This window comes from Molothrus ater, chromosome 6 (assembly GCF_012460135.2).
Source record: "Molothrus ater isolate BHLD 08-10-18 breed brown headed cowbird chromosome 6, BPBGC_Mater_1.1, whole genome shotgun sequence".
NCBI lineage: Eukaryota > Metazoa > Chordata > Aves > Passeriformes > Icteridae > Molothrus > Molothrus ater.
Genome location: NC_050483.2, coordinates 18,800,568 through 18,872,656, shown reverse-complemented (window position 1 = coordinate 18,872,656; position 72,089 = coordinate 18,800,568). Strand labels below are relative to the sequence as shown.

General features: G+C 40.1%; 1 protein-coding gene across 2 annotated transcripts; it reads left to right on the top strand.

Moving 5' to 3' along the window:
• The first annotated feature begins 24,240 nt into the window (after positions 1-24,240).
• CPT1A (carnitine palmitoyltransferase 1A) lies at positions 24,241-64,772 on the top strand. Of its 2 annotated transcripts, none has more exons than XM_036384104.1 (20): positions 24,241-24,326; positions 37,780-37,862; positions 38,009-38,163; positions 39,174-39,313; positions 39,713-39,884; positions 42,932-43,033; positions 43,711-43,848; positions 44,717-44,794; positions 45,452-45,559; positions 46,382-46,469; positions 49,371-49,566; positions 50,111-50,299; positions 51,310-51,415; positions 53,217-53,333; positions 54,237-54,401; positions 55,132-55,266; positions 56,341-56,493; positions 57,563-57,667; positions 60,088-60,180; positions 61,674-64,772. In XM_036384104.1, the coding sequence occupies exons 3-20, from the start codon at positions 38,023-38,025 to the stop codon at positions 61,758-61,760; spliced, it is 2,313 nt and encodes a 770-aa protein (XP_036239997.1). In that variant the 5' UTR covers positions 24,241-24,326; positions 37,780-37,862; positions 38,009-38,022; the 3' UTR covers positions 61,761-64,772. The 2 variants fall into 2 exon arrangements, with proteins under 2 accessions (XP_036239997.1, XP_036239996.1); XM_036384103.2 differs by lacking the exon at positions 24,241-24,326 and adding an exon at positions 37,480-37,558.
• The last annotated feature ends 7,317 nt before the right edge of the window (positions 64,773-72,089 follow it).

Genomic DNA, 72,089 nt, shown 5'->3' with positions numbered 1-72,089 from the left:
CCCAACCCCACAGGGATGCTCATCTCCTCTAAATCTGTCTAGTTGAGGATGTTATGATGTTCTAGTTTTCCTAAGGGAGGCTGGAGGCTGTTGGCAGAGGATTGGAAAAAAAAGAAAAAAGTATGCCTGATGCAGAAAGAGATTGATTCAGCCTTCTGCTTTTCTTGAGCAGCCTCTAAAGTTCCTCTAGATCTAAAGCTTAATTTTAAAGCTTTTTATTTTTTTTTTTTTCCCCTGGAGGAAGACTGCTGAGCCTGCATTTGCAGCAGTCCCATTCTCCCCCACAGAAGCCTTCAGACCCTGACCTAGCCAGGTGTGTTCAGTCTGCAGGGCTTATAAAGCTGATCCAATGTCAAGCTCATCTGATTTTCCTTTTAAATAATGAGGTGAATGAAAACTGAGATTCAAATATCCTCAAGGTATGGGTCTCAAAAGTCAGACCCAGACCTTCTGCCCACCTCTTGGCTTTGCTACAATGTCACAGTAGCATCTCAGGGTTTAAAACACAGCATGCAGTATATTACATTAATTCTGCATGTGCATACATATGAAGATATTTATAGCATGGGAATGATTCATGAAAGCAACCACAAATTCCTCTGTAAACACTTAGGAGTTGTAATTAAAGTAATTAGAAGTATTAATTACTTTACAGAAGGCATGTAGGATGCAAGATCCATATTACAGTTATTCTGTCACAATTTCAAGCCCTTTGAATTAATTTTACCCTGGAAACTCCTCCAGCCTATTTGCATCATTTTGCACTCTGAACTTGCTGTCTAGACAGACACTCTTCACTTGTAGTGCTATCATAAGCCATTTTAAATTACAATTTCATATAAGCAATGCCTAAAATAAAATTTTCTGGATTCAATTGAAACTTATGTAGTGAATAATGGATGACTGCACTAAGAAACTGTGAAATACAGGTCAAGTGTAGGATGCTGTGTGATATGAAAATAACTACATTTTCAGATTTCTTTAAATTACTTTCATTCACATCCTTGATGTGATCCTTCACAGGCCTTTCTTTTGCTATTTACTGTTCTGCATCTGCCCCACTCAAGTGATAGAATAAATATTACAGATAATGTATTCAAAATTAATTTAGAGTCCTTAAAGATCCTAAGGCAATAATTCCTCAGGTCTTTGATTCCTGTAACTGCTTAAGAATCAAAACTGAGAGAAATCACGAGTCATCCTTAAAAAGTTAAAAATCCAATAACAAAGCCTGTGTTTTAAGTCTAGGAAGAAAAAAAAATAGAGCTTTGTGTCACAAATTATGTTTGTTAGCTGCAGTATTTATATATGTCACCAGGTCTAGATTTTATACCAGTAATAGTTAAAAATGTTTTTCTGGGGAGGAGAAAACATTTATTGCAAAGATATACATATTCCTACCCAATTTCCTGCAGCTGCATTGCTGAGGAGAGAAGCTGTTAAAAAAATTTGGAATTTGATTTGCTATAATTGTCTGGCAGGGTTACTTGGAAGCTCTTTGTCCAGTGATGTGTGTTGAGAGTAATATATTTTTCATTTTTTAATCTAACCAAAAAAATTCCCTATAATGACATTAACAGTATTTTAGATGAAAGAATGAAAGAACTTGCTGGAATTGTTTGAAAAAATGTATAAATTAATGTAAATTATCTATCTGCCGTAAAGTGTAGCTAGGTGGCTTTAACTGAGTACTTTCCCATCTAAGAATCAAGTTATTTAAGTCTAAGAAGACATTACTACTTTTATTATTATATATTGCAGAGTTCTAAATTCTCACAAATTCTCTTCTTTGACCTTTTAAAAAAATTTTATTGCAGTTTTAAGAAAAAGTTTTTATTTCCAGGTGAAACACTTTCTCTTGAAATATCTCACACAAGATGAAATACAAAAGGCTGTACAATAGAAAGCAGAAAAAGGCCAAACCCAGGGCTTGATGTGCTCTGCAGGAATAAAGAAGGAAGATTGCAGTCAGGAGAAAGCAAAGGGATGAGTTTTGCTTGAAATAAGCAGTTTTTTGCTTGAAAAAAATCAATGTTTTTGTGAATTTTCCATTGCAGTTTTTCTTTCTTGTCAAATACATTACAGATTCTAATTCTTTCTGGACATCCACCCTCTCCGAATAGTGGAGTGAGCACAATGTCTGTGAGTGGTTGCAATTTTGCTATGACCAGTACAAACTAGATTTCAAATGGATTTCCTTTTCCCACTTTATTATCAATGGCTTGCAATAATGCAACATGGCCCAGGAACAGCTTGTGGATGCTGCAGGCCTTTGTGGAGAACACTTGTATTTCATCTTACAGAATAGCAGGATGCATGGTTAGTGTTCCAGAAATCAAAGTCAAAAAGCATTGCATTTTTGTGTGAGTTTAACAAAAAATGTGGAATCCACATTCCTGAGCATTGAGAAAAGGCAAAATACAGAGGCCACTTAGATAGTACATGAGGAGTATGCAGAAAAGGGGCAGGCAGACAGCAATCTCTGCAAGCTTTGGCCTCAGTCACACACAGTCCAGGCTCATCTTTGCAAACCAGTCAGATTTCCAAAGGGACACAAGCTCTGCTCTCTCCTTTGGTTTTCTACTCAAAGTGGTCCATCTGAATGCTCCAAGGGAGGTTTGAATTCTGACAGGATATAGAAAGAAACAATACATTTTTATTCCTGTAACTCAAAGTAGTGCTTCTTAAAGAGTAAAGGAGAAGTTTTGTTTGATGGTGTTATTGGGGATACTGCTCTGATAATCCCCCTCATTAGAAGTGTGCTTAGTGATGCACTTGAATGAAAACACTTATAATTTACTATTTTCAACCTTGTCTCAGAAGATTTATTTTTGCTTAAATGAGCTGAGATTCAAAAACTAAGCAATTGCTAGTGAAATAGAAGTGCAGTTGCTGCTGTAGATGCCCTTTCTTGCTCTTCGCTCCTGCCAGAGATCAATTAGTGTGCATGCCAGGCTTTGGCAATTCTACCCAGCTCCATTGTGGTGTTATGAACAAAGAGTTTCCACTAAGCAGGGAATTTCAGAAGGTCATTTCCCTATGCCCTAGCAATGAGACTCTGAGGAGCCTTTTAGCTGCTCAAATCCTTCAGCAGCTCAAGCCTTCTCTGGCTTACAGGAGTATTTGACCAAACTGGAGTTTTATGACTGCTGGAAAAGGATTAAAGGCTTAGGCATGCAAGTCCTGGAGGATCTCGTGGGAGCTGACACTGCCAGTGGCTCCCAGTGGTGAGCACCTGCTTAGTCACAATGTGCTGGAATTCCTCCATCCCTCGCTGGTCCACTACCCACCTTTGAACTGCCCAGTGGGGAGTGGAGGCTGGCAAGGCAGAAAGAGCAGTAGAGGGTGACCTGGGTACACGGTGAACAGGGAGGGGCAGGCTGAACCTGAAACAGGATCACTGACAGGCTGGGAAGACCAGAGGCAAAGCAGTAGGAAAATACATGGATAAGCTTTATCAAAGTGCAGCAGGGCTGTGCAGTGACTGAGACTGCTGTCAATAGGCTGGGAAAGGTGAGCAAGACTAGAGACTGTCACAAGAGCAAAACAACCCTGTGTTTAGGTTGGCACTGCTCTGCTGTGGGACTGACCGTCATCACTTTCTTCCACACAATGTTCATATATCATGTCAGAGAGGCCATTCTGAAAGCAATTATTAAATGTAGGAGATAAGGAAGTTATTAAGGGAATTAAAGAATACAGAGCTGTGAAGAAAATCTCATTAAGAAAATTAACTTTTTATAGTCTGTAGAAAGATTGGACGCTTGTCAGGAAACAAACTACAACAGCTCATGAATATCCCCCTCATGAATAACACAAGGCCTGTGAGAAAAGACAGTGGTCCAGCAATGCCAAACCTTCCTGCAGCATAATCAGTGGACCAAAACATGGCTGCACAAGCAGGCTTAATTCTAGTTTTTCCCAGTTTTGAATGCCACACTCACAACATTAGTTAAGTTCCTCGAAAGCACATTTGTATATGCAGGCATTTACTTATGTTTTGTGAATTTAATTACTCCTTTAAAAGGTGATACTGGCCTGATAATGTAGGCATGTTCCAGCCCTGTGAAGATCTGATTTCCAGCATTAGAGATGATTTTTACTTAGGAAAAAAAAGGGAGGGAAGACTGCAGGAGCAGTTTTCAAGGCACAAGGAGCCGAATGAGAAAGAACTAATCTAACTGTAAAGGAAGGGAGAGAAACTGGTATAGAGGACTGCAAAAATGAAGTGCAAAGGGACCATAGGGCAAAGAAACAAAATACATGAATCATAAGAACAGAAACATACAGACACAATGCAAAGATAAGAAAAATACCCCAGAAGTTAAAAAAAAACCCTAAAACACTGACATAATCCTCCCCAACTCCCAGGTTTTCAGGATAGTTATGAAAGTTATGTCAGGAAAATTATGAAAGAGTGGAAGTCCTGATATAGCTTTCATAACTATCCCGAAAACTTGGGATTTGGGGGAAATGATTGAGTGAATGGTTATTTTCTTCATGTTTTTTTCTATAGGTCATGAGGTACTACACTGGGAAGCATTAAATTCTGCACCATTTCACTGCTTTTTAAAAGAAATTCTTTAGGTACATTTCCCAGTTAGGTTCCTATACTTTGGAGTAACACAGAAAATTTTCTTTAATTTCATAAGAAAAAGCTTTTTTGATTTCTCAGACATGCTAGGATTCAACATGTCATCTAAAATGAACAATTCAATCCTCTCTATTTGTCTGGATTGAATCTGTCCAGTTAAGCAAGCAAACAAATAAAAAAGACCCTATTCTGAATTATTTATAAAGGAGCTACCTTCTTTGCCTCTTAATCTCATCTATGCAAATGTATCAATCCATATATATTTGGTATATTTAGTTTTTTGAGCCAAAAACGAGTTTGCTGTAGTTATTTATCACTCTTCTTTGTGCTGTATTGGGAAGTTGTAATTGCTCACATGATAGTTTTTTAACATGGCAGAATGAGTATGATTTTTATTACAAAGAATTTTCAGGGAAAATATTCACTTCACTGAAATCCAAGCTCACTTTCTACAACTTCTCATGCACGTAAGTTTGAATTTTCTTCTGCTAACCCTTTTGAAGGTGCATTCAAGTAACCGTTTGCATTTGGAAGAAGCAGTTCTGGAAAGGGTAAAAGAATTTGCTGAAGTAGAAATTTTGAATATAATTTTGAAATGCAAATTATTATTTGTGGCAAAGTTTCTCTAGAACTTTTGCTCACATCTATGCAACCATAGTTTTAATTCTTCAAAGCAGTCTATGACATACAGTTTTACATACAGCAGTAACAATTAATGTGCAGTAAGTGCTCTCAGCTGCTCCCTACCTAAACTTCACAATAAGTAAATTGGTTAAAATGAAACATGATGTATGAAAATTCACTTGTGTTTTTTGAAAGCATCAGAGCTGTTTGGTAGTTTTTATGGACACTTGTTTTTATACACTACAAATTAAAGCAAAAGCTGTAAATTCATCAACCATTTTAGGCTAACCACAGGTGTTTTTCAGCGCTCTGATCTTGCTTTCCAGTGGACTTGTTTGCAGCATGTTATTCCCCATAACCTCAGTTCACTGCTGAGTTCCTTTGTTGTTTAGCCCTAAAAGTCTCATTCTTGAAAATCAGAAGACTTATTGCCATGCCTGCAATAGCCGTTGTGTTTTACAGGAAGCATTTGGTTTAAGAACTGGAATTATCAAATCAGGTGCTGCTGCAATAGCAGTTTAAGTTGGTACAGGGTCAGTGGGCAATGGCCAGCGTGGCTCTCACTGCCTGCACACCTGCATCACGCCCTGGCTTCATCTCTACCAAACAAATGGTACAAAACTCAGAGAAGTAAGGGGAATTGGGGGCAAGGGGGGCAGGAGGGAATGACACTATCATGTGTTCATCTCTTACCTTTCGTGTCCCTTTCTGTGTGGATTTGAGAACCAAATGCCATCCTGTGTTCTCCATGGTCCTCTGAGTGCCCTTCCTCATAACCCAAGGACCCCATGTACACTTTTGTTTACTTTTCATCCTTCACATCTCTTTTTGTGCAGATCTAGAGCCATCAAAGGCTCTCTGAACCTTTTTTTTTGTGGGGAGCAGTGGCTGGACGTTTTCCATTTTGGAGCTATGTTCGGTTTGACTTGGTGCCAGGGCACATTTAGTTTTCTAGGCAGGTGCATTGCCCCATCTAGTGGTGCTGTGGAACAGGGACAGCAGGAATGCAAAAGACCAGCAAAAATCTGTCACTCCTGACAAATTTTGTGTGGTAGCAGTGCCTGGGAGCTATCAGTTTTGGAACTGGGCTCTGACAAGAGTAAATACTGTGACAGTTCATTTAGGGGGGAAGGAAATTAAAGAGTCCCAGGGCTGGTCATGCAGTTAATAAGCTGCAAGGGAGCTGAAGGCAAAGTAACAGCTTTCTGTCCAGGCAAATTTTGTGTAGGAGCAGTCACTGGAAGTTTTCGAGTTTGGAGCTATGCTTATGGTGTTTTAGAGAGTGTCATTGTACATTTAGTTGGCTGGGCAGCTAAATTTCCACTATTTCTGGAGTTATTTTCTGAAGTGCCCCACCAACACTGTGACTATATGCCCCCCTTCCCACCCTCACACTCTCATTCTGTAGCTGAGCTCTAAAACTGTAAATGTTCGGTGGCTGCTCCCACAGTAAAGGTGATAGGACAGAGCTGATCTGACCTTCCACTTCCACCTGTAATACCCCCACAGCCCTTCCCCCCCACACCAGGCCATGCTCTGTGTGCCCCACCCTGCCCAGAGTGAATGCTTGACCCAGATATTTGGAGCTCTGCTCTGGGAAACTGGGAGTTGATCCAGTAAGGAAACCTGGTCAGACTGTGTGAGTGTGGGGAGTCAGGAGGGGCATCCAGGGGTCACTGGAGCCACTCTATGTGAAGGGACCTCAGTCCCAGCAATTAAAGCATCTGGAGCTGGGAGTGTGACTGCCAGAGTGGCTGCTGGGTGGTCAGGCAGGGAAGTTTCCTAACAGTGTATTTAGGTGGGAAGGAGAGCACATAACCACAGTGTTTGTCATGCAATTTATGGGCTGCAGGGCAGAGTGAAGTCCAGCAACAGCCTTCTGTCCTTTTATGTGGGAGTCTTTGCTGAACACTTTCTGGTATGGAGATGGTGTCTCTCCAGAGGGGTCATGTGTGATGATTTAGTTGGCAAGGAAAGTGCATGGCCCCAGTATTGGTGGCACAGTTGACAGTCTACAAGGAAAAGGTGCCAGCAACATCTTTCTGTCCTGGAAACTTCTGTATGTGAGCAGTCTCTGGATGTTTTCAATTTTTGAGCTGGAGTGTGCTGAGAGTAAATAATGTGGTGGTATATTTAGGTGGGAAGGAAAGCACATATCCCCAGAGCTGCTAGTGCAGCTTATGGACTCCATGCAGAAAGAAGGCAAGCATCAGCTTTCTGTCCTGGCACTTTTTGTGTGGGAGCTGTTGCTGGACTTCTTCAGCTGTGAGCTGGGATTTTCCTGGAGTGGAAGTATGAGATGGCACGTTTTTTGGGAAGGAGAATGCATAGCCTCAGATTTGGTGGCACAGTTTAGAGGGTGAAATGGAAAAGTGCAGATGAGCAAGAGCTGGCTCTTTACCTTCCCCTGATGCCATCCCAAAGCACCACTAGATGGTGGTATGCACCTGCCTAACAATCTAAGTGTACCCTGATCTCCACCGAACACAAGAGCAGCTCCAAAAATGAAAAAGTCGGACAAATGTTCCCACACAGGAGCCAGGCTAGAAAGATGTTGGTGGTCTTCAGTTTCCCATTGCAGTTCATAAGCTGCAGCACCAACATTGGAGAGAAACATTTTCTTTCCCACCAGCAGTTCATCCTTCCAAGTGTGGATATAACAGCCTCTCCCTGATTGAAAGCTGTGGACAGCCACATCCAAAGGAAGGGAGAGTCTGCCGGTTGGGGAACCATGCAAAGAGAACAAAACCCATGAGAGAGAGAGATATAATAAATAATTTCTCAACGTACCATGGTCTTTCACATGCATTTGATCACCTTTTTTCACCACAGTATTAATTAGATGCAATCTGCCATAAAGAATTTCAAAGGGCTTTACTCCCTCTCTAGCACATGGAGTAATCTAAATTCTCAGTAAAGCAACAGATAATACATCTACTTAAAATTTGACAATTTTTCTTGATAGTCTGATTCAACCTTTCTACTTTTTCATTAGATTTTCTCCAAAAGGTGTGCAAATGCCCCTTAAACCGAAGGAAATTAGACAATCCCTGAACCACCTCTTTGAAGAAATGTGCTCCACTGTCTGAAGATAAACCCTCTGGAATTCAAAATCTAAGAATTATTTCTTTTATTAAAATTTTAACAACCTCCCGGGCTCAGCTGGTGCAGCAATAGAAAGCTTCTGCACATCTTGAGAAAGTATCAACCAGAACTAGCAAATCCTTATAACATCTACATTTAGATAACTCAGAGAAATCTATTTTTCAGAATTCCCCTGGAGCTATTCCCCCTTTTACCACTCCTACAGGGGTTTTAGGATTATTTGCATGGCAGATTGATTTTCTACTGGTCGTGAGAATTTGTCAATTCATAGTTCATGATTCGAAGTTCACAGGCAGGCAACCATAATCCCACAAACCACAGTTAAAACACTTAAAAAGAGTAAATGTGTTTCCATTGTCCTGCTAACTGGGGTATCCCCAAAGCCACACCCAGGCAGAGACACGAACAGGCTCTGCTGAACTTGTCCATGCTACAGCCTCCCTGGCCTGCTGTTCACTCTGCTTTATCAAGGATTATTCCCAGCTGCACAGTCACTCGAGCTACTGACAATACTCCTCACCTTTAACCCATTCCTCCCAACACAGAGTTATCCACCAAACTGCAGGAATTGTTTTCCTTTTTTGAATGTCTCAGTATTTCTGCCAATTGAACTTCTTTCATTCACATATTGGCATGGAGTTATTTGTCATTGTTACCTGACCACTGTTCCAGTTCTTTTGGAAATACATTCCAAACAGAGTAGAGCTGTTTCTTGATCTCTGTGGTAGTACTGTCCAGCATAGCTGCATCTTTCTTCCCATTGCTGGATTTCTGCTCATCCACCAGAATGCAAAAGAAAGCATCTTCTAAATCCAAAACAGTCAAATAAGTACTTGCCCATTATTTATTTGGATTATTGCTCTGAAATTCTGCACCAGCCTATGCTCTTCAGAACGAGCCTTCTTTACTGGGAATATATTATATTCAGATTGACACTCTAAGCAGCATTCAGGATTACATCCAGGATGTCATTCTTGGGTTCCTCCAAGGTCTGGTTCATTCATTAACAGGATCAAGCCTTCCATGCCTTTTCCTGTGGATCTGCAACTATGTGGAATTTCCCAGCTATGTGAGTATTTAACTTGCATAATAAATCACATCCTCTTTATCTATCCCTGCCCCAATGTTATATAGGGTGAAAAGGGGGGAACTGACATTTTCCCATCTTCTGGCTCATCCCCTCTGCAACACACCTCAACACACCTTGCTGGTTTTACTCCTCCTCCTCAATATATGGCATCAGCATAACTCCTCCAGCTCACACCAGTGCCCTGCTTCTCCCTTGCCATCTACTCAGCCACCAACACCATCACCAAAAGCTGCAGAACCCTGCTTCCTGCTCCCACACCATCACAACAGAGCCACCAGTAACCCTGCAAACACCTGCCAAACCCAGGATTTCCATTCATACACATGCAGCTATTACGTTCAGCAAGGACATCACAGGCAGTTGTACAAGGCATGGAAAGCACATACAGCCCCAGATTCTGAAGTGCAGTTTATAAACTCTACAGAGAGAGGAAGGCTAGCAACAACTTTTTCTCCTGGCACTTGTTGGGGGGATTTTTGGTAGAAAAAAACCCTGGATGATTTCAGGTTTTGTGCTGTAACCTGCTGAAAGTAAATAATAGCATAGTATATTGAGGTGGAAAGAAAGCACAGGCTGTGTAGTTTGTGGGCTGCAATGCAAAATTGAAGGCCTGCAGCTGCTTTCTCTCCAGATACCTTTTGTGTGTGAACAGTCACCAGACATACTCAGTTTTGGAGCTGCAATTGTGGTTATATTGTGCCATGGTGCACTTAGTTTTCTAGGCAGCTGCTTATCTCCATCTAGTGGGTTTGTAGATGAGCAACAGCGGCAAGGTAGAAGCCAACAGCAACTTTCTGTCCTGGCACTTTTTGTATGGAAGCTATGCTTGGAAGTTTTTAATTTTGGAGATGGGTTCTGTGGGGTGTATGGGTTACTTCCTTTGGAAGGAGAGTGCCTAGCCACAGTGGCAGTGGTGTAGTTAATAGGCTGCAAGGCTAAAGAGAAGGCGAGCAACACTCAGCATTTCCTAGGACAAGGTTGTTGAATAGAAAGCACCAGGAGATAGGGCTGCTTGGGAAGAAATAACAGACATGCAGCAAGTAAATTACAACAGCTTGAGACTGGCTCTAGTGGTTTGTGGCGCATGCCATTCTTGCTTTTCCCTCTTTTAAAGCTTGCCAGGCTTTGTTTGTAACCTGTGGGATTTTTCTGTGTTATAGTTGACTTTGTTCAGTTAAAGTGAATTAAATGTTCCAGGCAACACTTAAAGTACTTCTAGGAAGTAGATAACTACCTGGTTCCTGTAGTTCATAAACACACCTTAGTTTAATAAGTCATCAGTTACAGGGAATTCTTGCACAATTTTTTGCCTTTGGAGCTGAGTCTGCATGTCTCTCAGCAACTTTTTCTGTACTTCACACTGTTTTGCTTCTTATCCCTGTATATTGGTGAAAATTACTTCTGAAAATTAACTGGTGGTGGCATCTAGCAGAGAAAGGTATTTCAAATACCAGACATGCACCAAAAATGCACATTCTTTGGATTCTGTCTTATTTGTCACTCCTGTTAGTGGGACCGGTGGTCTTGTAAGTTGAAGGCCAGGTTCCACACTCTAATGTTGCAGAGCCCAAAGGGAGGCTTCAGTATAAAAAATAGTTGTTTGAGCATGGATGTCACTCAGATGGAAATCCTGAAAATCTTAAAAGTGAGAAGTTCAAATACCATGTTTTGGTTTAATGCTGCTCTTGTTGTTACACATCACCAGTATGTTAAGGACTTGTTCTCCTCTGCAGCAGCCATCAAAATGCAGGTTCATCTCCAAGCACAGCAACACTCACACAAAATGCACAGGTCAATGATTTGAATGCTTTGCTACATTGGAGCCAGGGACTCAGCACCTCATAGTATGGACTTCTCTTGGGAAGATGGAGGATCTGTAACTGATTTTGGTTTTGTCCTTGACAAGAGCCCATCACTAGGAGTGGAAAGGGCTTGCCTCAAGAGTCAGAAAGGACTATGGACAGGACTATAATTACTTAAAACTCCCCAGGATTCGGGTGCAGTAAGCACAATTAACAATTTTGATGAAGTGCTGTGATTCTTAGGGCTGTGTGTGCACTATGACCTGCAGCCTAGAGGAGCATGGATGTGCTTGAATGTGCTACTTGGCATTGTCAACACAATCAGCTGTCAGAGACAGGATCTGGCTGGCTGAATTAGCAGTCTTGCAGTGTGGGTGTAAATCTTTCTACACAGTACAGTTTCTTCACCCAGCAAGGCAGTGTCTTTCATGGAGTGTCATGTGGAAAGTTCACCCTAGGCTCCCAAGCATTCCCACACTGTCTCTAGCTAAGAGAATTAAGTATACTGGGCTGGATTTCAAAGGAGACTCCCTCAAATTGCAGGTATTTCTTGGGATGCCCTGTCATTTAAATGAAGATAAAATGAGTCACTGCAGCTTTCTTGCTTCATTATGGTAAAATATTTTGCTTTAAAGCTGATGTTATGAATCACTTCCTTTTCTAATTAAATGTTTCATTACTTCAGTTGCTATATAGACACAATGTCAGAAGACACAAAAGACACCAAGTCAGAATACCAAATCTGTAAATCAAACCCCCACAGCAAAACACTTCACTCACATTGGAAGAAATGGAGTTAACTCCACTGCAGTCATCAGCGGGAGCAGGCAGGCAGTATCTGGCCATAAATAAACATTGCTGGACCAACTTATTTGAGAAGAAATCTATCTCACTTCATTTTAGGTGTCTAAGAATTAATTTTAAGGGTAAGGTAAGTGGTGAGGGCTCCTCTCCTAGCCCCGGAGAGTCATTGCAATGCCTGTGGGGCATGTTCCAGCTGCCTGGAAAAGGATGTGTTGCCACTGCTCACAGAAGGATCTGGGATCAAATTTAGTAGATTAAGTATCAGAGAGGCACCATGAGGTAAGAAAACCTCTGCCATGATGGCAGACTGGGGCAAGTGCCTGGATGTTGGCAAATTTTCATTAAACTCATTACCTTGGCCTTATGGTACTCTCCCTTTCTAAAGTGGGAGGTTTCCCCCTTTAGCCCCCTGAATAAACTGTGCTTTCTCCTTCTGAGGCATAAATCATAAACTCCCCATGTACATGAAAACACCAGTGGCCTCATTAACCACTGCAGCCCAGAGTCTGGGGCCATGAGGAAAACCTGTGCCACCCTGGGACTGCCCCTGAGAGCTGTGGCACTAGCAGGGATGCTTTCTCTAGTGATTTTCCCAGCCAAGCATGCAGCTTCATTGTCTTCTTCTTTTAATTTGTGTGAACAACTTGATCTGTTGTTAAGCCACTTCCACCATGACTGATTGGTATTTGGTGAGATTTTGCTGAACAAGATGTGATTGAGCCACACTTGTCCACCTTTTCTGTCAGCAGGCTGAAATGTCAACACCAGCATAGGTGATAGTGTCCTAGCACCAGTATTTACAGAGAGAGAAATTGCTAAACCTCAAAGCATGTATCTTGTCCAGTTCAAGAGTCCATTTTGGGCAAGGATGCCAAGTGTTTTTGTGCCTGTGGCCTTCTTTTGAAATGACAAGCTGTTTGAGAAAGACTCCCTCTATTTGTCCTCACCAGTTGTTTTTAAGGGATGATTCAAAGGTCTCTACTGTCTCTTGACTGCTGCAAGAATCTGTGTGAGGGAGGGGCAGGAATGGAGAACATGTCTAAATTTTCCCAGTAAAGTCAGGTCTTACATCTGATATTTACCCTACAGGCACAGTGAATGTGCATAGCCCATGTGCAGCTGCACATGCTGTAATATCCATTACTTAACGTGCCTGGTAAGGAGTAAAGCCAATGACAGCATCCTACACATGAGACTCCAGGCAAGCAAGGGCATCTTCGGTGGGTAATGGCCCTCCATGCTATGCTGGAATCCCATGATTCCATGTCATGACACCCATGACACGGGTGACATCTTCACTGGAGCACTGCAGGCACAATGTGAAAGGTTAATCATGGGCTCACAGGGCTAACACTGTTATCACTGTCATCACCAGGTATCAGAGGAAGATTATGCAGGTGTGCACCCTGTGAAAAAAATGGAGATTTTGCAACCTTATCTCTGTTGCAGCATTGCTACTCTTACTGTCATTGTTATTATTATTATTGCTTCTGAAAAGTAGTGATGCATAGAGCCAGAATCCCCTCCACAGAAGGCCAGTGATGAAAGGGGGTGAGGGAAGTCAGCTGATACCTCCAAAAGCCCAATCATATTTGCATCAATATTCATGCTGTTTGTACACTATCTCAAGACATCCAGCAAAACTTCACACTTCTATCTCTGGAAGTCATATCCAACTCAAATCCCAGGAGAGGGCTGAGAATTGCAGATATCTGTGAGAAGCCACCATTGTGCAGGACTTTTTACCAAGATAAAAATGAACAAACAAGCAAACACTTTTCGCTTTCAAGGGGCTTTGTAAGTACACTCTGAAAAAGTATGAAAGCAGCGTAACTCTAAGTTTAGCTAATTTCTTAAGTGCAGTAATCCAAAACTATTTAAACACATCTCATGCTGGGATTTAAGAAGAATATTGACCTCCATACAGGTAGTCCTATGCTACTGAGAAAATGATGAAATAACAAAAGATCAGTCATAAAATGATAGGATGAGATTTCTTCTCTCCAAACAGATGAGCTGAAATATCTCCTCAAATACAGAAGAGTCCAGGAAAAGGTAAAGGTCAGACAATGGAAGGTCAATGGGTCATCTAGTTGAGTCCTGCTTGAAAGCAGCTGCTGGAAAGGCAAGAAGAAAAGTTTCACAATGAGAAAAATACGCAATCTATGTTTTGGTAGTTATGTTGCATTAAACCTGAAGCATATATTTTCCAAGGCCTTTGTTTATCATTTTTTTTAGCAACAGCCACATGGCAGCACTATGACCTATTTTCTACTGCACATGTTGCACAAAATGCTTGTTCAATAACGTATGCATAATACTTGCACTCTAAAGACCCAATGTGACACAGTGCAGTACGTCACCAAGTTTTCAAAGTGAGGATCACTTTGAAATCCTGAATGAAATTCAGGATTCATGAAGATGAGTACATTTAGGGACATGGTATTATGGCCTTTTTAAAATGCCTTTATTTTAGAGCGTGTATCTTTCCCCCATGCATCCTTTCCAAAGTAATTTTCATGCAATTATTTCTAAAAGAAAAATCTTCCTGCATGAAATTCGTGATTCAAATCATATTTTCTTCCTAGAAACCACATAAAATCAGTCACTGGCAGAGTCATTCTCAGCTTTGTTACAAATACTAGGCCTGCATAAGATATCCTAAGGAATAGCACTCCACTATTTTCCTGAGCTTTGGTAGAAAGTGCTCTTTCCTTGCATCCAGTGATGTTTCATAATATTGATTTTCTCCACTATTCTTCATTTTTAATCATTAAAAAAGTACAGTCTTTGAAGGAGAGATGCAACTGCTGTCCCTCCTCTGACCAGTTGATTTTCTTTTATATTGTCTTCTATACAGAAGACAACAAACTTCTCAGCCTTTGTTTTTAATAATTCCACATACCCATGCCTTTTTTTTTATCTTAGCCATTCTCTCTTGACCCTAAACTGCAGGTGTTATTCTAGTCATCCAGCAGTTCATCTGTGTGACTGCTAAATTCATTAGCTTTCCAGGCACAAATGCAAACTAGGCTTGTTCTCACACACAAGATAGTGTGAAGCTCCAGCAGGGAGAACAGGGGGACTTGCAGTTGTCACTCATGGCTGACAGTATTTTGACCAGTAGCCTGGCAGACATGGATTACCTGGGAAGCTGATCTGCCCTCAGATTTGTAAATAGCCCACAGAGCATATTGAAACTGTTTAAGTCCTGAAAATCTTGTTTGTGAAACATGTTGATGGTCTGTGCTTCCAGTCACTTTTACTTATCTGTTCTCAGCTCTTTATGTGGTTACAATACATGTTTTGGATGCCTGTAGGAAGAATTTGTGCTTTGTGTACGACCAGGAAACTGAGCAGAGTTACACAGACTAGAACTGTTCAGTCACAAACAGGAACAAAGTCCACTGGATGCTTCAGGTCACTCCACAGACCACTCAAAGAGCAGGAAAGGACTTGTGCACTTGGTTTGCTTTCTGCTGCCCAGCTTACTACGACCTGAACTTAATTTTGGTAAATAGGTTAGTCAAACATTTTGCTTTCTATAACAATTTTTATTACTCCTTGGGATGGTTTGATAAACACAGGGTCATTAAATGTGACTGAATAATTCAATTTCTCCAGAAACTGAAAAATGTTATGGTGCACTTCTTAGCTGTTTACTCACAGAGCCAATCTTTCACCTGCACATGTTTAGGTGAAGTGTACCACAAAGTTCACTACTTATGCACCCAGCACAAAACACCTTTTTCCAGACTTGCTTTGCTTTTCATATATGTAATACATCAAGGTTCTCCAGAAATATCAAATTACAAAAATATAAAGGCAATACATTTTGCCTATTAAGTGAGGAAGGAAGACCAATATGACAAATTGTTTGCTCTGGGAATTGCTCAAGCAGGGCTAATAAATAAAAACAGCAAAACAGACAACTGTAGGGCAAAAAAACCCAACAACCAAAGTAACTCTTGAATCAATTCTCTGCCTTTAAACAATTTTGCTCTCTAATGAGGCCTTGGTGGTAAAACTAGCCATTGGCATTGCTGGTTAGGTGTCAGTTTCTGATGAGAGGAAAAAATGAAAAAAAAACCCCGTCTTGCTTGATGTCAGATATTTCATGGCAGATATAAGGAAGATTTGGGCTTTTATGTTAAACATTCACGAGCAGTAACCAAGATCCTGGTTTGGAAACCACACATTTCTTCCTGGTAAGGATGTAGAGGTTTCAACATGTTATCAGGGACATCAAAGGCAAGAGAACACAATAGAAGGGGAGGAATGCTTTCTAATGTCCTGTCCCAATTTCTGAAGGATTTCTCCCTCTTCTTACCCATTCAGCACTCTGTTTTGCTTGAGTTGAAAGTACTATAGAAGCTAAAGGAAACACATCACAAATAAATTATGCTTTATTATGGCTGCAAATATAAAAAGATAAGGAAATTCAACAGAAAAGGTACAAAGGTGGATTTTAATCATATGTGTACACTCAGCTTTGACTGAAGATGAGTCTTGCATACACTGCAAATCTACAGGGCCTTAAGATCTGTTGGTTATGCATTATTCATCTGAAACAAAGTCTAAGGAATTGAGTTCATATTGCAGCTTATTTATAGAAATTACTGGTGTGATCTGAGAGAAACCACAGCACTGAGATTTTTTACTTTAGGATGAGCATTATAATGAAAATGAGCCCTCTTTCAGGACTAAAGTTAGAATACTTTTACCTTTCCTGAAAGAGTGCTTGAGGAACAGTCAAAACATTCAGTTCATAAACAGTAGCACTGTGGATCTTAGTTTGATTGCTGTGACCATGGTTTTCAATACCAGATATTTTATCTGGCTTAGTTTGGAAATAGCTTGGAAATAGTTTGGAAATGGCACAGAGGCTAGATGCCAAGAGAAACTGGATAGGGACAGAGTTGGGGTGATTCAAATTTCTTGTACTTTCTGGGAAGTATTCTGAAATGTAGAGCAAAAAAACCAGAAAGCTCTAGGTAGGATGGAAGAGTATGTCCTCACACTGCTGTACTCCACACTAAAGAAGGCATACCTGAGTGAGAAGGAAATTTAGTAAGGAAGATGAGTGGATGTGCTTCAATCAGGCAGGCAGAGATGAATGTTGAGGTTTGAAGGGAAACATTGGGCTGCAGTGACACAGCAGCAATACTATGTACTCAACAGCAGTCCTAGTGAGTGTTGCGAGGCTTGGAGGCTTCACTTCAGTAAAAACTATGAGGAAAGAGGAATAATCTTTTAGTTAACTTCAAATCTTTTAATCTATTCAGCATGCAGTATTATCCTGTACTTTTCTCATTGTCTGAGAGACAATGGCAAAACCAGGTGAAACAAAAGGACTTTTCTTCTCTTTACTCCCCACCTGCATAGATGAGGTTTTGTGCAGCCTTCCTATGTCCTCTGCTTAGCTTGAACTACAGGAGGAAGTCAGCTGATACTCCTTAACTGTAAATTAGAGTAGCAAGGAATGAACTCACTTCCTTCATTTAAAGTTTTCTCTCTAAAGAACAGTTCAATCTATTTCTGAAACCAGTCTGAGAACTACTATAAGGCATGTAATTGGTATACCAGAAATCAAGCAAATAGTCAGAAATAATTCATATTATTGTCCTTGCAGACCTAGGTGAGTAACAAACAGTTCTGCTTCCATCCAGGAGACTGCAGCAGAAAATAGCACATACAATATCTGTGGCCCAATGAGTAAAAAAATTCTGCAATGAAAACCCCTTCAGTTTGGCTGGCATTTGAAACTGTTAAGGAAAACTGTGCTATCAGTTTCAGAGTGACCATTAGTCTGCATTACAGATTTTCCACTGACAGTAGATTATTCTAAATATTTTAGGAATGGACATAACAGTCTCTTTCCAAAAGTATCTGCCAGATCCACCAATCTGAAAACCCAATCTCTAAATATGCCTCTAGTCTTTGCTAGAAATGATTATGTGTATTTTCAGGCCACAGAGTTTTCTTTCTCAAAGTTTTGCAGAGTTCAGGGAATGTCACAAACACAACCACCATTAGGTTGCAACATTCACTGTGGCTTTTTCTAATATGGTAACCTTTAATACAGTAACCTTTCTAAAACAGTAACCTTTAGTATTGCATTTTTGACTTGTTTCCTTACCTTAGAAAACTTCCAACTACTTACTTTCTTTTCAAAGCTTGGCCAGGCTCCATTTTGCTACTGTTAACATAACCTTAGGCACATGCTGTGAGGCTTGCATGTAATACCCTTTGGACCTGGGATGTCATCCATCTTCTCACATCCAGGATGGCGTCAGATCATCTGTATTCTTCCCCTAATGTGACTGTGAAGGACAAAGTCAGGAGCCAAAAATACGCAAAGCAACAGATAAGAAGTGAAACATCAGAAGGAGAGAAATGAAAACCATGAGATCTAAAAATCTGCATGTGATGCAGTTCTGTCACTTGCTGCAGGTGTTCCCACCAAACAGCCTCTTGGCCCATTTTTCTGAGTGGAGGATCCCCTATGAACTTGCCCAGCAAGGCTCTCTCTTCTGTGTGCTAAGCAGTGCTTTCATTCTGGTCTTACTGGTCAATATGTATTAAAAATAACATGGAGAGACAGTGAATTGCTTGGAACATTGAGTATGCAGATGTCACTTAATTTCTTTTGCACTCTTCTGCCAAAGATGCTCAGGCACTTTTAGGAAATCCCAATGGGGTCTACTCATTGTCAGCTAATGAAAAATTTTAACTTTCCTTAAAACACTTAGATACCTGCTCAGTTTATGGACATTTTGGTCAATAGTGTATTAGACCTATACTTGCCCACTTCCCAGTGGATATTGATTAGTGCTTGGGTTCACTTGGTTCCCAGGTCATCTCTTTGGAGGTACTGTTAAAAAAGGTGAGACTATCTCAGCTGTTCCACACAGTAATACCAGAGACTGGGGACATAACTGTGGCTATGGAGAGTTACTAGAGAGGATTTAATTTCTAAAGCAATAATGTGTTGCTTAGTGGTTACATGGCGCCTGTACTTTGCAGACAAACTGTAAAGCCTGTTTAGTTTGACTGTACTCTTATTTTATTTGGATTTAAACTACCATCAAAAGTTGTGAAATGTTTTGAGTGATTGTTTTGCCATTCCTTAAAAACAAAACACCTATCTCACTCAAGAAAATGAATAAACCAAAAGTGTTCTAAAAGGGATCTTGGTTAGGAGAAGAGGGGCATATTTATTTTCCCAAAACATCTTTCTGTTGCTGCAATCACAGATGTACACCACATGTTCTGTGCCAGATCTATCTCAGTGTAGTCTGATAACCCTGTTGACAACTCAGTCAAGTGAGGTTAGTTCTGGTTAAAAAAAGCAGTGCAAGACATGGCAAGACACTCTGATCTGCTTAAATATCTCTTGAATTGTTACTGCATCTTCATGAGAAAGTATTTTAGAATGGAAAAAGACTAAGCCAGCTCAAAGTCTGAGACATTAGTGTGCTGGCAGAGCTTGGTGTTACTCAGTATAACAACAGTGAATGAGATGGTTGATTCATACCAGTGAGGGCTTGGGACACATGATTGGTCTGGAACATGTAAGAGAAGGAGGACGTGGCAAGGCATGGGCAGTATTTGTGGTATATGAAGTCACTAAATGATTTTTGCTGGCCAGTAATGTGCACTACACAGTTTTGCAATATTTTGATCGTGACAAAACATCTTATTCCTTCTGGATACTGGATTTTGTAAAGATTTACATAGAAGCCTTTTTCATAGAAGCACAGAGTCGGAAGAGACTTGTCAGGATCACTGAGTCCAGCTCCTGGCCCTTTGCAGGCCACCCCAAGGATCCCACCAGGTACCTGAAGGCATTGTCCAAACACATCTTGAATTCTGTCAGGTTTGGTGCTGTTCCAGTGCCCAGCCACCCTCTGGGTGAAAAATCTTTTCCAAATATCTAACCTGAACTTCCCCCAACTCAGCTTCCTGCTGTTTCCTCAAGTCCTGTCACTGGTCATGAGAGTGAAGACATCAGTGTCTGCCCCTCCTCTTCCCTTCAGGAGGAAGTTGTAACTGGAATGAGGTCTCCCCTCAGTCTCCTCCATGCTGGACAGACCAAATGACCTCAGCTGCTCCTCACACAGCTTCCCCTCAAGGCCCTTCACCATCCTCAAGGCCCTCCTTTGGACCCTCTCTAACAGCTTCATGTCATTTTTATATTATGGCACCCAAGACTGCCCCCAGCACTCGAGGTGAGGCTGCCCCAGTGCAGAGCAGAGGGGACAATCCCCTCCCTTTCTGGCTGGGGATGCTGTGCCTGATGCCCCCAGGACAGGCCTGGCCCTCCTGGCTGCCAGGGCCCTGCTGGCTCAGATCCAACTTCCCATAAACAGAGCCCCTATGTCCCTTTCCTGTGGCACTGCTCTACAGCCTCTCATTTCCTAATCTATACACACAACCAGGGTTGCCCTGTCCCAGGTGCAGAATCTGGCACTTGTCCTTGTTAGACTTCATGCAGCTGGAGATTGATTGACCTCTAATTTGTCAAGGTCTCAGCAGGGCCTGTCCCCTCCAGGGAGCTGACAGTTCTTCCAATTTGCACAATTATTTAGAGAACAAATAAATTAATACTTTTCCTGCATCATCTCATGAAAGGTAAATGTGGCCATTTAGTGAGACCACACTCATGCATATGTGTCAAGGCACTGTCAGGGCCCTGAGGATATTCTCCCTTCCCCTCTCCCAGGCTTTTGGCTGCCAGACCTCTGGGCAGCCTTAGAAAAGGATGCAGGTGTCTGGTTTTTAAAGGAGCTGTTGGGAGAATCTGCTCTGCAGGGTCCCAGTGGGGCTCCCTGCTTAGCTTGGGAGTGGCTTTAAGCACCCAGTCTCATTCTCAGTGCCCTTCTGCAGCTGACTCTGCTGTTTTCCACCTTCACAGCCTTGGGCTTGCCCCATTGCTGAAGACTGGTCTAATGATCCAGCCAGCCCAGTTTCCTGTCAGATGACCTGTCCTGCTCATCTTGCTCAGATGCCAGGAGAAGATGCCCTTGTCAGGGAGGGTCCTGTCAGCCTGCTTTGCCCTCACTCTTCGCTCCTGCCATACAAACATGCATACACTTATCTTTTTATGCAAAGTTACAAAGTTACATTTTGGAGCTGTTCTTAATTTCATTTTCTACCACCTTGTGTTGCCACTCAGGATATCAGTGAATGTGGAATACTGACTTGCCTGTGCTTACATTCTAACTATGGACACTGTCATTTTTAAATGCCATGGGAGATAACATAAAAGGAAAAAAAAACAAAAACAAGTAGTCTTGGCCCTGTTTAAAATGAAACTGCAGTGGTGTTTTCACTAGCAAGCAAATTGGAAAAATACCTGCTCAAGAAACTGAGACTGCACCCAACAAATTTGTGCTCAGAAAATCTTGAATAATTCAGTTCCAATGGGCAGACTAATTCTGTTACCGATATTAAACTGCTTGACACAAGCAACTTGAGAAACTGAAGTATTTTTTAAAAAAATACGCCAAAACAGAGAAACACAAAATTGCACTGGAGATAGCCACACTTCCAGACCAGATCCAGGTTTAGGGTATAATACTCTGCCACATCTTAAAAACAGATGAAAGTAAAGATAATGAAAGGTAGGTACACTGAGTAAGAAAAGCTGCTACAAAGAAGTCATGCTGCATGTACAGAAACCAGAAAGTCTTGAAGGCCTGGGGGGTAAGATAAACGGATATATTTAGATCAAGAACTACGTAACTTTCATGGTAAACTGATATTATTTCAGTCTGACAAAACACAGGTTATCATGACCTGTCACTGATTACTTTGATTTCTTTGGATTACAAGGATCAGAATTAATTACAATAGGTCTTACAGCACCAAGCACATGCAGTCTGTGCTGATGATATTCAAAATTTTTTAGAAATTAAAAATAGGCCGATGAAAGGGAAAAAACTGAGTTAACTTTGCTGAGCAGTGCAAAGTTGCTACAGAAACACAGACCATGCTGCGAGCACGCAGAAAATTGCAGTTGCAGCCGTGGACGTCAGAATCACCTTGTATCTTATCACCTTCTTAGTTAGCAGGGGAGATAGAGCATTTCAGCAGTGCCTACTGCCACAATCAAAGGCACAAAATGTTCTGATTAGGTTCTTCTTATAGAACTACCAACCTGGCTTCTGTGGGTTAATGGGTGAATACAGCCTGACCTAGATGCCAGTGTCAGGACCAGTGGGAATTGGAATTACTCACAGGATTATCTGTGATGTTTACACTTGCCAGCTAAACAGAGCCAAGTCAGGTTTAGCTAAGTTGCAATCATCACAGCTTTACGTAAGGCAATAGTTTTCATTTCTTTACTAAGGTTATCTGCAGGGGGCTTAATCATGTTAAAGTAAGCACTCTGTCTTAACACTTCCTAATACATGACAGCTCACACAATTATTTGGAGAACAAAATAATTAACATCAAGATATGTTCTCAGTTGACTGATACTCTCCTGATTTCATGTGTAGATGAAAACAAGGACTGGAGACTAAGATATGTATACAGGTACTGGTAGAATGAAAAAGGCAGATTTGTTATTTTTTGTTCTTTTTTTTTTAATACAAATATCTTGATAGTAAAAGGCACCTGCAAGATACAGTAAATAAATAAATGCCTAACATGGTAGTTTTGGTTGCCTTTGTGCCTAATGAAAAACATACATGATTTTTCCCATCCAGTTACCTTCTTGTAACTGTCCACCTTACATTCCTATCCACTATTCCTATCCTAGCCAGACATATGTAGATATGAGTGCTGTTGGTGGGTGTAGCTGATGATTTATTCTTTTGTTTTCTTTTTCCCCCTGCTGATATTAATAGATCTAAATGCCTCTGCTTTTTCCTCTCCTCACCTGGCTTTTTTTCCTAGGCTTTATGCTTCCTTCTGAAAGAATAACACCTTAAAATTACATCATTAGGCATACAATACTAGAAGGGAAAATTCTGACCAGAAGTGGGGGTTTCTTTTTGTTGATGATGCATGATCTTTAGTGTAAGGGAAAGATTTAGTCTGTAGTGTCCATGCTTCTGGATTGGGTCCCATTTATGTATTTGTAAGCTTTGAGCCACACATCCTGGAAATAGCAGCAGGAAGGATTGCATGGCTGGGTGGGTTTGCCCACATGTGAAAAATGTAGGAATCCCAGCTCTTAGCAGTTCGAAGGAGAGACTACATACTGACACCACTGTGGTCAAACAGGCCATGACCTCCTTTTGGGACAGAGCAGTATTCCAGCTGTTATCATGCTAAAATCAAACAAAGCATCTGCTATCCAAGCTCTTGAAAGTGGCAAGTTCATTACAAATTCAAAAACTAGTAATTTTCAAGCTGACTGCCATTCTGCCCTGAGACTGGTACCTTTGCATTTTAATAACTTTCATGAATTTGCATTTTTAAAAGAATGTAGTCACTTTTACTGAGATGTATTGAGTGTACTTATTTCCCTCAAATCCCGCTGTTTGCTGGAGCAGAGTGGGCTGGCTGGTCCTTCCCATGGGGTCTATCTTGGCTCCCATACAGAAGGGGCTCCCACACAGAAGGGGCCAGGACTGGAAGCTCTTGCTGACGCTCACTGGGGCTCTGCCCTTGTGCCAGGATATCCTTGTGAGGATATCGCTCACCTAATGCCTGGCGCCAGTCAGAACCCAGGCTCCAAAGAGAAAACTCGAATGAAAGACCCTCCAGCCAGGGCTCCCGAGGAAAAGGAAACAGGAGGGAGAGCTGGTGCTGTCCTGCACCTTCCCTTGGAAGCTCCTCACACCCCCGTCTACACTTGCTCTAAGATCTGACCCCACTCCTGCCAGAGCCCACGCCTTGGGCTCACAGAGGGGCTGGGGGGCTCGAAATCTCAACTTTCCTTGGCAGTCCCTTCACGGCCAAACAGGTGCCCCTCTCGCAATCCTTCTCCAAGGAGCACGTTTCTCCCCGCCTCGTTCATGGCCCCGGGTCCCCTCCTCGCAGCCCCCGAAGCTTCTCTCCCGCGGACGCTTGCGAGGCCACAAGGACCGTGTTTCCCGGTTCCTGTCGCAACCCCAGGACCGCCGCCCCCACGGCCACACTTCCCCGCGGCTCTGCCTTCCTGCATCCCGACTCCCCGCCGTCCGCCAGCCCAGCCCAGGCCACCGCATCCCTCCCCCGGCAGCTCCCGCCCTCTGTGCTCCGCCTCCGCGGGGCGTGCAGGGGAGCGGCCGCCGTCCCACCGCTGCTTCCCTCCCGAGCGGCCGCCGCCGCACTCGGCCCGCTCGCCGCCCGTCGCCGCCGGTCTCTGCAGGTGAGCGGCACGGGGCCCGGCTCCGGGGGCGGGCGGCGGCGGCCGTGTGCCCGCCGTGCCCGGCTGATTCACCGCGGGCTGCCGCTCCCCTCCCCCTGCAGCCGGGACGCTCCCGCAGCGCGCCGCCGTCCGCCCTCCTCGGGGCTGAGGAAGGGCAGCATCGGGCACAGGCGGACGGGCTCGCCTGGTCCGGTTTTAGCATAATTATTGTTTCCATTAGGTCGAGCACGAAGTTCCGTGGTGCATGTGCGAGTGCGCCGGGTGCTGCTTCCTCAGCGGGGCTCGTTCTTGGTGGAGAAAAGGGTGGGAACGCAGGGAAGGGTGGTGGGCGCGGTGCTGGCGGGCGCCGGAGAGTCCTGGAAAGGCGCGGTGTCCTTGGCACGGTGCTCGCGGTTTGCCCCGGTGTGAGGGATCGTGCCTGGGTGCTGCAGATAGGGGCGGGGATGGGGGCAGGGGAGCGGTGTGACACAGGTACACCGGGAGACTCGCCGAATCTGTGCCGCCGCCGAAACAAAGGTGACACGGGTGACCCGCACCTTCGTGGGTCTGACTCGTAGCCGGGAGGAGTTCCACGTCTGTGGAAGTGTGCATGCGGCGTGGCATCGGTGGTGGGTTTTCGAGTGCGGAAATGAATTTATTGTGTGTGTCTGTGAGAGAGAGAGACTAGTCTATATGCCCGTGTGATTCCAGCGTGTAAAACCTATAAAAACCGCAGTCACTACAAACTGCTGGAACTGCAAACACAGGAAATGTAGTATCTTGTTCAAGGCGTGACAGGTTTACTGCATGAGAATGCTAATTAGACCTCTTGTAAAAAGGTAGACCAAGATTCTCGCAGCATCGCATTTTCTCGCCTCATATTCCCACAGCTTTGGTCTTTGCTCTATGTTCTCTGGTCTAAAATAAAAAATTGAACTTAAAGTATTACTTGGGCTGCGATCCAGTTATAATAGATGTGTACCAGTGTTGATGAAACTGTAACAGGAAGAACCTTTTTTGGAAAGAGAAAAGAGCGAAGTAGGACCAAGACAAACGTCTCATTCTTCCTCTTAACCTGGCAGTTTGTCAGCACTTAGAGGACAATCTGCAGTCTAAAGGAAATTACAGTACAGAAAACTGCTCATTTCCTTTTCACGTGTGTGTAAGGGAGTAGCACTGAAAATGGAGATCTGATTCCTTCGTTCTTCTATCGTTATGTTTTCCCGAGTGTCTGGCGTGTTCAGTTTCCAGATCTGCTAACTCCTTTATGCTTTTTCTAACTCCTTTATGCTTTTTCTGACCATCAGCACTGGATGCTGCATAAAACAAGTGGTGTGGGCATCCGTGGTAACTAGCAGGTTCTTTTCCTCCTGTAAGCATATCGATAAAAACTAATGACTGCCAGTTTACAATAGCACAGCTGGTGTTGTGTGGATCTTTGTTAGCGCAGGAAATGAAACTTCTCATGGTTACACAGGTATCGGGCTCCGTCACAGCCGTGACTTAGTTTGAAAGTTAAGCTGACCTGAGTGCTTTTTAAAATTTTGGGGTGTTTCAGCCCTGATTGAAGAGCCTCTTCCAAGAGGAAATCACTATTCCTTGTTCAAGAAAAGGGTAACCTTGAACTACTGAGGCTTCTCAGCGCTGAGAACCGGACTAGAACTCGCTCGGCTGCAGGAGCTGAGCCCCCCCTATTCGCTCAGGGGTGCGCTTGGCTTCATTCCCCGTTCGCCCTCCTTTTCTCTGGGAACTTTTGTCTGGCAGCGCCTTCCCGGCGCGCGTGGAAAGGCCTGGAGCGGCCGGGGACGCGCGGGGCGGGGCCGCGGCGGCGCGACCTTTCACCCACTTCTGGGAGCGGTCACGTGGGCGCGCCCGGGAGCGCGCCGGGGGCGGGAGCGCGCCCGCAGCCCGGGACGGCCCCGCTCGGAGCGGGGGAGCGGCGGGAGGCTGGAACAGAGAGGGGGTCCCGTGCCCCCTGGGCAGCGGTGGGCACCGTGGGATGCTGGAGCCGGAGCGGGCGCCGTGGTGAATCCCAGGTCTTCTCTCAGAAGTCTGGGATGAACGGCGACTTGAGCAAATGTTTGTGCTAAAAAGACAAACAAATAACGCCCCCACCCCCCGAAAAAAATCCACAAATAAAACCCCAGCCAGTCAACAAAGCCCCTAAACGATGTATTTTTTATGTATATTTTGATATTCTTTTTTTTAACATTCCAAACCCATTGTCTTTGCTCTGCAGCATGCTAGTATCGTAGTCATGAACTCCACATTTGGAAAAACACAATCCAAAGACTGAACCCTCTTCCTTCGAGTCTGGGTTAACTTTAATGTGAATGTCAATTTAAATATTTTTGCAATTCTTTGGAACCGGTTCTTGAGTCTTAGAGCCTCATGCTAGCTGAAAGACCTTATTGAGGTCTTTCAGCCTTGTTCAGTAAATGGTCATTGAACTACTGTGAGAGCAGTTAACTCAGTTTGCTTTCTCATCACCACACATTGTTGTCCATCTTCCAGCATCTCTTAAGTTCTAAAATGTGACATCTTTTATGTCTTGTAAAAGTCCTGTCACCCTAGAAACATTTGTTGTCATAGGGAAGATAATAATTCTTCTTTACTGCAGGAGCAGAGAAGCTCATTAAGTTCAAAAGAGAGAGAAGGGTTCAGCTTGTATATTCTAAACGTCTGGGTATGTATTTTATAGCAGTTAAAAAGAAATACCCAGTCTAGAGCCTAGTTTTTATGAGGTGGGGGAGGTTTCTGCATGGTATGATAACTGCACAGGGTTTTAGCAGAGTATGCTTCTCTGTTAGATTATTCCGGATTTCTAGAAGGTCAGAGGATGTAGCTTGCTGGGATGTGGACAATATAACATGTATTGCAATAGAGGCTAGAATGATCTAAGAGGCCTAGGAACAATATAGTATGTCCTGTATAAGGAAAAAAAAACCCTAGAAATAATCCAACAGTTGTAAAAGTTTCTGGTTTGATTTTGGAGAATATTGGTGGTTTGTGTTTGTTGGGGTTTTGAGGGGGGTTGTTTGTTTATTTGTTGAAGTGTACATTTTGGAACCATCTTCTACAGGAGCATGCTATTGGGAAGAGAAGAGAGATCATATGATCCAGAAACTGTAGGGATTAATATTCCTTAGGGTTAGCCTAGTAATTAATTAACAGATTGTTTGCAAATCTCCTCCGCTTTGCCTGTTTCCAGATCAGGTGAGAAGACAACTTACTAACTGTGGCTTTTCTCCTTGAAGTGCTGGTGAAAACAGCCTGCACTCTGAGAAATCTTGATGGCATCTGTGTTGAGTAGTCTAATGGAAGTTTAAAGCCTGCAGACAAACGCTTGGTTAGATGTCTTAAACTGGATACTGAGCCTAACATTGGAGTCTGGCCCCTGAAATCAACTTGCTTGTCACAGGAGCTGGCAGTCACTACTGGAGCCCTCAGAAATAACTGAGTGGGGAGCACATGAATTTTCTGTCACTCCACAGTTCCTCACCATCTTGGACACGTTCAGTGTAAACAGTGTCATTCAATGTAATGGAAAATAGTGTTTCAGAACCACGGTCTCTGACTGTTTTCTCCATTGGCATCAGTTTTTCTGAAATGGTTCCAATCTGATCCAGCCCCTCAGAGCAGTTGAAAGTTGTGTGTGAATCAAAGCTCACAGCGTTTCTCTTGACTTTCTTTCTGTCTGAGAGCCACAGCTGAGCGATTGCCATTGCTGCAGTGTAGTGTCTGTTAGGAGCCAGGAGCACTGGAATGAGTCTGCCTCGTGCTGTGTCCTAACTTACTCAGGATCCCAGGGCCAGTGAGCTTCTGGGATAGAAGATTTGTGTGTAGCAAACAGATCTCAAGCCTGCTTTTAAGGAAGACAGCTGTTTGGGTATGTTTATGTTGCATTCATTGGCCATTGTCATTATCTCTTTCCATCCGTATAGACCTGTTGCTCCAGTTCACCACCAAGGATGGGAATAAGAAAATTGGCACAAGATGCCAAAAGAGATATCTGCAGAGGGTAATGAATATATTCACCCACAGGTGATCTTGGAAAACTGCTGAGGTCAGGACATAAACTGTCTGTGGGGCTACAAGTTACTTCTTAGCTGTTCTGATTTCAAACTCTCCCTGTGGGTGACGTTTGCTGTGGGTCCCAGTGCTGCTGTAGCTGAGCAGATACATGTGTTCAGTTCTCTACCTTGGCTTGAACCACAGCATTTGTTCATCTCTTAGTTGTGAGAAGTCCTTAAAGACATTTGCAATTCCAAGAGACCACACCTGTCAGGTGTAGGTGAGGGTGGGAAGGATTGGAGCCAATGATTAGCAACAATCAAATATGAGAACTTGTCCCAACTTAAGTGTCATGAGAACACCTGTCAGGCTGATTTTGTTTTCATCAGTGCTATGTTAATTCAGCATTTAAAGGAGAGTGACTCTTTGGTTTCTGTTTTATTTGTATGCCATAGTCATTAGGTTCACCTGAGAAGCCTTGAGTAAACTTAATCCTTGTGGCTAATTTTTGCACAGATATAATTTGGCTTCACTCCCCTCATATTTCTCTTTAAGATTTTGTGTCTGTAAAATATGATTAGTCATTGTAAGATAGCTGAGTTATTGGTAAGACTTGAAAGCAGTGAGTATCTGTGTCATCCCATATACGGAAGCATGTGATTAGACATTATTAAAGGTTGTAGGCAAAGAAGCAATTTAGAAATAGAAATTCTCAAGTGAATAACTGTGTCTGGTTAATCTTTATAGTAAGTTCAGAAGTGAGCACCTTGTGGAATGTCACATGAGCTAAGTATAAACTCAATAAACTGCTCTTCTTGAGGCTTTGGTATCTTGATACCTTTTTGCATAAGTGCGATATACAGGAAGGTGCCATTACCTAAGAGAATATCAAAGAAAGAGATATGAGAGACCAGACAGTCTTTTTGTTCATGTCTTTCAATGTTTCATCTGCATATTTTATACTGTTTACTGAAGATTCTGTAGAACAATACCTGAATTTCCTTTGAAAGGCATAGAACTCCAGACAAATTTGCTGTTTGTTTAGATTTCTCCTAAACTGAATGCTTTTTCTACAGCTTTAATTTTGTTCAACTATGCATCAAAGGAGCACCATATGCACACACGTGAAAGCATTTTTGGCATCCTTTTGGCATTCCCTGGATAGCTGCATTACCTTATCGATCCTTTTGCAGCAGGGCAGAATTTTGGCATTTATGTGAGTGACTGCCTCCCCATCACTGTATGACCCAAGAGTGGATGGGACCTTGAGTTACTGGATGCTGCTGTGCAGAGTATACTGCAGTGCCTGAAATTATTGTATTTATAGCAAACCCCATGAAAAACCTCCATATACTTTACTGAAGTCACATCTGTTTTATTATTGATAATACAGTCATTTTTAATTTGGTAGGAGCAGTCAATGTTTTATCTAGATAGATGTATATACATGTAACATTGAATTTCAAGCCTAATTTTTTATTAGGAGCTTGTACAATTTCCCACCATATCACTGCAAAATATGGGGCACTCAAAATCAGCTCAGGAAATCTACCTGCTGCCTTAAAACTGGCAGACTTTCACTGGGCACGGTAGTGGTGTTTAAAATCCCAATATGCATTTGAAAACCTTGTATAATAAAACTTTGATGCTTTTCAGCAAAGGCAAAGTTACTGCAGTAACGCTGAAAAACTGAGATGAATCATTTTCTAAAGGGTTCATTTTTCAAAGTCCAGCTTCTTTTATCCTCCAAACTACTGGCATACTTTTGTCAGTTGCAGAAAACTTGCTCTTTTTGAATATTTGGCTGCTACTACCCATTTGAATTTCAAGGTATGCTGTTCATTTAAAGCAGTTGAAGCACAAGATTTCTTGTTCAGGCCTTAGTGCTCTATAAGTTTATTTTTTACAGCAGATGTCTTATGAAAACTCCTACATTAAATTTATTAAAGCATCTCTGCAGGCTTGATAGTTCAAGCCCTTAATCTTCTTACTGGCTCTTCACTGAACTCTCTCCAGTAGTTTCATTTCTCTCATTGGGGTGCCCAGAATTGCACAGAGCTTTTGAGATGGGGCCTCACCAGCACGGAGGAGAAGGGCAGAGTCACTTCCCTCAGCCTGGTGGCAGCAGTGCTCCTGATGCCCCATGGTTCTGTCAGCATCCTCTGCAGCCTCTGCAAGGGCCCCTTCCTGCCCTTGTGCCACTTGCTGAGCTTTGCTTTCCAGCCACTCAGTCTCTGGTGAATGGAGCTAGCCCTCCCCACCTGCAGCACTTTGCACTTCTCCTTATTGAACCTCACCAAGTTTCAGCCTGCCTGGTGCTTCAGCCTGTCAAGGTCCATCTGAATGGCAGTGAAAACCTTTAATTTATCAGCCATTGCTCCCAGTTTCACTCCTTGTACTTGTGAATCCATCAGCAGTTTCACTTTGGCTGGTTTTTTCCCTCTGGGGGGTGGGGGTTTCTGTTGGTTTTATTGTTTTGGTTTTTTGCATCCACTTCTGGGATGACTGTATGGGTCAATTGAACTGTAGCAGGTGGCAATAAAAAAAAAAAGTGTGGAAATAAATGAACAGGCTAGGAAGTTATTTGAGGATGTTGGCACTGGCTTTGTTGTGCCTCACTATGTATAATTTCATTGCAAACACACTGTCTGGGCAAAGTCAGCTGCCATAGTTTCGTCTGAATACTTTGTGTAGGTGGTACTGAAGGCTTGGACTGACAGGACCATCAATAACAGAAATCCAAGTGAAATCCAAGTAATAATGCATGAGAAGACTGGATAAACATCTCAGTGTTTGGAATTCTCTTTTTTTTGATTTAACGCCTGGTATGAAATCAACAGATTTGAGCGTACAAAGTTCTTTACTGATCTGTGAAAAACAAAATAAATTCATAGTTTTGGCTTTCTGGGAGATAGAAAATGCAAATTTCCATAGTAATGGCTTACACAACTGAGAGAAAATACTTGGTCACTGTCTCAGCACAAACACAGCACTGCTGTTCAAGTGTTTAAATACTGGCTTTAATTTCATTATGTCTGTCCTCAGACTCTTAAAATTCAGTGGCCTACCCTAAAGTGTCAAAATATGTTATCACTAAACTTACAAAATAAATCTTGTGTGTCCATTTTCTTTTAAAAGCTGTAGCAAGCTCACCTTCTGGAGGCAGATCTGATGGACAGCAAAATACTGCATAAATTTCTTCAATATTTTCAATATTTAAAGAGGTTTCAGACTTAAAGTCTTTTACGAGAACTTTTGGGAGCTCCAGAATTATTTTCTAGTTTTCTGTGGCTGCTTTTAACATTCAAACAGTAACTCTTACTGATTTGCATGTTAATAGAAATAGATTCCCTCCCCCTCACTTTTCTTTTAAATAAACTGGTTTGGGGTCATACCAAGACTTTAGGGTACTTGCTTGGTTTTCCAAAACCATTCTTCATTCAAGTTGTCTAGCTTTAAATGGAAATTTTAATATAGTTTTAAGTATATTTGCTAATTAAAATTGGGTTTCACGTACTTTCATCTGATGTTTTTCTCCACTTCTTACCTTGAAAGCTTCCTTAAACAATGTCATTTTAAATAGTTTAGTATCACACTTTTCTCCTCACCAGCTTCTATTTGAAACTGGAGTGCCAAGCTTATTGTAGTAAGTTAGTTTATTGTAAGAAACAAATGAAGAATTCTTCAGGGTCAAGTTCCTGTTGTGGTTCGTTGGATTTTTTGTTTTGTTTTGCATTGTTGTTTTTTTTTTACTTCTAAGCTTGCCTAGTAGGAACTTGGCAGGAGTCAGACGACAAAGCCTTTGTCATAAAATGCTTCTCATTGCTTGATTGGTGGTGCCTTGTATCTGCCTGAAGTTATGAGGGTTTCTGGGTAATTTTGAATTCAGAAATGCCATGATACAGGTAATTCTGATTTCAGAACTGCCATCATACCTGCAAGTAGTGCTGCAAGTCTGCCCACCATCTATGAACACTCTGTGCCTTGGGTGCCAAGGATGTCTGGCTGAGAATTCTGACAGTATCAAACCCGTGTGTGGTGGTACCTAGGCATGTTCTCAGAGAAACTGCGTGCAGCAGCCATTGCTTTTTGTAGAAAAATGTCAATTTTTGATTATCCAAGTAGAATAATTGGAGAGAATTGTTTTGTGAGCTTGGTTACTGACAATCATATGCCCTGCATATAAAGCTAATCTATAAATAGGTGTCAGAGACCTGTGAGGAGAAACTCAAACTAAATTATCAATGTACCTTGAAAGGGAGAGTCACAGAATTAAGTCTTTCATCAAAGCTGTTTGGGATCAAGTGAATGAGGCCTCTTCAGTTTTCCTGTGCATTTGTTAATTTCCTTTGCAGGAAAAGGAGTATTGATGTGAAAACTGTGTTTAAGTAATATGTGTCTTTTTGTTAGATGTTTAGAATCCTGACAAGGAGAAAGGACAGGGGTTTTTCTATTCAAGAGGAAATGGGGGAAAAGTGAATTGCATGAGCCAAGCAACGTATAGGAAACAAGTGACATCCTCTTAAAGCCTAGGATTTGCATTTGTTGTGAGATATAGGTGTGACTTTATTCTTTTTAGCACTATCACTTTATCCATGTAAAGTGTATAAAATCCACAGAAAGAAAAAAAAGATTTATGCTCAGTAGCATTTCCAGTAGTAACTGCTTCAAGAATTAATACATTGTTTTGTGCTGTAATGCAATTAGCTTTTGTATCACGGCTTGCTGCTATTTTAAAATGACCATGGCAGTTCTTTCACTGTGCTTCAGAGAGACATTGCCAACCACTGGTAACTTCTTGCATGCCTGACTTAAATGGAAGCATCCTGCATGTAGGACCTCTCTTAGCCTCAGATTTTCCAGAGCTGAAGCCCTTATCTCCTTCTGTGATTGTAGGAACATATAAGTCCCAACACTGACTGTTCAGTGTCTGCAACCTGAAGTCATAAGGTCTGTGAGTTAAACCTTAGTCTTTGTGGAGTAAATGTCCTGAAACTGCAAAAATAAGTGTGAGGGTGCTTTTTGCATAGTAGATGTAGCAGCATAGTTTTGCAGACCATCAGCACACAAGCTTTCTAGTGTGTAATGTGTTTTCTGTTTTCTTGACTTAAAAGCGACATCCAGCCTAGCAGTTCTTGTTTATAACAACGAGGAAAAAATTGTGCTTAGTTTAGTTTGGCTCAAGCAGAGGTTTGAAAAAGGAAGAGGAGAAACATCTGCAACTGTTACAGCATGTTTGAATTTAAATAAAACCAGATAAGAGCAAGGAACAGGCAGCTTTCTTCTTCAAATAAAAGAAGGGGAAAAAAAATTCACAAAGAATCAATAAACTAAATTTTAAGGGGCAAGTGTGTGATTTTTTTAATGAAAACAGCCATTTCAGATGAGTTGTAGAAATTATTGCGCTGGGTTGTTTTTTTTTTTTTCCACTTTGAGTAAGGCTCTGCCAAGCTGCTAGGAAAGCCAGAAGCTGTTGTTCATGGCTCTCACGAGGTTAATCAGTATATGCTGTGCAGAAGTGCGCTGCAGAGCCGAGTGCCCATTCGCGGCCAGGCGCCGCCGTTGCGGCCGTGCTGGCTGGGCGCTGGATGCGGGCGGTGCTGGCTGGGCCGTGGATGCGGGCGCTGGATGCGGGCGGTGCTGGCTGGGCGCTGGATGCGGGCGCTGGATGCGGGCGGTGCTGGCTGGGCGCTGGATGCGGGCGGTGGATGCGGGCGGTGCTGGCTGGGCGGTGGATGCGGGCGCTGGATGCGGGCGGTGCTGGCTGGGCCGTGGATGCGGGCGCTGGATGCGGCCGTGCTGGATGCGGGCGCTGGATGCGGGCGCTGGATGCGGGCGCTGGATGCGGGCGGTGCTGGCTGGGCCGTGGATGCGGGCGGTGCTGGCTGGGCCGTGGATGCGGGCGGTGCTGGCTGGGCGCTGGATGCGGGCGCTGGATGCGGGCGCTGGATGCGGGCGCTGGATGCGGGCGGTGGATGCGGGCGCTGCCTCGGCAGCGCTGGCGAGTCAGGCTGGAAAGGCCGAGGCTCCGCCCGTGCCCTTTCCCCCAGTTCGCGGAGCACGTGGCAGCGCTGGAATGCCGAGGGGAAGCGCTCCCCGCTCGGATTAAACCGGCCGGCAAGGAGCAAAACAAGTGCTCAAAGAGGCGGCTTCGGGAAGCCTTTGGTGTTCCGCCATCATAATTCAGGGCAGTGTTAAAGGCTTATGGTTTTGAAAGGAAAGGAAAGGAATATGAAAAGAAACAAGCTGCTTTATTGTTTCACATCTTAACGTCAAGCAGTACAGTTCTAGAACTGGACTGTATTTGTTTTCAGGGCTCGTTCACTTTATTCAGGATTAGTTCTTGGTGGATTTTTTTTTTTTCATTTGGGAATAAGGAATATTTTCCTTAATGAAGCTTATTTATTTTTATGAGAATGTTTAATTTTAATTCATTAAAATGTCAGGTTGACTGTTAATGCTTGACACTATTTAGAATCTTTTTCTGCCTTGGGCAGTAAAAAGAGCATGTGCTTGAAAACGAAAGGGTTCCTGAAATTCTTTCGATTCAGAAACAAAGAGGAGGTTAATTAAAAATTTCTAGGCTGAGAAGTCACAGTGGAGTTGAAGGGTAAGGGAAACTAGCTGATCTTGTACTTAAGACACTGGCATTCCAAAATACAAAATTCCATGTGTGAACCGAGCAGAACATGTTGGCCCTTCTTGAGACAAGTCCAGGTGCCTGATTCCCTGTATGCGAAAACGGTTGAGCTCTTTGTATGTGCTTGCTGGGGTTTTATCATCCCACTCTTAATAGTACCACTAAACATATGATATATTCTTAACTTTGAAAGCTTTTGCAAACCCTGTTGAGTTCAGGCTATACCCTGTATTACTGCTGCCTCTCCCTGCTTTATTGCTCTCTTGTCAGCTCGTAATGACCAATTTAAATGAATGAATGGACAGCTGACTTTGACTTCCTCATACTTGCCTGCAGCAGAGCCCATCAGAGCTGTTAGTGACAGAGTCATTAGGTACTACAAATTGCAGTTGTTACTCGGGCACACAGGGCTTGTGTTAAAGCTTTTGAAACTGGTGTTCAAAGAACTTTGTGTTCTTCTAATTTGTTCTTCTTTGTTATTATAATCAGACACTACACACGCATAAATCAATTGCATACTATCTCTAGGATACTGTGAGCTTTAGGTGCCTTGACTCACCCAGCTTCTAAAACCTGAGCAGTGGCTGATGGATTTGTGAGATCTGTGGATTACCATTAGGCACTATAGCAGTAGCTGTATTGCAGAGGTGGATCACTGTAGGCTGGTCCAGGAAAAGGCACATTAAATATTGCAAAGAATCCATGCCTGTTGGTCAGCAGCCTTAATAGATGATGTGCAACAGCACTTACCTCTTTCATCTCTGCCGAGTATTCCTTCTCTTTCTATATTGTGTATTTTTTCCTAAGCCTACTGTTATTGCTGCATTCCAAGTGCCTGGTTTTCTGCTCATACACATTGGCACCCGTTCTTTGTGTTTCAGGTGACTTTGGTTAAGTAGAATATTTACAGACTAGAGGAGCAGCACTCTGGTCATAATGAACTGCCCATTTAAATTGCACTGGGTAGTCCTCACGTGCTGTTCAACAGGCATGAGAGTCTACCAGAATTTAATTACTAGCTTTAGGTTGACAAACAAAACATGAATTCTAGCTTTTAGGATTTAAAAAGGGTGAAGTAGTTGTACTTTCTTTGATTTTGCTTCCATAGAAATGCCAGTGCAACCTTAAAACACTTAGTATTGATAATGTGTTTTGTACTAATCTCAATCTAAAACTTGCCCTTGAATCCCAACTTACAGATAGGGCAATAAATTCCACTACTATTTAGTCATACTTCTAGGAGGATATTGGTTTTGGGGCTATGCATGAAAATTTTGGTAAGCTCATAAATTAAGTTGAACAAGAGACTGACTTTGGAAGCATGATGGTCTCCTCAAGAATACATAGTTCTGACAATTTTAATGTTATACATAGAGTCTGTCTGCAAAAATCTACTTTCTAATTGTAAGTGCTCAAAAACATTAGTTTGAATCAATAATTAGCAGGAGTAGCTTCCAGGGTGTTTTATGTATAAATGCTAGTTACAGGAACTAAGAAAAGCTATGGAATTACCCACAAGTTTAACAAGGACAAGTGCCAGATTCTGCATTTGTGTTGGGGCAACCCTGGTTGCTGGTGTGTGTATAGATAGGAAATGAGAGGCTGTAGAGCAGTGCCACAGGAAAGGGCCCTGGGGGTCCTGGTCTGTGGGAAGTTGGATCTGAGCCAGCAGGGCCCTGGCAGCCAGGAGGGCCAGGCCTGTCCTGGGGGCATCAGGCACAGCATCCCCAGCCAGAAAGGGAGGGGATTGTCCCCTCTGCTCTGCACTGGGGCAGCCTCACCTCGAGTGCTGGGGGCAGTCTTGGGTGCTGCAATGTGATAAAATATATAAAGCTCTTAGAAAGAGTCCAGAGGAGAGCTGTGAGGATGGTGAAGGGTCTAGAGAGGAGAGAGGGTACAAGGAGCAGGTGAGATCACCTGCTCTGCTGAGCCTGGAGAAGAGGGGACTGAGGGAAATCCTCGTTGCAGTTACAACTTCCTTGTGGGGAAAAAAGGAGAGGCAGGTACAGGTCTCTTCTCTCTGGTGACCAACCAGTGACACAACCCAAGGGAATGGCCTGAAGCTCTGTTGGGGAAGTTTAGGTTAGATATTTGGAAAAGGTTTTTCACCCAGAGGGTGGCTGAGCACTGGAAGAGGATCCCAAAGGAAGTGGTTGCAGCCCCAGACCTGACAGGATTCAAGAGGTGTTTGCAGAACACTCTCAGGCACATGGTGGGATTCTTGGGGCTACATTGGGTTTACATTTCTGTTTTAACTTCCAGTGGTTTTGGTTTGAGTCTTTTGTGGCTGCTCAGTATAATTGTCTTCTGTCTATATTGGCATGCTTGTTGAGATTTGTTTGGGCAGTTAAGCTGAGCTGCAATTCTGTGAAATTTCATCATAGTTTCAGATTTCTTTGGGGAGGTAATTTTTCTGACAGTTGTGATTTGGTTTCCTCAACTCTGCATAGTTTTGATTTTTGCAGTTATTTGCCAGTCACAGCACAGAGCCACAGGGACTATAGTCTCTTACTGCTTTGAGTAATCATCTTGAAATTAGGATATGAAAAAGATTTTGGGAGAAGATATGGCCAGAAGCAGCTTTGTTTTTCTAGCTGAGGTGAAAACTTTAGGTACCTTTTGTTTCAAATAAAACATTTTCTGAATCTTCTTTGAAATGTAACATGCTCTGTATACCTGTGATATGCTTTTTCTAAATGTTTTTGCTTTCACTTTCTGTTCCACTCTGATTTTTTTTGTATTGCGTGTATAGGTGTTACACAGCTATTGTGATGCTGCCAAAATGCCTGAGTTACAGGAATGTTTTGTTTCCATTTGCAGCTGTTTTGGTTAAAAGAGGTGCCTTAAATTAACCTTCACTCAGACACTCAGACTGAAGTGCAAGCAGAGCCTGTAAGGAAGAGGCAAGTAGTGTATATAAATTTTTCATACTTGGAAATCTTTGCCAAAATCATGGCAAAGATTTGCCATATCTTGCTAGAGATGGACTAGGTCCTACTTCCTTTGAACAAGAAGGAAATGCTCTTTCTAAACTTTGTTTTTTTGGCAGATCTCTCTCTGAAAATGGCGGAAGCTCATCAGGCAGTAGCTTTTCAGTTTACAGTAACTCCAGATGGGATTGACCTGCGTATGAGCCATGAGGCACTCAAACAGATTTACCTGTCTGGTGTCTATTCATGGAAGAAGAAGTTCATCAGATTCAAGGTATGCTAAACTAGTCCAGTCCACCAAATTTCTGGGTTATTTAATATTTTGTGAATTTATTGAAGTTTTTTTATGGAAAACTGATTTTTTTTCCCTTTATGGTAAATAAGGTTCCTTATTGTGAAAGACTTAGGGGGTTTTATTTAAGACAGGGGTGCTGAGGAAGGTGGCACAGAGTGATACTGTAAAGACTGAAAGGGTACATATTTTTTATTTATTCTGTGGAAGCAAGATGAAGCAGATGTAGAATTTAACTGACTTCATTCTCTTCCTAATGCACCACGTAATAATATAATCTTTTAGCAGAAGTCCAAAGTTCCACAAGTTGTGATCTTTAGTGTCATGTGTCTTAGAGGTACAAGGTACACTCTTTTTTATAGCTAAGTAGTATTGTTTCTGATGAGGTATTTGATAAAGATTGTTTTGTTCATGGGATTATAATTGTAAATATCTGTTTCATTAGTAGCAATCTACATAAACTACAGGTTATCTTCAACATCTCTTTCAAAAACATAAACATATTAACAGAAATCTCATTAAAATTTTCTTATAAAACCATGAGAAGAACTGTTTAAATTGCATTAAAAAGTTAATTCTGGTTCTCAGAATTAACTCTGTTAATTCTTGTTAAGTAGGATATTTTTGTTATGTATTCATGTAGAAGGGTCTAACTCAGTGTAAGCTGAAATTATTGAAGTGTCATTTGTTTTAGAGTTGTTAGTTAGTTTCACTATTTTTAGTAAGTCTTGCAGCAGGATCAGTGGTGTCTGCAAGAGGATGTAAAAGTTCCTTTCATTGTTGATGTCATTGTTACAATTTTCTGTAGTAACCAAACTTAAGTAAATCCATTCCCTACTGCTGAGATAATCTCATGTAAGAAAATGCTGGATAATCTTAACTACTTGTTTATAACTAAATGACTTAAATGTGTTGATTTTTGTTTCTTTCCATGGTAATATGAAGTCAGTCACTTTGGTATGAAAAAATTATGTGAAGGCTTTTCTTTCCAGAACGGAATTATCACCGGTGTTTACCCCGCTAGCCCATCTAGCTGGCTTATTGTAGTTGTGGGTGTGATGTCAACCATGTATGCTAAAATTGATCCTTCCTTAGGGATAATAGCCAAGATCAACAGAACACTTGATACAACGTAAGTAGACTGAAATGTTAATGTTTCTCTAAAGGGAAATCAGTTTTATTTGCAGCTGCTCTTAAAGCTATTCCTGTTAAAATGTATCAGTTTTGGAACAGTACATTTGTGACACCACAAGCCAAATAAGCAGCTGTATGAGGATATGAAATAGGGCGGTTGTACCAGTATTGCTGCATAGTTCTGGGTATTTGGGAGGCACATTTGGGAACTTTTGTGGCCTTTGATGTTGCTGCCTGAAAAGGTCTTTGGAAAGGGATGTATGAAAGCAGGGTAAGCAGGCATAAAGCTTGTGTAAGGCCTGTCTGTACTACTATTAGACTTCTGTTTGCAATACCAGCTTCTCTTTGGAGCTTAAATGGACACTAACTGGCGTGTGCTGGCTTTTGTTTTAAATAGTGGCTATATGTCAAACCAAACACAGAACATTGTGAGTGGAGTACTTTTTGGCACAGGGCTTTGGGTTGCCCTTATCGTCACAATGCGCTACTCCCTGAAAATGCTGCTCTCCTACCATGGTTGGATGTTCTCTGAGTATGGCAAGCTTAGTGCTGGCACCAAGTTTTGGATGGTAAGGATATGTTGGTTTCATTTCATCTTAACTTCTAACTGATCAGCATTCAAAGCCTTAAGGGAAAATTTTGTAGTTTTATTTCTTTCTTGTGTTTTTTGTGGCATGGGACAGGAGGCTGTTAGGAGCTATTTCTGCTGTCACCCTTCTAATGCTGTAATGAAACTCTTCATCATGGCTTTCTAGAAGGAAGAGTGAACACTTCAAGAGTAACTTCTAAATTGTCCAATGCCTTGGGCCTGTGTGACTCAATACCTGCTTTTTCTCTATGTGCAAGTACAGTTAAAGATCTTTGGCTGCAGCACCAAAGAATCTTGTCCTCACAGAAAGGGCTCCCCTAATTCTTTGTTGTAATGTTAGGATTTCTAGTCATCCATTATAAAATTATTCTTCTGCTTGAAGAAAATATTGCTGAGTGTCCTTTCAACTGATTTATTGGCATGTCTCCAAAATGAGTTGGGGAAGAAGCATAAGGTGTAGGTAGCATGTTATGCAGTTTTCAGATGAGGATAAGGTGAGAGTGGTATGTCCCCTGTGGATTGATTGTTGTGGTGCTTTGGAAAAGGATTCTTAAAGGATATGATAGGTATAAAGTGAGGAAATGTAGATGTCGGTGCTGCAAGAGATGAAGTGAGGTTTTGCTACTTGGACTCAATTCTTTCATCTCACTTTTGCCTGTATTGTGGTAGGAATAGATCAGTTTCTGTACTGTGATAAAATTAGTCTCTGCAGCCTCAAAAATTAACTGTGTTAAACTAAGCACAGCTCATTATTTACTATGGGAGCTATTCAAGGATAGGTATCCAGAATGGTGTACACTAAAATAGAGTTTAATGTTTGTCTGGTACAAGTGAAATTTCTAATTGATGGTTTCTTCTGGAAGCAGTAGCAGCCTCATGACCCAAATTGGTACAGTCCAGAGGCTCTGAATGGTAAGGCTTTCTGTCAATTGCTTGGAGCTGTAGCTGCCTTGGTTTTCAGCATGTCCTACCAAAGGGATTCTTCAAAGCTCTTAATATTGCCTTATCAACCTTAAAACAGTATAAACTGTAATGCTACTTACCGTGCTTTGTTGCATATTGTATTTATCAATTTTTGTCTACCGTATATGTTGCATATGTATTTTGTTGCGTATTGTATGTGTTTAAAAGTACACTGAAGGTGTATGCCCAACAGTGTCTCATCTATACCTGCTGTGAAGGGCTATGAAACTAGACCCAGCAAAACTAGTGAAACAGCTCCAACTGCCCTAACTTTCTAGATTTTAATAATACTCTTTTCTCTTCAAACGATCATGCAGATCAAAAACCTGAGCTCTAATTTCAGTCACAGTACAAAGTGATTTTTCAGACTGGTTGGAAGTCTGGTGGCACTTTTAATCAGCATATTTCACCTTGTAAAATCAAATTTCCTGTATCAGTGTTAGGGAAAAATCCAAATATTAGTTGCTGTTTTAAAAAATAAATTAAAAAGTGGTAATTGTATGTGAAGAGATGCAACATATGTTAGAATGACATTATTTGCTGTATCTGCATATGAAGTCAGTGATGTAATGAAATGTGTGTGTCTGTCAGAGCACTTTATTGGTCTCAAGCTATTAGAATTTCTCTATTACAAGTTTTCTTTAGAGATAAGTACTGTGAAATGTGTTTGCTGGGTTTTGTCAATTGAGCAGGTGCTCTCTTAAAATAATTTTATCCTTTTCTGGTGTAAGAGTTTTGGAATAAAATTGTCTCCAAGTATGAAATTAGATTTCCAGATGAAAAACTGAGCTTTCACTTTCCCACCTGTTTCCAAAATTATCTTGTCCTGAAGCATCCCATGTACATCTGATGGCTGTGATACAGATCCATTTGCAGGGAGGTCTTTGTTGCTGGCAATACTCTGCAATTGTTAGTTCTTTTGTGCTGCCTAAAACTGTCTCCTCTACCTGTGCTGACCCAGGAAGCTGAGAGGGAGGAAAAGTTCCACATTCCAACAGTTTTGTTCAGAGACATTTTTAGAATTTAGTAGTGAAATTACATCCTCTGTTTTATTCTATCTTGTCTATTGCCTTATATATATTATCCTGTGTATTGGACCAGGATTACACTTTGACAGTAAAAGTTCCACTGGCTTGTGGGAGAATCCAGTCACTTCACTTGACTTTCATGCTGAAATAGGGTGGCAGTGTCAAAATCCTTCCATGAGTAGCTGAAAAGTTGCATGGTCTAGAATTTCAGCTTAGTGTGTGCTGCAACTGTAAAGTAGTGGTGGACAGAAAAGCTGCTTCTGTTTTCACTCTCCTGTGGAGCACAGGAGATTCTGCAATATCTGAAGCTAATTTCTCTCTGGCTTTTTTGTTTCATTGCTGGTGGGTTTTTAGGTAACACAAGCACTGGGTGTAACACTGGCATGCTTGCACAATTTGCTATGTTCAAATCATGCAGTAGACTACCTGAGATTCATGCTTGAATTAACTCCCTGTAACATCAATCCTATTACTGATGTTGAGCTGTAACTTTGGAAAACATTAAGCCATGATACAAAAGCATAATTATTATTTTTAAAGATTACTGTAGCTATCTAGAAACCTTAGCTGAGTCACAGGCTTGATAATGATTGTGTTTTGAAGCACAATTTACATATGTTTGTAGTATCTACTGTGTGATATCGTAAAAGGTCACATGGTAGATGTGAGTTTTTTAATCTTTCCAGAGGGGAATATATGAAGAAAAGAAGGGCTAAGTAACTGTATTTATGTTGAGATCAATGTGTGCCCTACATAAACAGCAATATTGTCTGTGACAGGATGATAACTGGGAAGTCAGGAATGACCATGCCTATCTTGCTCTTCCACTGCCATGTTGTTTAACCTTGAGGAAGTTAGTTTCTGCCAAGGCCTTTTTGTCACATGTGAGACCCTGATAAATGGGGTAGCTTCCTAAATCTAGTACAGCATAATTTACCAGTGAAAATGACTGTGAGTTACATTACACATTTAGTCTGTTATTCTTCTGTTGAACCTAATAATTTGGTGTGTGTATTTTGTTTTTGCTTTTCTTCAGGCCCTTGTAAAACTTTTCTCAGGGCGTAAACCCATGTTATACAGTTTCCAGACATCTTTACCACGATTGCCAGTTCCAGCTGTTAAAGACACAGTTAATAGGGTATGTACATTCACCAGTTTATTTTCTTCAGTAGCACAGAATCCTAGATGCTTTTTGGGGTGTTTTTGCCATTCCTCATGAAAAACTGCATAGTGGTATTAATATGGTGTAAGAGATTCAAACTTCTGCATGGAAATGAAAATAAAGGCTGTGACAAACCAGTGAAACTGGTGACAGTTTGAAGCCAGTGTGATTCACACTGGATGACATAATGCCTGTTGTTGTAAGGCTGTGCCACAAAGTGTGATTTCCAGGGTGTTTGAAGCACACTTTTGTTATCCTCTCCAATTTCCAGTGTTATAACACAAAACCTTGTAGCAAAGTGGCAGTATGTCACAGAAACTGAAGGTTTGATTTTTAGAGGAGGAAAAAAAATCTCTGTCTGCTACTGAAGAAGCAGCATGCCTTACCCTTTGGAATGGAAAATATTTAGAAAAGTTACCTCTTCCACTTGTGTTTTGCTCACAAATGCCTGAAAACATATTTTATTTTTTGAAGTTTGCAGCAGACATTTAGAAGAGCATATACTCTTATTTTAAAAACATGGTACTTGCAGCCTTATGGATTGAGAGTGGATAATCTTTCTTTAATGTTAAATGCTTTATGTAGGAATGGTGAGAAGCTATGTATTAGTTCCTGCACTAATCAGGAACACTGATTCTTTTCTTGTGTTCTAGTATCTGGAGTCAGTTCGACCACTTATGGATGATGAAAAGTTCAAAAGAATGGAGAGTCTTGCCAAAGATTTTGCTTTTAATTTGGGACCAAGGCTTCAGTGGTATTTGAAGCTAAAATCCTGGTGGGCCACCAATTATGTAAGTTGATAAATAGGAGGCTCAGTTGTTCAAATTACATTATTTGTTCCCTGGTGCTCTTTTTGGCTTAAACTACATTATTTCTTAAATGTAAAAGAAGGAAATTGAAATAGCTTAATATTTTTTTAAAGTGCATGTGACTTTGCATGTACATAATTTGTGTGATTTGGTGAGCAAAGGTGAATGAAACTTGAAAAAATGAATCCTTATTTTGTATTTTGTTATTCTGGAGAATTTTGCTGTTAGGATTGCTTTTGGGGCTTGTTTATTTGCTTGTTGAGCTTGATAACTCAATAATGGGCCTGGCTACCAAGGTAGTTTAGAAGAATGGTATTCTATATCTATAACTATAGAACAGGTTTTTTTTTTAATATAGAGCAGCTGAGGCAAATAGAAGAAAAATAAAGAACTGTATCAATTGAGTTGTTGAGCTGTCGTTTCTTTTCTTCTTTTTTTTCTTACAAAAAAAAATAATCCAACCCTCAACATCATTGTAAGAACTGTAATGTTAATTCCTTCTTAATATATTATCTAATGTACTTGTACCCAGGTAGCCTAACCTGTCCTGGCGAAGGCTGTAAAGCATTCAGGAGATCTGATACATTTTAAACATTATGGGGAGAACATGACTTCTTTGAAACCTTATCAGAGAGATATAGCTGAATTTGATTTAGTTTTCTCACCTTTTTTCTCTGTTTTCACTGAAATCTGATAGAAATTAGCAGGGTGGGGATTATTGTCTTTTAAGTGCTAGCAGTTTCCTTCCCATTTGTGGATGGAAGGTTGTCTTATGCAGCCATCAACATAGAAGACTTAAACTGTGAAAATGATGAGATTTTACTGATTTTGTTTTTCCTTCCTGCTGCAGGTTAGTGATTGGTGGGAAGAATACATCTACCTTAGAGGACGTGGACCAATCATGGTTAATAGCAACTATTTTGCAATGGTGGGTAAATAAATCCTATAAACCCCTTATGTTGCATAGAAACTGTAACATTTCTGGCAGGCATCTTACTTCACGGTGTCTTTCTGCTTAGAAATCTGTTGCCACTGAGGATGTAAACTTTGTTTTTCTTTCTCTGGTATAACCTGCAGCCAGTGTCTTCAGGTACCTCCAAGTACGTCACATACTGAAGTATGTGGCACAAACACCCATTTTAGCAGCCCTAGCACAGCTGCCACTTTGGCAATCTCATGCAATAATGACTTAAGCAGTTTTGTCCTTACTGTAAAGAGTAATCTTCCAAAAGCTCCATGTAAAACTTCATGGGTAACACAGCTGAAGGAGGCATGTTCTCATGCTAGCAAATGTACTTACAGGAAGTAAAATTGTAAAAGATTGAAAATAAAAAGGAAAAAAGAAATATGATGGTCTTGGATCAAGTTTTATGTAGCACTGTCTTTTCTACTTAAATGATTAATAATGTTTAGGGAGATTGTGACTACTGAAGAAAAGTTTCATCAGCTCACTGCACTTGTAAACTTCATAAATTTTAAAGCCTTTTCTACCTTGTCCAGAATAAATGTTTAAGTACGTGGATGAGAAGTACTACTTTAATGTAGCCTGGTAATCTTTAATTTATGATTCTTATCTACTTTTCAGGACTTCCTTTCTTTATATCCCACAACCCTGCAGGCAGCTAGAGCTGGTAATGTTATCCATGCCATCCTGCTCTATCGGAAAAAACTGGACAGACAAGAAATCAAGCCAGTATGTATATCAGTTTAAATGGCTTTTGATCTTTTTCCAGCACAATCTGTGAGAAGCTGACCAGCTTTCAGAATGGGAGAGGAATGTCTTATTGTGATGAATTTTTGTGGTCATATCATCTTGGCTATCGCTTGAATTGCACATGGGCAGAAACTAGCCACTGTCAAAAGTACAGAATTGCATGGATACAATACAGGATGGTTGGGATACAAGTCTGGAGGCCACTTGACACCAAGAGTGGGCCAGGCTAATATGATAACATCCTGTGTTGCACTAATTTCTAGGTAGCAAAATAGGCAAATCCCATTTGAGTTTCTGTACTATCCAGTGCCTGTGTATTGTAGTAAACAAAGACTGTGGAAACAATTAAGTAGTTTTTTTCAAGATCATGGAAGGGATGTGATTAATTGAATGGAACTACAGGTCTGAGAAATGTGACCTTTTGTTCCTGTACAGCCATAAATAGCTTAAAAGAATGAATTAAGGGATAATGCATGCTGCATGTGTTAATTTTTGCATCCAGACCACCCATGGAGAGCTCTTTGAATTTCAGGTGCTAGCTAGCTTCAGTCTTCCCTCATGGAGGGTGAGCTTTTGGTAGAAGGGGAAAAAATAATGGCTCTGGAGTGTCCATGGAATATTCCACATGTAGTTTAAGGAAAGACCATGAACAGGGAGGAAAAAACTCAACACTGCATTAATGTATTATAAATCTTACTCTTCTGAAGCCTTTGTTTAGCAAGATCTTGGGGTTTTTTCTTTACTTTTTAATTTTCTGATCGTATATGCAAAATGACATTTTAATGTATGTTTGCTTCACAGATTCTTTTGATGGGATCCACTGTTCCACTCTGCTCAGCTCAGTGGGAAAGGATGTTTAATACTTCCCGTATCCCAGGAGAGGAATCAGGTAAGCAGGGCCAGCCAAGGAGAATGAGCACCTTGATGGAATTCAGGGCTTGCTGTCTTTTCTACTAAAAATCTGGTTTTCGAGATAAAGATCTGATTGGCACAAATGTTCCAAGACTCAGGATGTAATGGATTGCTGTAGAGTTCCTAGATGTCTTTCATTTTAGGGAGATTTTGAAGCCTTTTAGTGGTTTTTCTCCTTTATTGGAATACGATCCCAATATTACCAGGTGGAACGTGCCTGGGCTCTTCTGGCCCTTGCTGCTTGGCCAGAGGTGGCAACTGTGGTGTTTTCACCTCAGAGACACCCCTGGCTGGCTGGATGTTGCAGCTGGCACTTGGAACAAGTCCAGGCAAGCAGGAACTCAGTTTTTACCTCTAATGGAAAGGCTTTAGGTGAGGTGAAGAGGAAAAGGAGACGGATTCTGCCGGAGGGTTAATCCAGAGCTTTATTCCATGGTCACAGATCTCTGAATCTTGTAACAGCTCCAACAGAATCCCAACCCCATGGTCCCGTGTCTTTTCAAGCCCGGGGAAAGGGGAGGGGAAGGGGTAGGTGTGCCACCAACCAGGTGTCAGGGGGGGCAGTCTCAGGGGACAATGACACCTAGACTGGCCAATGACCCCAGGGCTGAGGGGCATCTTTGGAACTTCACTAACCAGACGCCGCCCTTGCTGGAATGTTGGGATTGATGGACAGCACCTAGCAAGGGGGCAAGGGGGAGGGGAAGGGAGAGGTTGGCACACCTGAGGGACTGGGATAGGTGTGAAAAAAACAACTTCAAGATAATATTGTCTGTCCTGTTTTTGAATTTATAAATAATCTTTACTTTTATTTTTCCAAGATCAAGATGATTTTTGAGGTCTTAATATTAAAAGTGGCATTTTTTTGTTGCCTTTTATTGTTTTTCCTAAGTTTTGTCACTGTAAGTGGGGTCAGATTGCATCTAGAAGAACTGACCATTTGTAATCGGCAGGTGGAAGAAAACATTAATATTAATTTCCTTTCTCTTTGAGAGCTTCACAGCCAATTTTAGTGGAGACTTGTGCTGGTGTGTTTTTCTACAAAATCTGTATCTAGGCTTCTCTGATCATGTTGTATTCTGAAGAGCCTCTTAGAACTGATTTCACCTGTTTACCCAACAGTGCATCATTGTGGCAGCATCACAGTGAAACATGAGCAGGAGTTATTGTTTAGTCACCTCCGTTGGGAATGCACGTGGGGGCTGCCACTTGAAGACAGGATGGATTTTTTTTGCTCTCTGTGAGGCCTGTAACTCACTCTAATGTTCCAAACTGCCTTCAAACTTGTTACTCCCACTCAACTACAGAATTCAAAACAAAGAGTTTCTAAGCAGATGCAGGGATCTGCCCACTCTTCCCTGGTGGAGACTGACATTTGCTGTAAGAAGCTGGATAAGGTGGAGAAGTGGCATTGGATAGTGGATAAAGCAGTAGGTGCATGTGTCAGATAAGGACTTTGCTCTCAGTTCTGCTGCTGGCCTTTGCTAGATTGTTGAGGAATTTTTTTTCAAGCTATGCCTCAGACAGCTTTATCTGCAAACTGAAGGAAAGGACATCCCTGGTGTCATTACTCCATGTCATAACCAGTAGCTTAAATAGACGAGCAGGTTTTTAAATCTCTCCTGGACAACTTTAGTCTATGAGCTACTCTTATTCAGAATACTGCAATACTTCAAGTACTGAGAGAGCAACCCTTGCCCCTACCTGTTGTCAATAAAATAAAAGGTATAAACAGTTTGCATTTAGCATTGGTTTTCTTTCAGTCTAAAATGAGTTTTGTACAGAAGTGTGGAAGTGGCTCATTCTAACTGGCACCTGATTAAAATACATCCTGTATGTCTTAGGGGTTCTCCTCAGTTTCTCCTGTTTAAAGTCTTTCAAATTAAACTACAGTCAATATAATAATTACTGTCCTTTTCTCCTAGGCTTTTCACATTTCCTATTACACTTTTTCCATTTTGCTTTGTTTCTGTTTTTCTAAGGGAAAAACAGTTGTGTCATTCTGTATATGTCTTCTCTAAAGGAAAAACAATTATGTCATTCTGTATATGTCTAAGTGAGTTCCAAAAACATCTTTCACACATTCTCATGAGCAGCTTGACTCCTTTTCTCCTGATTTCAATTACTTTATGTATATTACAGTTCCTAAAAAAAAAAAAGGAAAAACTTGTTTTCCTATTAATTGGTGAGAAAATCTTGATGAACATTATATTGTCATTTGAGCAGCAGTTAAATAGTCATGATTTTTGACAAAACATGCTATGGAGTGAACGACTTCACCTGTGGTTTGATACAATGCCTTCATGACTAAATTTAGGCTTATCCCGGTTAAGCCAAGTAGATGGTAAAATGAGGGGAAAAATGTGGCCAAGTTTTTGCTTCACATAGCATTACACATTTTGGCCATATATGGAATATTCACTCTGCGTCTGCCAAGACAAATGTAAACAAAAGCTGATGGTATAAATTCTGAGTTTCTTAAGACTCTGCATGAGTTGTCTAGGACCTGAGTGCAAATGATTTAAAAATACCTTTCCTGATACTCATCTAGCATGTTCTTCACCAGGCTACACAGCTAGTGCTTGTTTTTCAGATAAAGGAATATAGGTTTAGTTGCTTGATAGTGGCCTGCAGTGTGGAAACTGGTGATGCTATATGTGGAAATGACTGTCAGATCTGGGTATTTGACTGTTTGGGTATTTGACTGGGCATCTTTGTGATATTTGACTGTTTGGGTATTTGACTGGGCATCTTTGTGATGAAATACCATGGGGTGCTGAAATAACTTGTAGTGCATGCAATAGGCATCTGATGTTATTTAGTGCATTAGTGTTTTGAGACTTCAGCTTTGTGTTCACCTAAGTGATTGCAATTCTAGATACCCTCCAGCATGTGAAAGACAGCAAACACATTGTTGTGTACCACAAGGGCCGTTACTTCAAAGTGTGGCTGTACCATGATGGCAGATTGTTGAGACCCCGAGAAATTGAACAGCAAATACAGAGAATTCTTGAGGATGATTCAGAACCTCAGCCTGGTGAAGAGAAGCTTGCAGCTCTTACTGCAGGAGATAGGTATGGGGGTTATTACTTTTTAAATAAGTTTAGTTTTAGAAATCATTGCATAACATAATCATTGACTTTAGAATTTTTAAATAGTCTGCAGTCAGTTGTTTGTACCTTGGTCACTGATTTTGTGTATTGATGATCTGTAACACTGCTTCAGTCACTTGTAATTGTGTGGAGTTAAAAAAAATTTGCAGTGGCAATCCTATATGCAGATTATTATTTTTACTGTTGTCGTCTTCCTTATAATAGATACTTTCTTTTGTTTAGTTTTAAGTGAAGATGATCTATGCTGTAGGTATTGCATGTGCAGAAATGTTGAATTTCTGAGGGTGAAGTTTTGCACGTGTGTGATGATGAGTTGACTTGGTTCCTAGGATTCCACTGTACAAGTATTATCAGAGCTTTTCACAGCTCTCATAGTTTAAATGCAAAGAAAGTAGCTGTATCAAATTCCACAGAAGTAGGAGGAATGTCTCATAGTGATTTAAACAGTAATCAAACATTGACAAATTTATGTAATCTGGCTATAAACCAATTTTTTTTTTTACAGAGTACCATGGGCTAAGGCTCGTCAGGCTTATTTTAGCCGTGGAAAGAACAAGCAGTCCTTAGATGCTGTAGAGAAAGCAGCATTTTTTGTGACATTGGATGACATGGAGCAGGGGTACAAGAAGGAGGACCCAGTGAAGTCACTGGATGCATATGCAAAATCATTGATACATGGCAAATGTTATGACAGGTGCAGTATTGATGCTGTGGAAAATGCCTTCCTTTTTTTTAGAATTTGCTAATACATATGAATTAATGATGACTTTTAAATTGATAAATTCCACAGAATCACAGAAGGGTTGGGGTTCATAGGGACCTTCATCTAGTTCCACCCCCCTTTGCAACAGAAAGGGACAACTTTCACTGCATCAGATTGCTCAAAGCCCAGTACAACCTGACCTTGAACATTTGCAATGACAAGGCATCCACAGCTTCTCTGGACAATCTGTTCCAGTGTCTCACCAGCCCACTGTAAAAAATATTTCTCCATTATACCATATCTAAATTTATCCTCTTTCAGTGTATATCTGTTGCCCCGTGTCCTGTCACTATGAGCCATGACAAGAAGTCTTTCTCAGCTTTTCTTATAAGTTCTCTTTATAAATTGAAGGGCTGCAAGAAGGTGTTCCCAGAGCCTTTTCCAGACTGAACAACAAGCCCAGCTCTCACCCTTTCTTCATGGGAGAAGTATCCCAGCACTCCTGCTGGAATATTTTCATGACTCTCCTCTGACCCAGCTAACAGTTCCATGTCCTTCTTGTGCTGAGAACCCCAGGGCTGGACACAGCTCTCTAGGTGGGATCCCATCAGAGGGGAGTCAAGAGGCAGAATCCCCTCCCTCACCCTTCTGGCCATGCTGCTTCTTAAGCAGCCCAGGACAGGATTGGCTTTCTGGGCTGCAAGTGCACCTTGCCAGCTCATTATGAACTTTTCATCCCCAAGTCCTTCTCTGCAGAGCTGCCAAATCCATTCATCCATCAGTCTGTTGAACTGAGCATTGCCTTGACCCCGGTGCAGGGCCCTGCAGTTAACCTTGTTGAACTTCAAGAGGTTCAAACTTCTATTTATTTAAATGTTCTTATATAGAAAAGCATAGGTTCTAGTACATTTGAATGTGAATTTTAGAGAGACAGGAAGTTACAATACAAAAATGCTTCTGAAATGTACAAAACCATAAAGAAATCTTGATTTCTTTTGTAGGTGGTTTGATAAGACATTCACTCTTATAGTATTCAAAAATGGCAGAATGGGCCTGAATGCAGAGCACTCCTGGGCAGATGCTCCTATTGTTGGACACCTGTGGGAGGTAGGTGCTTGGCACAAAGAGCTAATGCAGAAGATAATGTGACAGGGGCTTGCAGCAGCCCTGAAGGTCAGCAGTGACTTTCAGTCCCTTGCATTCACATTGCTGAGGAGTGACCTGGGGCCTATGGCTACAGCAACTGTAGAATTTGGAAAAGATCCCAAACCCTCACTTAAGAAGCTGCTATTTTTTGAAGGCCAGCATTTTAGTGAGCTTAGATGTCTTCACAGAATAGTGATAAAGCTCCCCAGCTACCTTTTCTTTAATGTTTTAAATCCACAGATTATTGCCTCTTTGATATGGCATTGTAATTTTTGTATGTACATTTTCCTAAAGCTCTTAAGTTTTCTTGTGCTATTAAACTCCCATGAGTTTAATATGCTTACTTTTAAAATGTAAAAAATTATACACAGTTTTACTTTTTGTCTAAGCATTGTTTGCTAAGATGCAGACTGATATGCTGTTCACATTATCTCGTGTATTTATTTGCAATGAATGCAGTAAATTCACTTTGCTTTGCATTCATCATATGCTTAGTTTAATTCTTGAAATCTTATTTGATTTTTTCCCTTTTTTCATTTTGAAGCTTAAACCTACAAACAGTTATGTGACTCAAATCAATTAAAACTATTTCAAAAATGTTATTTAATTTTGATTTTGTATGTATTTGTGCAAATGGCTCTTGAGTCTAATTGGCCCCCCAAGTAATTTCTGAGTTTTGTTATAGAAGTGCTTCCATGTGCATAAGAACAAAAAAAAAGCCTCATTGCATTCTCCACCCAGGGAAGAAAGAAGGCAGACTGATAAGAGAGTGACATGACAATGCAGATTAGACTATCTCAATGAAAGAGGGATACTTTTTTTGCTTTTAATGAATGATATTATATGCTTCATTCATATATCTGTACTTAATATTAGTTGATACATTTTCTGCTAAGAATTAAGATTACTGAAACAAGATTTCATTTTCTAGAAAGTTGTCTGTTGTTAGCTCTTTACAGATTGTCTATTTTTAGAATTGAATGGATTAAGCTTTATTTCATAGTTGTCATGTTCTGACCAGTAAGTGAAATGAGAAAATGAAGACAAAATGAAATTTAAATAAGAGATTAGAAATAAATCATTGACAATCATCAAGCTTTTTCTTTCCATATTGAGCAGATTCAAATCTTTTGGTAGTTCTTGGTGTTTGTATGTGGGTTTGTTGTTTCTTGATTTTTTTTTAACATTGAGGATGCTTGATATCTTATAAGACAGCGCCTTTTATGTCTGTTCAGGTTGTGTTGTTCATCTTGGAACATGCTTCTTTCCCACCCAGGAGCTCTAGTGCACATGTAAAATAAACTGCAATTTTGAAAGGGATATAAATCTTAAAAATAATTGAGTTCTTGCAGGATTTGCACTTACTCTGAAATAAATTACTACTTGATGAATAAGTTTTGACAAATAACAAACTTGAAGAAATTCTCTAGAATCTAAATTGAACAAAAATGGTGAAGTCTGAGTTCAGTTTTCTGCTTCTACTTAGTTTGAGGTGGATTTTGAATTGAAAAGGTTTTTATTAAACCAGTAGCATCTAGCAAAATGCACCAGCGTAATTAAATAAGTGTTTGGTTCACATCTGGTGTTCTTCTGGTAAAACTGGGGGCTTCACTTGCAGTTGTTTTCAGTATTTGGAAATGGATTGTTTTTTATTTTATTTCACTGTGTAGTGAAAATAGGTCATATTGCTTTCACATTAAAATCTTAATTCCATGGCAGTAAGTAATGTGTTGCAATTCTGAAGAAGTATCATTCTTTGCAGAATGTGATGGCAACTGAGTATCTTGAACTGGGCTATTCAGTAGATGGACATTGCAGAGGCGATCCCAATCCCAATATTCCCATTCCTACTAAACTGCAGTGGGAAATTCCAGAAGAAGTAAGTACAGAAGATTTAGTGGTATGTCATTATGGTTTAGTGGTATGACATTAGAAGAAATGTCTCTTTTCCCCAGTGGTCAAATAATTTATGTAATTATTGATAGCCCTATAAATTAATACTAAATTTCTTTTAGTCGTGTAGGTTGTGTACTTCATATGTAGTCATTACTCAGTTTGCTTAGAAAATCAGGGGGTTTTGATGTCAATCTTTAAAAATTCTGACTGGGAAATGCCAGCATTTTACTAGAAGCTTTCTTGGTTGGCAATATGTCAAAAATAAATGGCCACCTCTTTTAAACAGTGACTGTATTAAAATAAACATTTACTTGCTGAGGTTTCATTACTGTTGTCACAACAAATACTCTTGTCTAATAGTTCCTTTAGAATAGCTGGGGGTTTTTTTGTGTTCATAGTTCATCTAATAAGATTTGATTTTTCTAAGTTGTTTTTTTTTTTTTTTTGCCTGAGTTTCTAGAAAAACTGCCACCACCTATTTGGATTTTAATTTTGAATAAAAAGCTAATGGCTGGTGATTTATTTAATTAAGCATGTATGGGAGCTTGGAAGGCATACTGCTAATGCCATTCTGTAACTGTAGGCCATTCTTTTATATTCTCCTTATCTGAACAGTTTTAATGCTGTTTTTATGAGTTATTTTTGGATGTGTACTGGCTTAAAACATTTTTATTACCTTTTTGAATTTTAACTTTCTAGCAAAGATAGCTTCTTTTCTTTCTCTAAAGGGAAATTATTTAGGTAATGATGTTCCTGGCATGCATAAAGGCAAGCATTTCCTGTTTAACAGTTAAAAATACTTGTACTTTTTCAATAATTCTCTCAAATACCATGAATGCATGTTTGTATACATAGAGGTGTTTGTTTGTTTGTTTGTTTGTTTAAGTGCCAAGAAGTGATTGAGAAGTCTCTGAGCACTGCTGTAGCTCTAGCAGATGATGTGGACTTCTGTTCATTTTGTTTTGATACTTTTGGGAAAGGACTAATAAAGAAAGTGAAAACCAGCCCTGATGCCTTTGTGCAGCTTGCCCTGCAGCTCGCTCACTACCGGGTAAGAACTGAGTGTTTCTGCCCTGTGGAGCCTCCTTGGGCTGGCTGTAACATGTGTGTGACTGAACATGTGACTGTGTAGGGTAATCTTGCACTCCTTGTACAAGGTTGTTAAAGACATTCAATGCAAATTGATACAAACCCTAAGCAGATTACTAGCTGAACATCAATTCTACAATGGTTCACATATTGATACATTTCTGAAGTTTTCTCTTCTGCTTAGTTGGTGTACCCCTAGGCATTTTGTACTAGAAAGAAATTATGAAACTTCTAGTAGCTGTGTTCATAAACACATAAACAATGTCAAATTTACCTTTCAGATTAGAGTCACACAGGATGCAGTAGTCATGGACACTCCCTAAGAGGATTAACAGAAATCCCTACCTGTATTTTCTTCTGTTAGTTCTCTTTTCCTGTATTGTGCTGTCAGAAAAGACCAATGTAGCAACATTCAGCCTCTCTTTTAAACTGAAGAGGGTTGAATATGAAATGCAGAGAGTAGTCCTTGCTACTTGGTTGTTCTGTTAGTGTTTATCAAATCCTGCTACTAATCTTATTTTTGCCTTTATTATCTTTGGGTAAGGGGGCTAATGGTGGGCTACTGAAAACTCAAATGTTGAGTTTAATTTGTGCAGTGATTCATAGCCTGTGTGCTTAGCTTGGAACGTTGATTAAGAAAGAGGGGCTAAGTCTATCTAAACCTTTAAGTTCTTTTTTTTCCCTTTTTCAAGGATATGGGAAAGTTTTCTCTAACGTATGAAGCGTCCATGACACGCCTGTTCCGAGAGGGCAGGACCGAAACGGTTCGTTCGTGCACGGTGGAGTCCTGTCGTTTTGTCCAAGCCATGGAAGACCCCACTGAAAGTGTAAGTTCATGGTGTTGGTGCCCTGTAAAATTGGGAGGGTGGATTTGGATTGGGTATTAGGAATAAATTCTTCACTGTGAGGGTGGTGAGGCACTGGGACAGATTGCTCAGAGAAGCTGTGGATGCCCCATTCCTGGCAGTGTTCAAGGCCAGGCTGGATGGGGCTCTGAGCCACCTGGCTAGTGGAAGGTGTCCCTGCCTATGGCAGGGAGGTTGGAATGAGATGATCTTCAAGGTCCCTTCCAACCCAGCCAACCTATGATTCTGTGATAATTCATAAGGCACATGAGTTACCACTAGACAACCATGTAAGTCCCCAAATAGTTTTTAAGCATTTAGTGTGATGCGGGTTTTTTTCGGAAGGAAGAGCTGCTTAAGGTAATTGTCCATGTTTTCTGTCAAAAAAGCAGAAATTCTGGGCCATACTAAAAAAGAATGGCAGAACTTAACCCAAATATACCCTTATTTACCTGCTTCTGCACTCCAGAAAACTGTGATTACATGTAAAATTTTTGTGATTTGTAAAACTCAAACATAGATTTGTAGAACAACTAATCTCATACCAGTTAAGCTTTCCTTTCTGACAGGGAAGCAAGAATAATTCACAGGAAGGAAGTGATTGCTCTTTTATGTTGATTTTGATGACTAGCATTCATAGACCTCTGTACCTTCAGTGTTGGCAGTTTGCCTTCTAAAATAGCTCTGGCAGTTTGTTTTCTTAAAATCACGTTGGGATTTGCTCTCTATAACTCTTTAAGACCAGTATCTATAGAAGCTATAAATAATGTAGTAAGCTTGAGCTGTAATCATGTTTGATTGTAGGTTAGATAACACTTAAAATACAGATTAGTTTTCATTATGCTGTTTACAGTAGGTAACAGCAGACACTTGCTAATAGCTGAAATTAAATACCTGAGGTTGAAAAGCCAGGGGATACTATTTGAGATCAGTTGTCTTGTACTTGACCTTGAAGTACTCAAGGCTTGAGAGTCATTGCTGTAACTTAGTTTTTGCACCTTCATCCTTGATGCAGTTCATTTAACTGAGTTTTCTTAATCTTTGTTTATTTGTTAGAGGGAAAATACGCTGAAGTTTTTCCGGCAGGCAGCTGACAAGCACCAGCACTTGTATCGCCTCGCCATGACCGGGTCGGGCATTGACCGCCACCTCTTCTGCCTCTACGTCGTGTCCAAGTACCTCGCTGTAGATTCTCCTTTCCTCAAGGAAGTAAGTGACCTTTACTGGTAACTCTTCATTACTGTAATTAGTCCTTTGGTGAGGTTGTGTTTTGTGGTATCTGCTCAAGAGACTTGTGCAGCTCTGGTTTTCCTAAGAAAAAAGGTAAAATTGCAGCTAGTGCTGTTTAACATCTGCTGATAAATTGTTGAGTTAGTTTCATTTTCCTTTACATATGCATTTGTTGATAGACCTAAAAGAATGCTTTCAGTGAGCTTTTTAGCATAATACATGTTACTTAGAATTGCAGAAAATATATAGTCAGTATTGAAAAATTTTTTTTGCTTTGTGTATTTTCAAGGGAGTACAGCAGAGGCTGTGTGTTTTCTCTGAGAATTTTCTTGTGAAACTGACAAATTCAGTTCCTTTTAAGTTACTAAGAGTTAAAGGAGCTGTATATGGCATTAATGTAGTTGCATATTATTCTGAAAAATTATTAATTAAACTAGATTTTAAGGTTGGATTTTATAAAAGTAATTACACTGCACTTGGTCATTTTTTTCTGGTTAATCAAAAATGTGTTCCACCTTGCCTAAAATTAAGCTATTCACGTTTGTCTGCTTGCTCTCCTAAAAGTGGCTAAATCAAGAATAAAACAACTTTCTACAGTTTTCACAAACTTTCAAGATGTTGTTAGAGATTTTACAAGCTTCTATCTTGATGTAGGATCTTCCTGGGATTTGAGTATGATTAATAATGGTCTTGTTAAAACAAGACCTTTTGTGTGTAAATTACAAGGCTGTAGACCAGGTAATCTTGTTTGAAGTAGTATTTCTGTTGAAATTCTATTTTATTCTCTTTGAGGAATTGACATCACTTCCTCATATGATAATGGTTTCCATATCAGGACAAGTTTAACTGTTTCATTTAAGCTTCTTAGTTTTTCATTCCATTGAAATGGGAGTTAACCTTAATATTGCTTTATAAAGTGTTTTCTAATAGTTTATAAAGCAATCCTGCACTTGTTATAACACATCCTATCCTGACTAGTTTTTGAGAAAGTTGCATGTTCTTAACCAGTGTTTTCTATTTGTTTGCATCTCTTTTATATCTAATACAGGTTTTGTCAGAACCTTGGAGGCTGTCAACGAGTCAGACACCCCAGCAGCACATTGATCTGAAGAAGAACCCGGAGATGTTGTCCTCTGGTGGAGGGTTTGGACCAGTATGTTTCCTAAATACAAGTATCCACTAAAAAAGAGTTTTACAATCAAGACAGCAGTCAAAAAAATTCAGATCTGTAATCCTTCATTGTTGCATATCAAAGGTGCAGCTCATGCTTTTAAATGCATGTACTTAGTACTTTCCCATGATGTGGCTGTGTTTAGAAAAGTCTGCATCACCCTTTTCTGGTATCCCACTACAAGAAGGGATTATTCTTAGGGAAATGCACAGTTATGAAATGAGATACAGGGCTCCAAGGCAAAGAGAGCTTATGAAATTGGGGTTCTTACCACATTGCCTGTGCCCAGATCTTCTGTACATTAAACTGTTGTTACAGTGACAAATGCATTATTACTTAAACTATATTTTAAGGTTGGGATTTGTGAAAGTACTTACACTTCACTTTTCTTATATTTCCTGCTTGATGAATAAATGTGTTCGTACATTCCTCCAGATTAAGCTGCTCACATTGTTCTGCTTGCCTCCTAAGTGTGAATCATGGCCAAGTCAAGAATACAGCCATGTTCTATGGCTTCTGTAGACTTTCAAGAAACCAGTGTATTGTTAGAGATTTGACAAGCTGCTTATTTGCTGTGCTATTTTATTGGTATTTGAGTTTGGCCACTGATGAGAATATTGGTGTCAACAATATCTCTTCAGCAGCCTTTATGGGGCTATTATAATAGATTAATCTGTTTTCAAAAAGCATTTCTATTGAAGGAACAGTGAGAGGTATCACAGGACTGCTCTTTGCCCCACAGAAATTAGGGTGACAAGTCCAGTGTATTTTGGCTGGTTTGTCAAGCTGGAAGATGGGGAATGGGAGGTGGGGTGTGTTAAATTGTTGATGTTTATTTACTCATGTTTCTGATACAGCTTTCAGTAGTTTTTGAAGTTAAAATGAATTTGACTTGCAGTATCAAGGAGGCCAAGCTATGGCTCATTCTTGAGATTCTGACTTCCTCAAGCCATTATGAAATCAGTATTCTGAATGCCCAAAAGGATTTTGGCTGCAAGAATTCTAACACTGTTTTCCTTTGTTTTTGTTAACAAAAACTATGCTTTGGTTTGCTGGATCAGCCCAAATACTCAGTACCTCAGCTTTCTATGCATGTGTTTTTGGTTGGTTTTGAAGGGTTTTTTTGAACGTTCAGTAGAGTTTATCTTTGTAGCACTAACAGTGAGAAGAGTGAGAAGACTGTCAGAGTGCTTAGCAGCAGTGGCAGCAAGGACATGGAAGGTTGAGATCCTTTGAGTTAGGAAAGACATGAAGAGGGGTGACATCAGGACAATCTGTGTTTACCAGGCATAGTTGGAATAAAACATCAGACTGAAACTTGGCACAGTTAATGCTACTAATGTTGAAATTGGACCAGACCTCTGCTCGTGATACAGGTGTTCAGAATCACGTTTGCTGTAGAGGTAGAAGAAAACTTGCATTTGGCAAGTTTTCATCATGCAAGGCCTTTACACTGTGTTTGTTCACATCTGCAGAATGACCCCAGGAGGCTGATTGGTTAGGTATACAACTGAACTAATTTATTCCTTGCTGCTTAAGCATTATATATAAAGCTTAAGCATTGAAGCTGTATAGCTACTTAGGACCAGGACTTTCTATTACCAAAAAATACCTGAAAAAGTATTTTATTTCAAACTATTAAAGCTGGGAAATATTACAGATAAATGTTCAGAAAGTGGTTATTCCATGCACTTCAGATGAGACTAGACCTATTCCTTAAGTGGAGCCAATCTTCAGAAATTATGGATTAAATGTATTAGTTGAAATTTTACTTAAGGAAATTGCAACTGATTTAAGAACTGTAACAACTTCTTAATTGTACATAAGTTGATTGAGAACAAAGGAGAAGGGAAAAGTTTAGTGTGGTAGGACACGGCTTGGCTTTTGGCTACAGTCAGCAGAAAAAGAGAGCACTCTCCAGCTGTGGTGCATCCAGATTTATTGAGGCCCAGGGGAACTGACAACTGAAGAGAAAGAGAGAGGGGTTGCAACAGTTTATAAGGAGGGAGGGAAACAGGGGAGGAGTCAGTCCTCGGACGAATAGAGTTTTAGAGGGGAGTGGGATACAAAAGATTGACTTAGGGAAAACCCAAATGGGGATAACTTGGGGGTGGGGCCCCAGCCCCTGAGCCAATCACTTGACGCTCTAGCTGGAAGTTTCTAGAGAGTTCTAGAGAGAAGGGTGGGAGCGCCGAGTGACGGACAGGGCACTGGGGAGGGATTTGAGAAAGGGTACCTTAGTCTCCAGGGCAACTGGGGAGGAGTTGGGATAACTGGCAGCACAAGGGAGGGAGGGGAGAACCAGGCAGAACCATTACATGATAGGGGGAACAGAGCAGTCCAACTTATACAGACACAACACAAGAGTTTAGAAGGTGTTTTTCTCTTCTTTCTTCCCCTAGGTGGCTGATGATGGTTATGGTGTTTCTTACATGATCTTGGGTGAAAATTTCATCCATTTCCATGTCTCCAGCAAAATATCTTGTTCTGAGACGGTAAGAGTCAGTCCTTTCCTATGGTTTAATAAATCTGTTCTGCTTTGTGCTTATAGAACTATTCTACTCATTGTTTAAAATATAAATAATGTGGTTTTTATTTCTCAATATGTGCTGCTTTGTTGGAGTTTTTTGCCTCCAGTTGTATAAATTTAATAGTTTTGTGAACCAAGGATACCATATTCTATTTTGCTTACGCTTTCAAGTATAAAGAAAACACATGGCCCAGGATCATCTTTACACGTGTAGTTCCCTGCAGCTCAGGTGAAATGATCACATGTGTCCCCTAAACATAAAGATGGGCTTATCTTGGTTTTTCATATTACAATTTTGGTTTGTCTCAGCCTGCAGCTGTAAAGATGGAATAAAATGTATGCTGTCTATTTAAACCTTCCTGGTTTAAATAATGCTGAACAAAGCTGACCCATAAATTATAATCTGTGCTTAAGAAACATAACTAATCAAAAATTTATTAAAATAACACCCGTTATTAGAGGATAGTAGATGTCATATGTTGAACATGCTGTTGTTGTGGAGGACTTTGTGCTTTGAGTGCTTTGTGCTTTGAGTTCCATTCATCCTTCCCCTTTATATTTTTATGGCCTTACTGAATATGCCAAGTTCATTCAGGGTTACATAGCTGACCTAGTTTTCCTCTTTTGACCTTAACTTGTCCAGGAGATCATGGTGCTTCTGGTTAATCATTAAAGATTAGGAAATACAACTTTGTTTTTTTCATAGTTGAAATTGTTCTTCAGATGCCTGTTAGCTTGTACTTTAAATTTCACTCTGTTGCTTTTACTTATCAATTGAGTCAAAGGTCCATACAGAAAAGGCAGCCATTTTGTGTGTGTGCCCTTGATATTAGTAGGGCTGCTGTAGTAGATCCTGTAATGTAGCTAATAATTTACATTTGTAATCTTAATTTCTTTCTTGTGCCATCCATCTAATGCTTAGAATAAACAGAACAAGTTCCTGTTTTGTTTACAACTTAGAAAGTTGTTATTTTCATTTCCAATTCTTTTTTCAATGGCAAATGATTCAGCATTTCTGATAGGAGCTCAAATAAAAGTAATTTTTCTGCTCTTTCAGTACTTCTTGGTCATTAGTCATCCACTCACTGAACACTCCTTTGTTTTCTGAAAATGAGCTTTTGCAAAATCTTGTAGGAAAAGCAATATCAAAACCCAAATTTTAAAGTAGCCGAAAGCTATGCGTGCATCCGATTTCAAGACGATATGATCTCATTTCTGACTGTAGGAAAGTAAATGCATAGTGAAGAACTCATTGGTCAGCACTAGCATAAACCTGGATTAATCTGTAGTTTTAGAAGTTCTCTTATTAAAATTCCCATTGTATGGTAAAATAGATGCCTGAATTCCAGAAGCTCCAAAACTACAAAACATTAGAAAGTTTCTTCTTTTGCCTGAAAAATATCTGTTGATGGACAGTACAAGTATTTGGTTTTGGGTTTTGTTTGTTTATTTTTAAAGGATTCTCATCGCTTTGGAAAGAACATCAAGAAAGCATTGGTTGACATCATGGATTTATTTAACCTCAGTAAAAACTGTACCAAGTGATCTGCTCGCTTGATGCCAAGCAATCTCCTCTTGGTGGGATGAGGACTCTGCTGCACAGTGAACAAGAGCAAGGTTTGTTGAAGAGTAGCTGGAGAGGAAACTGAGTCAGCACCTTCTTGATCACCTATTAAAACCTTAGCAGTATATTAAATGTGTCTTTTTTGTTGTGATTTGTTTTGGGGGGTTTTTTTTCAGTAGTGTGGGAGAGCTTATTTCGACAAAGGATGACTTCTAAAATCTTCTGTTTCTAGGGAGGAAGCATAGTATCAATGCATGAAGTCATGTATATTCTAACTTCTGCAGTTTTCTCTTAATTTGTATACACTTTCTCTTTTTTTTTTTAACTTTAAATTAGTTTACTTGTTTCCAGAATCAAAGGGATAAAACACACTGACTTAAATACTAGAAAAAGTTGGATTTGCTATGTATTAATAGCAGAATGTTCTTCAATGTATCTGCTGCTTTATGTTAATGAGTGACAAAACTTGTGGCCATTTGCCTTCCTTGGTTTCTTTTTAGAGGTAAATTCTGTAAAACATACCAAAAAATCCCTGCTGTAACCCACCTTAACACATCAAGTTGAAGAAATGTTATGTTTTTTGAAAAGCAAAAAAAAAAAAAAGAGACCCAGCCATTGGATAGTACAATGTGTCCCCTCATTAGCAGGTATCACATTTTTCTTACTGCTTGCAAGCCTGTTTGTGACATTGATTTTATTTCTGTATAAATAAATGGACCTGTGTACTTGTTCATGCAAGTGCCTTAGAAAAACAAAGATCCTTAGCCCAGGAAAAAGGCATATGCTGGGAGTTGTTTCAGTGGTGAAACAGGGAAGGTTGTAGTAATGCAGATCTGGTTTTCAAATTACAAATGAGGATGAAGTGGCATAAGCAGATGTGAATATGTTTCCAAATGGTGCAGTCAGGTTTAAAATTCTAATGGAATGCTCCTGTCTTAAATAGCAAAGGTCAGTCCTTAGGAGGGGCAGGACTAACTTTGTTTGGGATATATTCGTGCGTTTGTTTTGGTGAGTGGAATTGGTGGTCACTCGGGTTTCTGGGCCCTGGGAAATGTTAATTGAGTTGAATGCAACCTGTTGGAAATCCTGCAAAGCAAGGCTGCCCATGGGGGCTGATGGATTGCAGTTTGTCTGGAAGGGTCACTGCTGCCTTGGCAGCCACCTGCATGAGAAGGGCAAACTGCTGAAGCCATGTGAAATAGCTCCAGAGTGGGAAAGGCATGGCCTTCTCAACCCCTCCTGGGAGATGCTCTTGGTCAAGCAGTTCCTGAAGGATACAGGGAGGGAGAGGAAGCTTTTTGACTCAGAAAGGAGCTTGGTGTTTCCAAGTGCAGAAATAAAATGGCTGCTACCAAATGGAGTAACTTTTGCATGATGCTTCTCTTCCCTGGGCTTTTTAGGTGTGGTACCTTTTTGACATCCTGCAGTGCAGTAAAGTGTACTTGTTAGCACAGCCATTTTATTATTATTATTATTATTATTATTTTATATAAGGTACATGATGGTTACTGATACGGTGAATGATGCTCCTGAGCTCTGCTGAGTTTAAAAGACCCTTGGGGTGGATATAAAACTTCTCGTTAGACTTTGAATGTTTTCTGGCCAGTATCTCCAACTTTCTATGCCTCTTCATGCTTATTTTTACTCTGATCCAGCTATTAAAACACCTGTGTATGTATGCTTGGGTGGGAACTCTCAAAAATCCAAGATGCATACTTTGGCGACTGCATGCTCACATAAATGTGGGAACCCTCACAGGAACTGATCAAAGGCACTCATTATTTGATTAGGGTACAGTGTGTGGGAAAGGACACTTGGAAAATAAGCCTTACTGTATCTGGCAGGCCTGGCACTTATCAAGCTACTGCAACAATTTTATAGTGATCTATTTTTGGAGCTGCAGAAATAATGCACTGGGGGTTTTGGGGGCTGTTTTTGGTGTTGGCTTTTTTTTTTTCTAATTGACCACTGACCAGTCTGTGTTTAAATTAACATATTAGCTTTTAGGGTTTTCTTTAAAAAAAAAAAAGGTTTAGATTTGACTCTCAGGTCTTAAATGTTTCTAGTCTAACTGTAGTTAGTGCAATTTTGCATTCTTGGAGAGTAAGTATGATTGGCACAGAAAGCTGTTTTTTATTGTAAATGTTTCAAATGTTTTGTGGTGTTAAATGTATCTTTTTAAATTTTGGAATAGATATAGTTCCTGAACAGATAATATTTTATTTCTTTTTCTTTAAAATGTCAGCAGCATGTAAATAAAATATGCTTTTTGGATGTAAATCTTAGAATCCACAGTGAATGTAGGTTATTAATAATTTAAATCTTGATGTTCAATATTGTGTACATACAGTAAAACTGCTTGGGTTTTTTTTTGCTCAAAGCCATAGGAATGTAACTGAAATTACCTAGATTTGAATGAACCTTCTAGTACAGTGTATTTTATTGTAAAGTTAAATGTTCATATTCAAGTAAAACTGCTAATTTGATACTAAAACCTTGAATCATTGATTCTCAATTAATTCTTTAGGAGATCAAACTTAGGGTTGAGGAGGTGGCTAAAAGCCAGGTTGGATGATAACTTTTTCTGTTTGTGAAATGGCAGCGTGGAATTGGTGGAATATACCTTGAGTGAGCATTTTTCAAATTTATTATTTCAGCTGTTTCATGGCAGAAGTTTGGAAAGCATGGAGTCCATTTACAGGGTACCATTGTTCAGAATTAATACTGTCCCCAGCTGAATATTCTTTTAAGGCTTGAGGCTTTTGAGAGACTAGGGAAGTGTGTGCCTGACCTTGAAAATCATGGTTCTAGTTCAGCCTTTGTACCAATTGTTTTCTCATGTAAAATGTATTAATTTAAAGTAGCAGATTTTTTTTTATCTTGTTTAGTTACTTTACATCTGTTGTTGGTTATTTACATCCAACACTTTGTCTCTGTTTTCTACTTTCTTCTGTGACTTCAAAAAATGAAATAAAATTTCACAATTACCACTACCTGGAACAATGTTTAATATCTTTTGTATCTTCTTCCCAGCTCCCTTGCTGTAGTTGCTTGAAATTCAGGACTTATGAATCCATTGCTGTTAAATCCAGTTAGGAACAGTAGCAGTGAACTGTTCAGTTTATTTTAGCAGTGATTTAAATATGTCTTCTAGTTAATAGGGAATGTGTTAATGAACAGTTAAAACTACAAGGAATTAAATCTCCCAAAAGAAGCTGAACACGTGGATTCACCGTTGTCTGACATCAAATTGTGTTCACTTTCTTTTTTCTGTAGTGATGCCACATAAAAATTTCAGTGTTCTGACTTCAAGCATTCTCCCTCCAGAAGGGGATCAGTCATACAGATAATAAAGATATGATCAGGTGGAACAGTTGCTTTCTTGAAAGTTGAAGATAATGAAATTCATTCATACCTATATTAAATTTAGAAAAATCTTTGTGACCTTTCAAGAAAAATCTCCTTGAAAGTTGAAGATAATGAAATTTATTAAATTTATTAATATCTATATTAAATTTAGAAAAATCTTTGTGACCAGCTCACTTCCTTACAGTTTGTCACACTATATATGAATGTTTCCTTCCTTTGCCCTTTTTCTTGAAGGTATTAGAGTGAAATTCTGATCAGGTTAAAAATAATTGCATTGAAATAAAACTGATTGCTTGTTTCTATGCTGCTTGCTAGCTTCTAAACTGCTCTCTATGTAAGGAGGAAGCACTGTACACACAGGTGGAGAGCAAATTGTCAAGTTCAAACAAATTCCAGTTTGAAACTAGAAAACCCAGCTGTAGTTAGTTTCGGTCTTTGTTCTATTTTCTGTTTGATTGGTTTATTTTTGAAAACACAAATGTAGGTATTGAGTGTCATGCTATTATAGTTGTAAATGCATGTGAACAGAACTGTGCACTGAACAAAAATAACCAGAAATAATATTCAAAATATGTAACAATATCTGGTAATGCTGAACGGGCCATAGCACTTATATGCCTTGTTATATTATGAAAATATATGTAGCTTCCCATTTTAACATCAATAAGTCATGAGTTTTGTTTGGTCATTTGGCTTTTAAAAATGAATTATTTAATACATAAAATAGTTATAAGTAAATTTTTTTTTCTTCAGGTGATCATATCAAAAACATTTATTCTTACCTGTAACTGGAGATAGGAAACTTCCTATCTCCAGTTACAGGTAAGAATAAATGTTTTTGTTTCAAAGGCGTCAAACACCCAAACTGTTTCTCCCAGGAAGTCTTTTACAAAAGAATAGTAATATTTCTTTCACAAGAATGTAAAGCTGCAATGACATCAAAATCTTTTATTGATGCTGCAAGGGAGTTCTTGGTTAAAACACTCATCTTTTTATTAAAAAGACATGCATTTTTTTATGTACTAGAATTCCCTCAGTGATATCTGTGGTTTACCTCACACTTGTGCTTCTGTGTATGATTAAGCAGGCAAGGTTTTATGCTAATTGGAAGAATCTGTCCAACCATTGACTGTCTAAAATGGGCTTTATTCTGAGTGCCAGAGGGTAAGAGGTGCTTTCAAACACTGTCCTATCTGATCTGTTCACAAATGAGAGGCACAGAAAAATGTTGCTCTTAGATTTCCTGCTTTGTGGAGCAAGGCAAAATAGCATCTGGAATTTTTGCCTGTTCCTGGCCCTCAGGGTTCAAGTCTAATTGGCTCCTGCCTTTCCCTTGCACATTCTGATTCCAGTTCAGGACAGTTAGGAAGGGGTTTTCTCCTAAGGCCACCTCAACCCAAACTGCCAAGTGGGACTGCTCCAAATAACCCTGGGCAGCTAATTCATTAGGATTTGAGCTTTTTTCCCATTTTGCAGTCTATGTAAAGGAACAGGGCTGAGGACTCAAATCTGCCTCTAACATCAGCAATCCCTACCTATGCTGAGATGTTCTTTACAACTAAATTATTCTCTTAAAATTTTTGATCAAATATAAAATTCTTATTCAAATATAAATTCCAAGGTATGTGCAAGACAAGTTACAGAAATTTGGGCTTTTCATGAGATGTTTATGGAAGGTGCTGGTATTTAGTAAACAGGATTTTTAAGGTTGTCTATTCAGGGGTCAAAGTGTGTACTGAAAGCAGCCAGGCTTAGCCTAGAAGTGTGACTTTTGGGAAGGTGACACTGTAATTGTAGAACTGTAGAACATGCAGAATTGGAAGGGACCCATCAGGATCATCACGTTCAACTCCTGGCCCAGCACAGGACACCCCAAGAATAATCCCACCCTGTGCCTGAGAGCATTGTCCAGACACTTCTTGAGCTCTGTCAGGTTTGGTGCTGTGGCCACTTCCCTGGGCAGCCTGTTCCAGTGCCCAGCCACCTCCAGGTGAAAAATCTTTGAATTTCTAATATCCAACCTAAGCCTGCTCTAACACAACTGCAGGCCATTCCCTTGGGTCCTGTCTCTGGTCACCAGAGAGAAGAGACCTGTACCTGCCTCTCCTCTTCCTTTCAGGAGAAAATTGCAGACTGCAATGAGGTCTCCCCTCAGTCTCCTCCAGGCTGGACAGACCAAATGACCTCAGCTGCTCCTCACACAGCTTCCCCTCAAGGCCCTTCACCATCCTCAAGGCCCTCCTTTGGACCCTCTCTAACAGCTTCATGTCATTTTTATATTGTGGCACCCAAAACTGCCCCCAGCACTCGAGGTGAGGCTGCCCCAGTGCAGAGCAGAGGGGACAATCCCCTCCCTTTCTGGCTGGGGATGCTGTGCCTGATGCCCCCAGGACAGGCCTGGCCCTCCTGGCTGCTGACTCAGATTTAATTTCCATTCATGAGTTGCTGGATTGGCAAGGTAAGTGAAAGATTGGCTTCCAGTAAGTGCAAGTGGCACCATGTCTGTGATGAAATGCCACAGCACACAGTTGCTCATTTTGGAATAATTATTTATGGTACAGCTGAATTTGTAGTCCAGTTTCAGATGACTGCTCTCACACTAAATCCCACTTATCCTCAGTCAATTTATATAGTTCAAGATTAAGTCTTTTTTTACATATTTGCTTGTGACTATTGCCTAACTTCTTTAGGGCCATTTAGAAATAAGAGAATGCTTCTTAGGGTTGAAAACACTGAATGCCATTGTTACTGTGAAGTATGTTACTGTTCATTGTCATTCTTTAGGAATATTTTTACTTGAAATACAAGCAAAAATCATTCTGCCATTGACAATTAAATTGACCATTCACAGTGTTACACTTAAATATAATCCATGCTTTAAAAAACATGACTTATGCAGAAAAATTATAACATTTATTGTGTTTGTTTGAGATTTAAAGTAGGTTTTAAAGCACACCTGTTAAGAATTAAAACTTTATATTCCAGGCTAAAGTAAGAGAAGCAGTCAGTATTGTTACTGAGGCAGCAATTCTTCAGATTACAAATGTTTACAAGTCTGGCTGCAAGTTATTAGCATTGCACAGTGTAGCAGAGGAATCCAGATGTTCAACAGAAATCATTCCAGCCCTTTGGTAATTATATGCTGTAACTGATAGCAAAATTATATGCTAGAGAAAATTGACTAATTTGTACCATGCTAGCATGGAGAGTCTCACTTAGTAAGTGCCATATCAAGAATAATAAGGTAGTTCCTTGAACTTGCAATCTAAGTTTTATCTAGCTACGCTGCTACATACATATATACAGTGCTATTTATATATATAAAACATTTTACTTTCTATTCAACAGCTGTTTAACAAACAGAAAAACTATGTGAAGATTGATTTATCCAAAGGAAAACTCTTGATTTATCAACCACAACTAAATAAATGAAATAAAGTGTGACAATGGCATGTTAAGGAGCTACAGTTTCAGATCTTAATAGGTGCTTCCAGAAATTAAGGGGGAAAAAGCAAACATGTTAATGCAGAATGATCTGTTTGTTTGACAGATTCCAATCTGTGATTATGAAGCTTTCTTGGATGGGTGGTACTCTTAGCAAAATCTTTATGTGCTTGGAATTACATCTCATTAGGTTTAAACTAATCATCAGTTCTTCATTCCAGGTTATCCACCAGTTGGAAGTAGGTACTCAAATACAGTTCATATAAAGAGTTGTGACACACAGAAGCTAAAATTAGTTCATCTAATTCCTGACTATCACGACCAAAGTAATTATCTTCAATCAGGTACAATAAAAACAAAAATTGTCTCTAGATAATTTGATGATATATAGATACAGATTTCTGTGTTTGTCTAGATAATATACTGTCAGGTAGTATATCATAGATTGTTAATTTGGAACTGCTTGTGTTTGTGTTCTTAAGCAACAACAGGGCAGATGAGCCAAAAGTAATGGAGACACCACCACTTATTATTTTAATTTATTTTTTAACTGAAAAATTTCTAAGTACTCCAGGGATATAAGAGTGATGGATATGTTAAAATTATTGGAAGTTTTAATATAGGTTACTTTCCATAGAAATCACATTTAGCACAAGCCCCTGAATACTTCTGCATTTACCCTCGTTTGCCACCAAGGGACACTGTTTCTCTATAAATGAGAAGCCTTGAGCGCTATGGGATTTTCTTTAGTCTTGGGATTTGGAATGTCTCAGTCATATTTAGATAATTACATGAACTTGAAATGCCATCAAGTTGTTAAAAAAACCCTGGGTTTTGAGGTCCTAAAGTTAGTGCTATTTAGATGGAGTAGCGCGTTTTCATCTAAGCAGCAACAAAATTTTTGAGGTTCAGTTTTAACGTACATGTATTTCTTTACCTAAATATAGCTTCCTCAAAATATTTATACATGCTTTATTTCATTTTTTATTATTATAATGTTATGTAGTCTTTTACTTTGATAGAAGTTGAAACGCAAAGCCTTTTCCCATTAAGCACCATACAAGCACAGATATTGCTCCAACAGCAGCAGGTGCTGAGTGTGGGCATCTCTCAGCAGATGCTCCAGGTGTGGAGCCTGTTTGCTTTTATTTATCAGAAGCCATTAGAAGGGTAAAAAAGACAAGTTAAAGGTCATGTTCCCCTTTAAAATTCAAATTGTCATTTATTTGCTGTAATGGTAGGGAAGAAGAACCTGAGGGGGAGCATGCTGGAATATGTTCTTTAGTTTTTATTTGCTTGGGCTTTTTTCTGTTCTACTCATCCTCACAGTAAGTACAAGAATTAAGACAAGGAATTGAAAATTTCTTGGGATTATTCTCTTCAGCTTTTGGGTTGTCCTTTGGTTTCCTTTTTTTATTTTCCTCTTTCCTTAGATGGGAAGGAATTAAATACAAGTTCAAGATTCATCTTGTATTCTTACAATGTAAGGTACAGCATACGTTCCTTTTCCTCCTTTTAAAATGGGTTGTTAAGGCTTGGTTTTTAACAACTGTGTGTATTTTCTAGTCCACACAGTAGTTTAGCTGGCATTCTGTTCTTTCTGCTTATAATGGTGTCTGGTTTCAAAATGTGCTAGAAGTAACACCAGAATTAAAAATACAGTTTTCGATGAAAAAAATACATTTATTTCACTTGTGAACCTTTACATTTGATTATATAGATTATGCTGTTTCTGAGAACCCTTTTAAGACTCTTTTGAGGTGAACAAAAGCACATTGACTTTTACCAGAAAAAGGAGAGTATTTTCTTCTATTAGGATTTTTTACACATTTTTCTTTTTATTCAGGTTTCTTAATATCAATGCAATTGTGCAGTTCATTTGCCTCAAAAACATTTCATTATCTTACTTAATTGAGATGTTTCTAAATCTAATTAGCATGTGTCTAGCTCACATTTTTAACACTAATGATTTCCTTTCATATTTAATTGCAGATTCTTTTTAAGTAAGAGGCAGACTTGTTAGGTAGCAGCAATTTAAAAAAAGATAAAACAGTACTTACCATTTCAAAACTATAGAATAATTTCCTTGTAGTTGTATATGTTTTTCCTCTATTTTTTTTTCCAACCTGTATAGCTTACCTTTTGTTTTAGGGGCTACAAAGTCCAAGAAACCACATAACTGCACAAAATCTCAGTGCCTTGAAGTGTAAGTAAAAATGTTTCAGCATTTAAGGGTTACTAATTGCAGTGTGTAGATGAAAGGACAAACAAAGGACATGTGCTTTAAGATAAGCATTATGTTAGTGTTAAAAATTATTCATCTGATACTGAGATAGAAAGATCCACAATTGATGTAGATTTGTGCCACAGAAGCTCAGCAGTTCGTGCAGGGCTGAAGATGACTTCGTACAATCCATAGCTTGAAAAATAACAAGAGAATCTGGAAGCATGTTTGGAAAATCCTATGTAGAATGCAAATGCTGTATACAAAAATGAAATTTCTCTGCCTTGCTGATGCATGCATACATGAATAATATGCACAGAGATGTATACACAATAATTAGATTTGATTCTTTGATGGACTAGGTACATTTTACAAAATGTAAATTTGATAAGAGAAGCTCAGTGTCTAGATTTGGATGTGATTAAATTGCACAGAAATAAACCTTTTTCTTTAGTAGAAACTGAACATTCTGCTTAAAAGTAGAGCTTAAATTTCAAAACTTCAAAACTTAAACCAGTTAAAATATTTTTATGTTATTTTGCATGGTTAATCATAAACACCGTGATTGCTTTCCCAATGGTGATTTTTGCAACAACAGCAACTGCAGTAATTGTTACAGCAACTGAGTTCATGAAACTGAGTGATTAAAAGCCAGTAAGATAAAAAAAAAAGGAAAAAGAAAAATGTAGAGTACACACTGGTATCAGCTTCATGTTTAAAAAATACAGGGTTTTTTTTTCCATTAGTTGCAGTACTTAAAAGACATTACTTTTAGCCTAAACAAAGCTGAGCATTACTTCTGTATTATATTTTCTTAATGAAATGTAGGGATGTCATTCACTCCCTTTACAGAATGTTGGATTAAAACTAGTCATATGTTAACTGAATGATAAATTTTATTCTTTCAAGGAAGCATTTTACCCCAAAATTAATTTTAGAAAGTTATTTACTTGAATGAAAATATATTGTATCCCAAAGTCAGACAATAATTAAAGGACATGAGGCAGGATCTGACTGTTGCATGCAGATGGAGTAAGAGACTTTTTGTTTAACCTTTCCCTGACTGCACCCATTCAGGAGAATTGATATAGCTTAATTATGGAGTAAGAACATAGTCTTCCATATATGATAAATCAGGAAAAACTCAGAAGCAATCTGTTAGAAGTAGAAGCTACTCAGTATAGAACAGAAATCCACTTCCTAAAATTCCCAGTATGATTGAGTTTCAGTAGGATCATTACCACTAAACAAGAAATTAGGGTTAGGACTAGTG

Coding starts and splice junctions, on each gene's coding strand:
- CPT1A (XM_036384104.1), top strand. CDS start 38,023: ATGGCGGAAGCTCATCAGGCAGTAGCTTTTCAGTTTACAGTAACTCCA. Junction 45,560..46,381: donor ACAGACAAGAAATCAAGCCA/GTATGTATATCA, acceptor TTTGCTTCACAG/ATTCTTTTGATGGGATCCAC. Junction 60,181..61,673: donor AAATATCTTGTTCTGAGACG/GTAAGAGTCAGT, acceptor TTATTTTTAAAG/GATTCTCATCGCTTTGGAAA.